Here is a 60,948-nt window from a genome sequence, read left to right on the forward strand (position 1 = left end):
CACCCCTGAATGGGTCAAAACCCTGATACACCCTTTGTAGGGGTGTATTGGGAAGTTCTCATTAGGATACATGTTTGCCGATATCAGACAGTATCGATAGTTTTTTTTTTTTATATTTCTTTTTTCAAATTCTGTTCAGTGGGGCCGGTTTAAGGCTTTTCCACCCCTGAACCGGTCAAAACCCCGATAAACCCAAGACAGTTGAACCTTGGGTCAAACTGCCTTTATTTCTTTTGTATTTAATAAAAAAAGAGTATATTGAAAGAAAATATAACTACAATCAACCCTAACTCACGAAAAAAAGAATCGGGCAGCAAGGCCAACACACGCAACAAAAGGAATCAGGCTTTAGTCAAGTGAAGTTGTCTACAACCTATTCAATCGTTGGCCTCATTTTTACTGTCTGACTTGCATTTCATTATAATCTATTGTTAAGACTCACAAATTCTATATATCTGTTTAATTGTTCTGACATTGCTTTTGCTCCTTGCTTTTGTATAAAATCCACAAGTGTGTAAATCACTGTTTTTTAACTTAACACAACTTCTTCCTCACATTTCTGTATTGCACATGCACGTGCCTAAATTGTTTTAATAAAATTTTCAACTAGAATGTGAGTAATTAAATAATGTATATCACTATTTGTTTTCTTTTTATATTTCAAAGCGCTTCCTCCATTGGTCATTCGGTCCTTCCTGTCACCATGTGATCATAAAAAATTTCCTGTGCTACAATCGAGGTTTCTATTTTTTTTTTTTTTCTTAATTCATATTTTATGGGGTTCAAATTAGGCTTAGTTTGGAAGGAATACAAATACAAATATTTTGAGTACAAATTAATGCAAAATAATAGAAAATATAAGGTTTTTCGTTCTACATATTTGTATTTGTTTTCCTTCCACCGTGAGCTGTCAATATGATATTATATACCCGATACAGGGTATCTTATTGAAACTTGGAACCTTAACTGGAGTTAGTAGAATCAAATGAGCATGCTTACCCTAGAAGTTCAATTGATCCTTCGACATGGTGAACATAGGGCTCTGGCCCATTGGGAAATTTACGAACTCCATACTCAACCCGACTCAAATCGCACTCTTAATTAACCATAAGGCTGTGTTTGGTGGCAGTGCAATTTTATTTTCACTAGCATAAATGCATGGAATCAAGGTTCAAAGTATAGATATAGGGTAGGGCATATCGGCCTGTACGGTTCAGAGGGGTTGGTTTAAGGCTGGTCTACCCCCTGAACCACTTGCCCACCTGAAACACCCCTTGTAGGGGCCTATCGGGAAGGCCCCGATACGATACATACCATCCTGATATCAATACTTTGAACCTTTCGGAGGAGTGTAAATGAAAATAATGCAAAATTTGGTTTAATTTTGTTGTGGTGTTGCATTATTTTGGTTTGAGTCTTGCTTTAATTCATTGGTAGTGCAAAATCAAACAAAATGAGGTAAAATTTGAAATAAATATAAATTATAATTTGCACTAAAATCATTTGCACGTACTGCCATGGTTTTGCATCAGTGCAAATAAATGCACAGTGGAACCAAACACAACTTGATGGAAATGTAGAAACAGGAATTTAGTAGCAATTAATCTGCCATAATATGATTTTATGTTGAAAAAATTTATTGTAAATCTATTTAATAGCCAATATTTTCACTGGACATACAATATCATGTTTCTAAGTAGTAGTTTGGTAACAGCTGTAGTGGTTGAGTTGAATGACTTGTTGCTTTGTCTCTGGACAAATAAATTGTGAGGATGATTTTGAGCTTCTTAATGCGTGACTGGAACTGAAATTGAGTTGATTATTATAACATTTGAATATTTTTATTTTATTAGTTGATTACTCTATCCATCAAAAGACATTATCAAACATTTCCCAATTGTCCTTTTTTTCTACTAAGATCGAAACTAACCTCCCATTAATATTTCATGGATTATTCTTGTATTAAGCTCTGAGACAAATTTCCTCATCAATTGAATTGTTATTTCACCCCTGGTGGCAGATAGAGATCTCATGTGCTGGGCTGGATTTGCTGCATTCACAAACGTTGAAGAGCGTTCGAGATATTGTATGGCTCCCTAAATTTTTAGATGAAGTGGCGCCCATGAAAGAAAAATCTCACAACTATTTAATGTGTTTGCATTATAGAAAGTGTTGTTCCCTGGAGTACCAGAAATTAATCAATTCCTTCGGTCAATAGCAAGATGTGTGTATCAGGGAGAGAGAATTGTTTATCAGGGTTGGGTTATTCTTGGTCTGCATGGAAATTTCATTCACTATATATACCTGTTGGTGACTTTGGTGAGACGTGAGGGCGCAAAAATTCTGTGTAGCTATCAGCAGGTAGCACTGTAGAATTGATGCAATGCAAATTTGTATTTCTACGGTGGGTGGCAATGTCAATTCAACAACGGGTCTTTTTCCTAAGGGAATGTACCAACCATAAGATCGGTATCAAAAGCCATCATATTACCATTTAATCTTGCAGTTGGATGATGTTCTAATAAACATCACATCCCTTAAATATAACCCCCTTTGATTAACTTCGCGATTGGACCTCTTCGCATCTTTTTTCTAATGTTGACGGGCATTAGTAGTTGGAGCCCGGTTCTGGACATGGAAGGTAAAAATATCCTTACGGTTAAATTCACTTCTTTAATTTTATTTTGATCTCCTATTTTCTTCTCTCCTCCAATCCCTAACTCTGAGAAACATCCCATAGGCCATCTCACTACACACTGAATTTATACTAGCTTTAGTTTGTGGTGGGTCAGATATTGGTGGTTTCATAGGCTTAGGGGTATTTTTCGTTGTGGTCCTACATGTTCTGCAAGTGGGACTACTTCATCTGGTCGTGGAATCGCTGTATGCTATTTTATCGGGCTTTACGGCCTTGGGTGGAGGATCTGTTGTTAGGTGGGTCAGTCTTGGTTGGCTTCTCAATGTTGTACAAATAGTAAATAGAAGGTATAATGGAATTTATTGGTGAATGTTTTTCAGACCAAAATAGACAATGTTGTAAATTTGTAGAGGAAATGAGGGTTGTGTTGTGTCACTTGGTCATTCTCCTTAAAATCATATTTGCTCCCTTATGGTGCAGTGCAATCAGGTAAATGCAAATCGGATACTAAGATAAAACAACTCATGGGCTACTAGTGGATGTTCACTTGTTTATTAAACCTCTACAAATCACTTAAATATGGACGACTTATAAAGAAGAAATTGTGTTTTGTTCACTATTTTCTATTACTGGGTAGAACAACACTATTTATAGAGAGCTTTCGATCACCCGAACATATCGTAGATGGAGTGATGTGTCTCTTTAAAACAATGCACCTATTCAAAGAGATGCAAAGAGGAAGAGGCACAAAGAAGAAAACGTTTAACAAAGAAAATTAAAATTTAAATGGTCAAATCAATTACAAACAAAATAGTAAAAGAAAAATGAGAGTGTGGCCCACACGTGCACCCGTATCCACGCCTGGCTCGGCACAATGCATGTGTGTATGAAAAGCACTCCCTAAACCCCCCCCCCTCACATGCATGTAGCGATAATGATATACAGTGCTTTCCTCCTATTGTCTCTAACCATAAAGGAAGCAAGATTACTAATGTACTCAACTTTATCTCTTTTCCAAACAATGTGGGACAAGAGCTCTTTACCTATATACAAGAGAGGAGAAGAGAGAAAAGAAAAAAAAAACAAAAAAGGCAAAGAGGAGAGAGATGAGATTCTTGAAATTTTGAATCTCCCTCCAATAATTTCCCACAAGATTCAAAATTACAAGAATAACCAGATAACCTAAGCATCGTTGTGAAATAAGTATTCATGGTGATGTCTTTTTTACTTCAATCAACACTTAGGTCTAACAAATTATTTTAAAGTGTATGGGTAGAGTCACACTCCTTCAACCTTTCTTTTGTCATAACTAACTAATATACTATCCAACTCAATTCACCATTCCTTAGTGATTCTTTTATTTTGGAATATTTCAGCATTATTCCCTCTTTGGAATCATGAGTGTTTTAGAGAGTTAACCCTCAGAGTTATTATAAACGTGGCCATACTTCACACTCACTTAGGTTGGTTTTTTAACTACACTGCACATATCGTTCTTAACCGATTAAAAATCTTAGACTCACCCTTCTCATTCTGTAGTGAGCACTATCTTCGGCATTTATAACGGGGTACAAATTGATAGTGCTTTCCCAACCAGTGATTCGTTCTTACCCATTAAACCTAATTCCAGGGATCTCCTTTCACATAGGTTGAGTGTCCATCAACAATGGCTTATGTAACAGGCCTCAACCCCATTCCTACTGATGCCTCATTAACCACCTTAGAAGTTTGTGGTTTAGTTAATAAATCATCAGTGTTCTTTTCAAACCTTACAAAATCCAAAGCGATTGTGTTTTCATTAAGGTATTGTTTTATGAAGTTGTGTTTTAGGTAGAAATGTCTTCTCTTACTATTATAAGTTTTATTATTTGTTCTGACTATCGCTGCTTGATTGTCACAATGGAGAGATATAGATGGAACTGGTCATGGCAAAAATGGTATATCTGTCAATAGGTTCCTTAGCCACTATTCCTTAGACTCTATCAATTTTAATGCAATGAATTTGGCCTTTATTGTCGAACATGTATTACAGAATTGTTTTACTGATTTCTACGATACTGCTCCACCTCCTAGAATAAAGACATATCCATTGATGGAAGTACTATCCTTTGAACCTATAATCCAATTTGCATAAAAAAGTCTTCTAAAATAAAAGGAATACTTGAGTAATATAAACCATGGTTTATGGTCCTTTTAAATATTTTAATAATACTAGAGCTGCCTAGTGTTCATATATAGGATTATGAGTATGTTGACTTAGTTTTTCTACAGATATTGCTATATTCGGTCTTGTGCAATTCATTTGGCTTAGTTTGGAAGGAGTACAAATACAAATATGTAGGGTGCAAAACCTTGTATTTTGTATTGTTTTACATGTATTTGTATTATATATCTTTGTATTTGTACTCTTTCAAATTGAGCCTTAAGTAGGACACAAAACCAATTATGTTTGCATACTCCTTTTGTGAAACAAGTTCCCTTACATGTTTTCTTAAGTAAACACTACAGTCAAATGATGTCTTAATAGGTTTACAATCATAATGTCCAACCTTTGTAAATAAAGTTTCTACATAGTGTGATTGGAAGGAAATGAAATTTCCTTTTTTATAGATTTTAATCCCCAGGATTACATCAGCCTCACCCATGTTTCTGGTGTCAAATATAGACATTAAGAACTGTTTTGCTATACTAACAGATCATGACTCCTTTATCATTCATAAACTTGATATAGACGTATCTATCAGAATCATTTTTGTTATATCCATTTGTTATTAATGCATTATCAAACTTTTTATGCCATTGTTTTGGATCTTGTTTTAAGGTATACAAAGACTTGATTAATTTGCACACTTTGTTTTCTTGTCCCGGTACTATGAAAACTTTAGGTTATTTAATATAAATTTATTCTTCTAATTTTCCATTTAAGAAAGCTATGTTTTACATCCATTTGGTGAGCCACAAGCTTGTGTTTGGATGCTATAGCAAACAAGACTCTAATTATAGTTAACCTTGCAAATGGGGAATATGTGTTAAAGTAATCAATATATATATATATATTTTGTTTAAAACCTTCAGCAACTACTCTAGCTTTAAATTTATCTATTGTACCATCTGCCTTTAACTTCTTAAATATCCATTTACAGTCTAATGCCTTAGTCCAAGTGGAAGATCCACTAATTCCAAATTGTGTGTAGTGATCAAAGAGTATATTTTACTTTTTATGCATTCTTTTCCAAAATACTGCATCAAGGGAGGTTATGGCTTCTTAATAGGTTATTAAGCCATTGTCCACAAGAAATGTGAACATTCCATCACCCCAATTTTGTTTCTTTCCTTTGTCTTTTATTTCTCCTTTAAGTCTGTTTCTTAATTACTAGAATCAATATTTCTTGACTAAGTACTTTCATCTTTTGCATTTAACTCTTGTTCTTGGTTTCTATTAAAGACATGGGGTGGTTCCTTATTTATTACTTCATTTTTCAATGGGAGTATATTCTCAAAGAATTCTACATCTCGGGACTTAATTATTGTATTGTATTCTACAACATTCTTTATTGTTTTAATTACAAGAAATCTGTAAGCTATGTCGTTTTGTGCATAGCCAATAAATATATAACCACAGGTTTTAGGTCCTAGTTTATTTTTTTTAGGTTCAATGTTCTAATATTTACTAAACAACCCCAAACTTTTTTAAATAGTTTAGGTTGGATTTTCTGTTATGCCAAAGTTTAAACGGTATTTGTCATTTCTTTTTAAGAAGTATCATATTGTACAGGTGATAAGTTGTTAGGATTGCTTGCCCCCACAAGTTCAAAGGTACACCTGAACTAATTAACATAGCATTCATCATTTCCCTTAACGTTCTGTTAAGTCTTTCTACAACTCCATTAGATTCAGGTTGGTAAGGGGTTATAGTTTCATGTGTAATTCCATTTTCTTCAAAAAAAATTCTGATTGTTTCTCCATCATATTCAGTTCGTCTATTAGTTCTAAGTCTTCTTATTTTTTTCCTTATAATTTTCTACTTCAATTTTATATGTTATAAAAGCTTGTTCAGTTTGATCATTTGATCTAATAAGAATACTTTTGCATATCTTGAAAAGTCATCTATGAATGTTATGTAATACCTTTTTATTCCTCTAGTTTCATGAAATTTAAGACCCCTAAATCACCATGTATAAGTTGTAATAATTTAGTTTCTCTTTATATATATTTATGAGGTTTTTTAGTGAATTTTGCTTCTATACATACTTGGCATTTATTACTTGTAAAATCAATAGGGAACATTCAAAAGTCCTAACTTGTATAATTGTTTTAAATATGGAGAACTACAACATCTTAGTCTAGTATGCTAAATATCAAAAGATTCAACAATATAAGTAGAAGAAGAATAATTTTTATTCATAATAATGTCATAAATGTTTAGTACAAACAATCCCCTAGCATTATATCATTTTCCAACAAATATATTGTTTTTAGTTAACATAGCTCTACTTCAAATGTGAGCTTCAATCCTATTTTGTTAAGGAGTGCACCTGACACTGAATTTCATCTAATATTTGGTACATCAAGCATATCATTAAGCATTATGATCTTTCCAAAAGCTAATTTCAGGAGCACATTTCCCTTGTCGATGACCTTCAAAGTTTGTGAATTTCCAATGAAAACTTACTCCCCTTCAATTTGAGTTGTGTACTTGTAGAAGGAGCCACGGTCTCCACATGTGTGCTTAGTAGCACTAGTATCCAACACCCACTCTTTTAGTTTATCAACCAAGTTTTCCTTGGTTACCATGGCTGCAATAACATACTCAATCAAGTTGACTTTTGGTTTTCTAGATTCTTTGTTCTTTTGGTGACAACAATTTTTCTTGTAATGCCCGGGTTTGCCACATACATAGCATTTTTCTTTCTTCTTTTGTTTTTTGAATTTTTTTTTATCATGTTTTACATTCAATCTCTTTTTGAATTTTGTAGTCACTTCCTCCACACTAGATTGGTTTTGAAAATTTGAACTTCATCATTCTCTCTATTCTTTTCTTTTATTTTGATTCAGATCACTATTTGATCCAAAGTATGTTCTTTTCTTATGCTTCATATTATTTTGAAATTATTCCATGTATGTGGCAATTTCTGCATGAGATAACCAGCAACAAATGGTAGTACCAAGCCTTTTTTAGTTAGTTCCCCCACAAGTACTTGAAACTCATTTATTTGGGCAAACACGTCAATGTCTTCCTTAGTGGTAAAATGTAGGAAATTAGTAACCACATATTTTTTATTCTTGGCATTTTGTAGAGCATATTTGTTGTCCAAAGCATTCTATATTTCATAGGAAAAATTGTAAGAGTAGTAGGCATTATACAGTTCATTGGACAGGCAATTCAGGATGTGGTTCTTGTAGAGATGGTCAATCGTGAGCCAATGTTTTACAACAACAGAACGGGTTGGTTCCTCCATATTCAATAGGTTTGGTTCTATCAAAGTGGAGGCTATCCACAACTGTTCTAAGGCAAACAAAAAGGTGTTGTCTCCAATGCTTGTAGTTGGCTCTATTGAAAGGTTTAATCTTAAAGAATCGGGAAATGTTGACAGTATCCGATTTCCCATAAGAGGGGTAGAAGAGATAGGTTGCATAAATATGTTTTTACGATTGTTGTACAAATAATAAATAGAAGGTATAGTGGAACTTATTGGTAAATTCTTTCCAAACCGAAACACGATAGTATTGTAGAACTATGGATATGATACTAAGAATTGTAGTGAAAAAGAGGGTTGAGTTGTGCCACTTGGTCACTTTCCTTAAAACCGCATTTACCCCCCATCGTGTAGCCAAGTGAATGCAAATCAATTGCCAAGATAAAATAGGCCGCAAGTTACTAGTAAATGTGCATTTGTTTACCAGACCTCCGTGAACCACTCAAAGGTGATGCTCAGATATGGATGATTGACAGGAAGGAACATTTCTGCCTATCTGTAGATAGAGTGATGTGTTTCTCCAAAGTAGTGCACTTTCTCGAAGAGACACAGAGGAAGAGATACGAAGAAGAAAATGTTTAAAAAAGAAAATTAAAATTTAAGGTGTGTGGCGTGCACATATAATCCTGGCCCATTCCAAACCATCTCAACGCATGCATATGTGAAAAACACCCCAAAGCATAGAGACTAACATGACCATCGAAATACTAACACAGGTCAAATTGTAAAGGCTAACATGCCCAATGGAATACAAACACGAGTCAAAGCACAAATGTTGCATGACAAGTAAAATATAGATGGGAGTCAAAGCATAAAGTCTTATATAACCAATGGAATACAAATGCGAGTCAAAGCATAGACGTTGACATGACTAATGGAATACTGACATGGGCCAAAGCATAAAGTCTGACATAACCAACAGAATACTGACGTGGGTCAAAGTGTAGAGGTTGACATATCCAGTAGAATACAAACACAGGTCAAAGCATAGATGCTAATAAGACCACTGGAATATAGATGCTATTCAAAGCATAGAGGCTAACATAACCAATGAAATATTATTATGGTCAAGCATAGAAGTTAACATGATCAATAAAAAATTGGTGTGGGTCAAAGCATAGAAACTAACATGTCTTACGGAAATACAAACATGAATCAAAGCATAGATGCTAACATGACCAATGGAAAACTGGCACGAACCAAAACATAGATGTTGTCATGACTAGCAGAATATAAACGGGAGTTAAGGCATACAAGCTGAATGACGAATGAGAAATATTAATGTGGGCCAAGGTATAGATGTTAACATGTCCTATAGAAATACAAATGTGGGTCAAAGCGTATAGGCTAGTATGACCAATGAAAAACTAACGCGGGTTAAAGCATAGAGGCTGAAATGACCAGAGGAATATAGATGTGGATTTAGGCATAGAGCTTGGCATGCGTAGAGGCTAACATAATTAATGGAATATAGACGTGAGTTAAGGTGTAGGGGCCAACATGACCAATGAAAAACTAGTGTGAGTTAAAGCATAGAGGCTGACATGACCAATGGAAAACTAGCACATGTCAAAGCATATAGGTTGACATGGCTAACAGAAAATTAACATGAATATCATCAATGATGTTGGGATTCAATTACTTTAATAAAAAATCTTTAATCAAGTTAATTGTTTGGGGAGCCTTTGAGAACACCAGAATGTGACAAAAACACTCGAAGGGATTTTTAAAAAATGAGACAATGGTTTGAACAAAAGAGTTCAGAAGAGCCAAATTATATAATCATGCAAAAGATATGATGTGATGGTAAAGCCAGAATATAATTTGAGAATGCACTAGAATGGTCAAAACATCTTCTCAAACTATGATACACAAGGGAGTATTCAATTATTAGACAATGCATAAGAACATGAAATGCATGAATGGTAACAAGGAAATGCTTCAAAATTTTAAGGGTATAAGAGCTTTCAACTTCAACTCATATGAAGTAATTATGTTTAGCCTGCATTAAATGAAAGCATATACTCTTTAAAAGTAGGGAGTGGTTAGGCTAGGGAATGGTCTCCCTGAAAGACAAAGAAGGGCCAGGAGTAGGGACTCGATTCAAAGGTTAGGGTAAGAGTAGCAAACAGATGGTTGAGGAAGTTTGGTGATGGGGCTGATTGGGGACTGAATGCCTCCTTTTCATCATGAAAGGAATCCCTATTTAAAGGGAAGGATCTTGAGATCCTAAAATGATGTAGCCAAAAGCATTTATTTATTTTTACTAGGAAGAAGAATATTAGATTCGCTACTGGTCATTAAGGAACATTGCTTAGGTTTCACCACGTGTTCTTATGGGATCTTTTGAAGATTAACTTTCATTTTTCCTAAAGATCCCCATAACTCACGTGTATTGCTACCTTTCGCTTCTCATTTAACTGATGTGATAGTAGTGATGTCATCGCCTAACAAATGGTGTTTTAGTAAGCCTATGTGACTCCTAGTCACGCGTGCGACTTAAAGTTTCACATGCAACCAGTACTCGGTTCCGGTTTTAGTGAACCATGGCTCCATAATGACCTAAGGTTTATCACGAGGTCGGGTATGTGTGAACCCCTTTGCGGGTTCAAATTGTATTTGCTTTGAGCTTGAGCTGGGAATGGGTTCATTATAGACCTGTGATGCACTATAGGTTCATCATAGACTTGCGATGCACCATAGGTGTAGGTAGGGTAAGGCTTGGATGGGGAATGGTCTCTTTGAAAGTTAGAGAAAGGCTAGGAAGTAGGGATATTGACTTTTGGGTTAAGGGTGTCAGGAGTAGAAGCCAAATGGTGTTCAAGTGCTAGATGCTGAATGTTGAATGCCGAATGAATTCCAATACAGAGAGAATATCTATTTATGGGGGGAGATCCTGAGATCCTAAAAGGTAAGAGATAAGGTGCTTGTCTTCTATAGGAAAATGGAATATTTGATTTGTTGTCAATCATTAAGTGTACCACAGGGGTTTTGTCACGTGTCTCATGAGGATCTTTTTGAGGATCGGTTTTCCTTCCCCTCAAGATCCCTCATTATTTACGTGTGCTACTACCTCTTGTGTGCTTAATTTAATTAACGTGGCATTTAGTGACGTTATGCCTAGTGGGTGGTATCTTGTTAACCCTATTTGGTGTCCCGCCACGTCTTTTGATGGTGTAGGTTCCTCATGGATTTGGGTACGTGCGAGCCTTGTCATGGACTTAATCCGGGTTTCTCTTGGTTTGGGTCACGAATGGGGTCATAAGCCATGGGTTCATCATCCGTTTAGCGGGTTGTGAGTTTATCGCATGTTCGAACAGGTGTAGGGCCCTGTTGCAGGTTTGACCATGGTTTTCTTTGGTTCGAGCACCGAGTGGGCTCGGTGAACCACGGGTTTATCGTGGTTCTGTGATGCGCGTTGTGAGTTCATCATAGAACTTGTGGTGCATTACGGGTTCATCACATCAAGAAGGTTGATTGTGGGTTGCTCACATGCACCATTGTGGTGATAAATTTAGTGTTTGATGTTCTCTGAGGGTCTGAGCGAACACTATATACCTTCATTAGCCCCCCTGTTTATCGGTAAGTGAGAGCTTATCGATAAGCACATTGTCCTCTCATTTTTGGGTTTTGTAGTGAGTTCACTTGTGTGCATTCGGTTTGGGGATTTTCCTTGTTTTGTAGCTTTGTATAGATCCTGCATGCCTTGTGTTCGTAGTGGTAGTTTCTTACATTCCACGGCCTAGCTCCCCTGTCTTTTGGTAATTTGCTTCTTGTCAATGGTCAATGCCATTTTCTGTTTGTGTGTTTCAGCCCCCTTGACTGTTGATAGGAAGAAAATTGGCAAGAGACATTGGAAGGAGGAAAAAAGAACTATTTCTAATCAATTCCCTTTGCTAATGGTGGTACTCATGTTCGATTTGTGAAGTTAAACTTGCTTGGTCATTTGCCGAGTGATGTTTGTTGGAATGTCAAGCCCCCTTGACTATCGTCACCGAGAAAGGGACTACGGGATGGTTCTATTGGTACTAGCTCATCAGGGTGAAGCCCCCCTTGTGTGATAGTGCGTAGACCGTTCGATCAATGAAGGGGTTTTTGAACTACTAGCGTGTTTTGTTAACGATGGGGTTGGGATGGTCATTCGGCGATGCCCACGTAGCAGGCATGATTAGTGATCTCTTTGTTAGTTAAGCGATAATTAATGTGGCCTGACTGCTCATATGCCATTGTTTCATTACCCGATATTTAAAATGACGGTAGTACACGTGGCACCAGGTTTGAATGAATGCGCCGTCTTATCTTGCCTTTTAAAGGGTGTTTATGTAAATTACCTGGGTTACTTTTCTGCTAAGCATCATTTCGGGGAACCGCATTGGCTCTCCTTTTTCCTCTTGCTATTGTCTTCGTAGAGTTCCTTGTGCCCTAGGTTGCTCCACAAAACCCGTTTCAGTTTTCTTTCCTTGTCTCCTATTTCTTTGTTCTTCATTTGTTTCTTGCCCCTCATGGGTCATGGCTACTTGTCAGGGAAAATTAGATTGTCCTTTTGCTGACTTCATTGGGGAAGTTGATACTACTGAGTTGTTAGTGGAGAAAGAGGCGGCCTTAGCGGTCGATGATGGGAGGGGATTTTGGCCTCCCATGCCGGTGTCCAGGGGTAAGGGTGGCTCTTTTGATATTGTCACCGGCACAGAGCTAACATGTCTCTGTGACCGTTCTGAAGTGTCCAGTAATTATCATTAATTATTATTAAAAACTAATCGTTATAATAATTTTTAATATTGTTTCTTTATTAAATTACACAAACAAACAAAAATTCTCATATATAGAATTAAAATGGATATTTGACAATTTTTAGAATTCTGAAATCAAAGTTCAGAGTTCAAAAGAAAAAATAATTCACCAATACCAACATACCTCTTAATGTAATCATTATACTTTCAGAGATTAGACGTCAAAGCAAACGAACATGCCCTAAGTTTAAGTTCAGTCTAACCAGGTTATGAGGCCATCTCCACCACCATCCACAACTCAAATGAGTTAGTTGCATTGTTTTGGGTTTTTGCCTGACTAGACTTTTCTTGTGAGGACCAAATCCGAATTAGATGTGAAGCTGGATAGTATTCAGCCAGTGAGTCATTTGCATGGGTCATTAGTTCATTTCATCAAGACTTTGTTTTTATCGAAGGGGATATCTTGAAGCTTTGCGAGGGCATTTTGATCAGCTTTAGCTGGATCCCTTAGAAGGCAAATGTGGTAAACTGGTTTTTCTGTGGTGTTTTGGTTGGAGGATTCCTTTCCTTTTTGGTTTTCTTCAATAGTTGCTAGGTCTGTATAATTCCAGTAGTGGTAGTTTTTTTTTTTTTTGCTTCTTCTCTACTGTTGTTCCGTTGCTGTTGGTGTCTTGCTGGTCGTTCTTAGCTTTTGTTTGGATCGATGGTTGTTGCCTCCGTTTGGAAGGAGTAGGAATATAAATTTGTAGCAACCCGATCCAACCCAACGCCCAACCCGAGTATGTTAGGGTTTAGCTCGGGATTCTAGGGCTGGGCCTGAGCTGCCAACTTCGGATTTGACCTCCTGGGCTAATGACCCTATTCTTATGGTTGGGCCTGGGTTGAGCCTAAGCCCGATCCAATCCGCCCGAGTTGCATCCTACTAATCGCATCATATGACACGGGTGGTTGTGTGAACGTTAAGGCTTCGATGAGACCGTGAGAGCGACGAGCAGCAGATTGTTCTTAACAAACTCCAACTCCCTCGAAATCACCAAGAAATAGCCATGGAAAACGAGTGTTCGCTGAAGAAACCAGAGGGAGATAGAGAGAATTCTGAGTTTGGTTTTGCATGGCAAGTTCTTCCATTCCATATCTGGGAAACTATTCTATTATTTCTTCCGATTTCAAACTTGCTGAGGATGAAATCCGTTTGCAAAGCATGGAGATCCTTAATCGAATCCCAACCCTTTATTGCAGCTTACCGACTGGTGAGTCACAACGATCTCTACTTCGTTCTTTTTGCTGATTTCGTCAATCGAAACGTAGCTGCTGCTTATAACCCAACAGAAGACAAATGGGTTTTGATTTCTCTGTCGCATATATCATCTTCTTGTCCCAGCACTTGCTGTAAGCTCCGCCGAGCCCTCATCTCTGATGGAAGCCTCGTTGTAGCGGAAGACCGAAAGGGTTCAATTGTTGTATCAAATATTTTCACCAGAGCTTACCGGGTTTTGCCCCCGATGTTGCCTTCGATTTGGCCTTATGCTTTGGCAGTGATTGAAGGGAATTCGTCCTATCAGGTTGTTGCCGTTAGTACAACGGATAGAGTGTTTTCGCAGGTTTACGATTCAAGAACTGAGCGTTGGGAGGAGAAGGGTGAGTTTGATGGGAGGTTTGCCATGTTGGGTAATGCTGCTTATTTGGATGGGTTCTTGTTTTGCTTGACTCATTCCCCTGATAAGCTTTTAGCCTTTGAGTTGGAGAGAGGTAGGTGGAATCTTGTTGATGTGGTGATGCCTCCACTGGTCTGTTCTTATATCTTTGTGCATCAAGGGGCGTTGACCTTGGTTGGGGGTGTTGAGGAGCTTGGAGTCCTAAAGAAGATAGGGTTTTGGGAGTTGGACAGATTGGCAAAGCAATGGCATCCTATTTGTTTCATGCCAGATCATTTATTCTATAAGTTTGGTAATGGTAATCTTAACCATTTTACCACCGTGGATCGATGCGGCAAGATTTGCTTTTGTAGGAGCATGTCGTCTCTTGTTCTCATGTATGATTTGTCAGAGAATAGATGGTGGTGGCTTCCTTCTTGTCCACTAGGGAGTTGCTTGAAGCATGAATGGTTTGGCCAGGCACTTGAACCTCGTATTAATGTGCTTGTGTGATGTAATAATCTGAATTGGTCACCTTTGCATTACTAGCTGCCACTGGATAATTGTGCTCAGGATATACATTTAGTCGTAGGCAGATCATGATTGTTTCCTGAAAAGGTATTTTCTGTTCCATGTGAAAATGATCCATTTATCAACCAATTCGAAGTTTATTTGTATAGGTTTGTTTTTCACAGTTGTAAAATAAAAAAAAAAATTGTTCAGAATTGTACTTATAAGTTATAAAGACTGATCGGAGTATTGCATACATTGATACTACCAAGCTTCTGTTTAATCTTCTTTGTACTTCAGTGTGTCTTAATAAATTCAAATTTTTTGTTATTAATTACTTTTTTAGTTTCTATTTCAGTTGCTTTCATCAATTTGGAACCCATTATATAGTTTATATCTCCCACAACCCCACATCTATGTGCTCGATTTTATTCATTTGGGACTTTTGTTCAGTTTTCTTGTCTGTCATTCATCAAATTTGGTGTATTGATTTTTAACAAAATGAATAGTTGTTCTTTTTGCTATGTTATAAATGGGGTTCGTACTCACACAAGCAAAGAAGCATGTAAGTATAATAATGTTCCCACTTCCCATACATATCATGCACACGTATGTATATATCCAACACCGATCCTTGCTATCATCTGTCTTGGGAGAAGTGGAATGGGTACAGAAATAATCTTTGCCTTTTTTTTTTTCTTTTTTGTTTTTGGCACAAAGTGGCCATTTCGGACTTGAATCCACATTCTTATGCATGTTAGCTTGAGGTTTTACCATTGTACTAAGCAATGGCCCTAATTTGGATATAGGACCATTTTTTATTTTTAGGTCTGAGGATTGTTTTTTGGTTAACTATAGAAAGCCACCAGATTAAAGAATAGTATGAACTATGAAATTGGAAACATGGTTTGTAATTTTGATATTGATTAACATTTTGCCATGTAAAGTTGGTGAAATTTCGGAGATATATCACTAATTTTGCTATGATATTTGGAAAATCTAAAATATCAGTAAAGTTTTCTAAAAACATAGAATTAGTTAATAAACCTTCAAGAGACATCAGAAATACGATTGAACATTTAAGGCTCAAAACAATAGCAAAGAACTATATAAATTATATAGGAAAAATTAAGAGACTGTAATATGTATATTTCTTGTTTTCTCCCTTTTGGTCTTTAGCCATCTTTTCTTCTTTATATATGTCCATTATTTGCCATTTTATCTTTTGCCTCTATTGTTGCTATATGTTTTGATTAGACTGATAATACTTTTTTGTAGTTATATGCATTTATATTTTTCTTTTGAATTATAAGGACTTAGGGGGTGTTCTGTATTGTGGATGAGAATTTGGTCGGTGTGGGCTGGTCCACACCACACCTTGTGGCAAGGACCAATCCACACCACACCACTGTCCACAGTATTTCTGAGCTGTGAACAGAAACTGTCCACACCCACAGGGGTGTTTTGCAAGTGTTGTGTGGACCAGTCCACACCCCCACCTATTGATTCTATACATCTCACGTACAGTTTGTGAGATAACACAGTTGATCACGAATGAAAATAAAACCATAATTTAAGCCAATAATTTGAAATAGTAATGGATAAAATAAAACACCAATACATAATTACCAATAAATATAAAATAACTATATTTTCCATTTATGTCAATTATTAGAAGATAAAATGTATATAATATGAATTTAATAGTAATAAACCAATTTCATGAGCAAAAGAATGGTGAAAAAAATAACTAAAAATGGTTCAATGTTTAGAAAAATCATTATAATATTATCTTCAGCAGTAAACAATTTAAAAACAAATTTAATTATAAATGAAAATCTGTTAAAAGATTAACAAAAATGAGGGTAGTTGGGCTAGTGTAACACAAGTGCACTACGCCAAATCCTTCCCATGCCATGGTGTGGAGCATCCACGATAAAATACTGTTGCTGATAAATTGAGGTGTGGCTCGTCCTTGTCCACACTATTTTGTGGACAGTGATGGTCCACACAAAACCGAACGCCCCATTCTATCGTGGATGGGACCAAAACGGTCACATCCACGATATATTCATAGTACCGAGTACCCCCTTAGTAAGTGAATCATATCGAAGTAGTAAGCCAATTATCTAATCACCAATTCCCTATTGGTTCCTTTAGGAAAATATTTTTTTGATGAGTTTTTAGGAAAATATTAAAAAAAGTTATTATGGTTTTAATGAAATATTGAAAATTTTTAATTTATCAAAAAATATTGAAAATTTTTAATAATATTCTAAAATTTTAATTTTAAATATATAGTCTATCAACGAAATCTGAAATATCACTGACGTGTCGGAAAAATATCGGGGATATTTGGAAAAATAGTCTCCTAGAAGATTTTGTATTGCCACCTAGCAAATGGAGATATTTCAGGGATATATTGCTAAATATCATCAATATTGTGAGCCACGTTTGGCAATAAAATTGTAGATATGTGGAGTAAAGGTATTATTTTCTGCTAGTGGCCTAGTGGGCACGATTACCACTTCGAGCCAAGCTCAAAATTCCTTTTAAACATGAAGTTAAATCTTAGTTTTTATTTGTGCAAAAGATTATTTGGCTGATCTATTAGAATCATATGCATTTTCTATGAGTTTGAATTTTTCTTCAATTTACTCTATCATGTAGTTTACAGGACAACTTTACAACATATTATTTTCTCTACTAACCTTAGTTTCTTAGTTTTGTTTAATAGTTGAGAACAAGACAATAATTTGAAAGGGTGTACCTATGTTTCTTTTGTTATTTCATAAAATATCATTCTATACTTTTGCATATTTCAACAGTGCTTTCATCATGTCTATGAAGTTTACATTATTTCCATACGACATTTTCAACATGTTTCTTATATTCTGATGCCAGTATTTCAACTGACACCAACATTTTAAACCTTGCTAGATATATTGTTTGCTTGCTGAATCAAGCTGAATCAGGTGCAAAATAACAATAAAATGATCCCCAAAACTGTAATTGCACATTTTCCAGATAAGCCTCCAATTCAACCTTTTTTTTTTTGATAAATAGCCTCAGATTCAACCTTCTATAAGTCTTTTTTTTGCATGGGACATTCCTGTGTTAGTTAAAAAACATTGGTTGTAGAAATTGGTTACAAATTGTGCTTCTTAAGTCTAAGAGCAGAATGTAACTGGAAGTCCTTTGCCTAAACAAAAAGGGAAGTGCTCTCTTGTGGCCTTCTGTTGAGTGGTGATGCTAGTTATTAGATAAAAAGATGGTTACCTTTCCAACAGTTGTGCCACTTCTATAATATGAAGGTCAGCTTCCTTTTTTGTTCAATGCAGGACGTTTTTAGTGCCTGCAGAGCATATCCTCACTTTCCCTAAATAATATATCCCCCATGAAGTAATACTGCATAAAACAAGATAGAGATGGCACCATAGGTTTCAGAAAGCTTCATTATTGAAGTAATTTAGAGTGTCTCATCTTCTTTTGCTAAAGTGAGACAAATTTGAAATTTACTACTAGATATTTCAGATTTTATTTTGAAGGGATTAACCCTGGCCCTGCCAATTCCTATTGTCTTCAATAACCTTGTTGCCTGAAAGTGAGACTGTGAGAGTGATGGTGTTGGACCTCCTCGGTGGAGCTGCTTAGATGATGACTGGTTGGTCTCTGAATTTAGGAGAATGATTTCAGACCTATACAATTCTTTGGTTAGTAAGATTGGCTGGATTTTCCTTAAACTTGTAGTAGTTGTATTGACTGAATTCTATGACCATCAAAAATTAAATGGTCATGGAACATTGAGCTATTTATGGCTTTTGCATAGAAGTTGAGGCTTGTGTTAACCTCCAAGTTCACTTTGATGTTAGACTTATCCCAGTAATGGTTGTTTGACGATTCCTTGAAGTCACAGTTTTTTACCTTTTGAACTTCTCCAATCCATCCTTTTGAAGCTAATATGTCATTCAGTTTGGTTTAATGTCCCAATAAAGAATGGTCCCATCACACGTTTGGCTTTCGTGTGATTATACACATAAACAGACATGATCCTTGTAGCAGGTGAATAGGAACTCATTTGAGAACTTAGGTAAAAATTGATGATCTTAATCTTCCAAAGAGACTACAGAAAACAGAAATCAAATGCTGTAAATGACTGAGAAGAACCTAAATCTCTATCCTAAAGGTGTCAATTGCATTGTAAAAATGAATTTTGAAAGCATGCAACTGAAAATCAGGAGGTTCACGCCTATCAAAAAAATTCAGGAGGTTCACAATGCTGCAGCCTAGAAATATTTGGTCAACTGTTCAATCAACAAGTAAGCTATATGAGGTACCAGTTTTAGATCCTACAATCATATCCACCTGAGATGGTCGAACCATCATGATCATCCAAAAGTATTCAGGTTTGGCAATTAGGCTGATCAAAGCAATGCAAACCATTATGATCATTCATAAACATTGAGGTTAAGGGTTACATTTTGTTCATACAAAAGTTTGTCAAGGAGGTTTACGATATGATTTGGTGAGGGTTACTTTTATCCTTGGTGGACCACTTGATGGAAGGTATGTTCCTGTAAACATTTCTGAGGGGGGGAGGGTGAGGGAGCATCTGGAGTTAACTGAAAGTGTGGGAAGTTATAAATAATTTCCACCCTTTAATTTCCTCCAAGTGCCAATTTTGAGGTTCTCAGTCAGATTTCTGTTATCCTCCAATTTCATTCCTTCCAGATACATTCATATAGGACAAAACTTGACTTAGATTCCACAGGACATATCCCTGCCTAATAAATTTTCTGATAGGTCATGCATGGAAATAAAACTCATGCAACAAGGGTATCAGACACAAACATCTGAGCTGCCCAAAAAGTTTTGGGTTAAACAGCTGTTGTAATGGAAACAAGTTATAGCGACAAATAGAACATAAAAATGCATGTATTCTTTCTACTATAATATTGTTATTGGTTATTTACTATTGTTACTTTATTGTTATTGATTAAACAGTCTTGGTGAAGAAAACAATCAATTCATAAGTAGGGGTGCAACTTGGGCAAGCTCAGGTTGGGGAATTGTTAAAATTTCAATGGTTCTGGATTGAAAGCCCAAGCCCAAGCCCAATATGGTGTATATTCTTCAAATCGGGTACCCGACTTGCACCCCTATTCATAAGAAGTTCATGGCTGAAGAGGAGATTCTAAATGAGGGGAATTTTGAGGACGTTGAGAGGAAGGGGAGGGGTAATGAAGGGAAAAAGTGAAGGGCTCTGAAACAGACATTGCGGAAAAACCAGAAGTGACAGATGTTAATGAGGGAACTGAAACTAGTAAGGGTTGTCGGGGGGAATTGGAGACAGAGGATGGAAAGGGTGTTGGAGAGGAGGGGCGGTGAAGGAAGGATGATTTTTGAGAACTCTTGTTGAAATTTTTGTACAAGAAAAAAGGAATTACAGAACTAAGGCATTGAAAGGCAATGAGGTAGTTGAGGCTAATTCTGAGGATGAGGAAGAAAATGATTCAAGTGAGGATGATATTATTCTTGATGGAACTCATGAAATTGAAAAAAACAATTGGTTTGGAGACAGTGGTGAAAAAAGATGTGGAGGTAAGTAAGATTTAGGGCTTATATTTTGCTGTGGGGGAGGAAGAAATTTGCAAGGAAAGCTTTTAAGGAGTTGGAAAAAAAGTCTTGTAAACCTTAGAAGAAGGGGGATAATGACAATTTGGTTCCTATGGCAGAAGATCTGATGTTATGAATGAAAATGAGCAAGATAGGTTGAGATCTTCTAGAGCTACAGGGGATAGCTTCAAAGAGGGTGGTAATATGGCAGCAGAGGAGCACTTTGAAAAGAATGTGACCTTGAAGTCATAGAAAGAATCAATCTGATTTGCAAGAATCCTCAAGTTTTTGAGAAGCTTCCTAATGCAGCTAGGCATTTCAGGAGCAAGAAAGACCATAGAACTAACTGTTCAGGTGTTGACAGATCGAAGGGGGTTTATTTTTTATTTTTTTGGAGGGGGGGGGGACGCATTAAGAAGGCGAAGAAAATAAAACAGCAAATAAGAGAAGCAACGAATATCCTGTTTATGTTGATGCATAAAATGAAGTAATCAGGCAGAACAATTGTACAGGGTTAAGTTGATGTTCACATATTGGTGGGTCTTTTCAAGAGTGGGAAGGTTTGATTTGTTTGTTTAAGGGTTAGGCTGTTGTCTGGTGGATGGTTGGGTTGTTTGGTTTGGGTGTGTTCCTATTTTCTGCCAGGGTTGGAGAAGGTTGTAATCTAAGGCTAAGGAGCGAGTTTGATCTTTCTTTGGGTGGGTGATTTCTTATCACCATTCTTGTACTTTTCCTCTTCATAATAATTTTTTTATTGTGAAGAGGATGGGATGTGATAGTAGATGGGCAAGAAGTGTATGGAGAGAGAGGGAGATTATGTGGGTGGTAGCTCCTTCTTGGGGAGCTTATGGAGGGATAGTGACATTGTGGAAAGAAGATGTGTTGGAAGGGATTGAGGAATTAATAGACAATTATTCATTCTCTGAAATTTAGGCAGGTGGATGATGGATTTGAATGAGTGCTAACAAATGTATATGGCCCCAATGATTACAAGGAGAGAAAGAAAATGTGGGAAGAATTGTGAGAGATTAGGGGTTTGTGGGAAGGACTATGGTGTGTGGGAGGGGATTTTAATGCAATCAGGTTCTCAAAAGAAACCAACAACCCTAGGCTATGAGGAAACTTAACCAATTTGTTGATGCTCTTGAGATTAAAGAGATGCCCCTCATGCGTTGGACATGTTTCTCCTTTCAACTGATTGGGAAGAACATTGGGGGACTACAACTTCTAGGACACTCCCTAGACTCACCTCAGATTATTGACCCATAATGATATGTAAGGAAAGTTTAAGGAATGATGAGCCTGCTCCCTTTAGATTTAAGAACATGTGGTTGCTCCATTCGGGCTTTACCAAGAAGATCAAAGAATGGTGAGAGCAATGTAACCCCTCAATGGATTGGGAAGGAATGTAACCCCTGATGGCTTTACCAAGATCAAAGAATGATGAGAACAATGTAACCCCTCACTGGATTGGGAAGGAATGAAATTTCATAAAAATTTCAATATTTGAAACTTAGAATTAAAGAGTGGAATCTATTGGAGTTTGGCAGATTAGAAGAAAGAAAACAAAATCTGGTTGAGAATATTGAGGAGTTGGACTTAAAGGAAGGGAGGGGTTCTTTCGGAGAAGGGAACAAGGAGCAAAGATGGAGTTTGAGGAAACAACTGGAGGATCACTTGCATAAGGAGGAAATTAGTTGGAAACAAAAATGTCATTGTTAATGGTTAAAGGAGGGGGATGGTAATATACTAGATTCTTCCATACTGTGGCAAATGGTAAAAGAAGAAAAATTTTTATATCCAGATCGGAAGTTGAGGGATCAACTATCTTGCATCTGACAAAGATAGCAGGGGCCTTTGTAGACTACATCAAATCTATATTTAAAAGGCCATTAAATGAGAGGGTGTCTTTAGAGGGATTGGAGTGGCCAAATTTGGGGTTAGAATATAGGGAGTGGCTAGAAAGGAAGTTTGAACCTTGATGAAATAAAGGAGGTAAGGCTTTCAATGGATAAAACAAAGTCTCTAGGTCGAGATGGGTTCACAATGGCATTCTATTAGGATTATTGGGAAATCTTAGAAATGGATCTAGTGTTAGTGTGATAAAAGGGGAGTAATTAACGCGGGTCTGAATTCTATATTTATTGCTTTGGTCCTAAAGAAGAGAGATGCCATACAGCAAAAAAACCTTTAAACCAATCAACTTGGTCAATGGTTTGTATAAAATAATTGCAAAAGTGTTGTCACTCTGGAATAAGCAAATTCTTCCTTGCACCTAACCAAGGAGCCTTTGTGAAGGGAAGATAGATTTCTAATTGAATCTTAACTACGAATGAGAGTATAGAATTTCAAGAAGACTAAAAAGAAGGGAGTGGTGTGCAAACTGGATTTAGAAAAGGCTTATGACTTGGTTGATTGGTCCTTGTTGCAAGTAATGGTTAGCTTTGGTTTTGGGGACAGATGGTTTAAATGGGTGTGGGGATGTTTGAGTAGCTGTCATTACTTAGTGCTAGTAAATGGGATAGTGGTGGATTTTTTCCTAGCATTGAGAGAGACCCATTTCCCCCCTTTTTGTTTACATTGATTGCAAATGTTTTAGGGAGATTGATCCCATAATTGTCAAGGTGTTGCCTAAGTGACTAGGTGCCCTTGGCTGGGCGCCTTGCCCAAATGCCTTGACTTTTAGCAAATAGGCACCCTTCTAGGTGACTAGGCACCTACTTAGGCGACTAAGCGCTCGCCTAGGCGACAAAAATGAAAAGGCGGACGCCTTTTATAATATTATTTATATTGGTGTGTGTTATTAATGTACGAGTTAAAAGATTTTATTATATGCTATATATCAATTATACCTTATTTTAATATTTTATTATTGAAATTTAAAATATCAAAGGGTTTTGAGGAGAGAAAAAGAAAGAGGAAAGAGGAAAGAAAGAATAGAATTATAAAGAGTTTTTTTTTCCTTCTATTCTCTCTCTCTAATTAAATAAAACAGAAACTCCATCCTTGTTTTTCTATTTTACTTTCTATCTTGAATATTTATTGTCTTTTTTTGAAAAAAGGTAAGGTAAATTATTAACTAAAACAGAATCATACAAGTAAACCCCAAAAGAGGATCAAACACTGAGAACAAACTCCCAGTTTACATTACAACTCAAAAATAGTTCTGGACCTCAACTGAGCTCCAAAAATCCTAGGCTGGAAGCCTTTTACACCTGTAGTCCAAGACACTAATTTTCCCACAGCGTAGGAGATAAGACGGTCTGCATTCTTAGCTTTATTTTGGAATATTCTTCTGTAGTTGTGTTTCTCTCCAATCAAATGGAACTGATCACAGCTGCAGGGATGGCCCACTAGACATTTCTAGGCTGCTTAGAGAGGCCTTGCAGGTCCCAGCTCCATAGCAGATCCGAAATTTGCTTTGGCGTGAGGAAAGACATTCAGAAAGGAAGTGATCCCAAAATGCTGCTGAAACATGACAATGGATGAAAAGGTGATTATTATCCTCTTCTGCTTGACCACAGCTCACACATCATGTTCTGAATCAGGATTCCTCTCTAGCCAGATTTTATTTAGATAGATTTCTATCCAAAACTACGGTCCAAAGCAGAGCACTCACTTTGAAGGGGGGAATCTGGTTCCAAATTTTAATAGCAGGAAAATTTTCAATTCCTCCACCTGCTAACCTTCTGGCAAAGGAATTCACAGCGAAGCTTCCATCTGCATTCCACTTCCAGATCCAAGAATCTTCTTCCAAGGGGTTCAACATCTGGTTGGAGAGCAAGCCCATCAGCTCCACTACTTGATCCACTTCCAGTCTTGAAAAGGTCTTCTAAAAGCAGGAATCCAGGCAAATCTATTTCCAATCACTTACACAACAATCTGCCACCCTTACCTCTTTGTGTTCTGCAAGTTGAAAAAGCTGGGGGAACAGCTCTTAAAGGGACCTGTTATTGCACCACTTGTCTTTCCAGAAACTCAGACGATGCCCTTAGCCCAACTTAGGGGACAAACCATTGCAAAGAAGAGGGTTGACTTCCATGATCTTCCAAAGAGAGCACCCCAGAGAAGGAAAGTTTGGCTTTTGGCTAACCAGTCCCCTCCGATGAATCAAGCTCTATTTGGGAAACAAATCTGGAAGTTACACCAAGCACCTCACTCATTATGGGGTACTGCAGTAAAAGAAAAATATTTCCCCAATGAAGAATTATTTTCGGCCAAGAAGAGTTCTCGTTCTCTATGGTGGAAACAAGTCCCATAAGCTTCTCTCCCGCTCGGAAAAATAACTCACTTTGGCTAGTCAAGGATGGTCTCTCTATATCGATGTTCAAAGATCCTTGGGTTCCCACCATTGCCAGTGGCATACCAATTCCAGTTCACTCCATGTCCCAATAACAAGAAAACCAACCCAAAGGTGTTGATCTTCTCATTGATGGATCCACTTGGAACTAGGGGTGGATTCAAGCCGAGCTGAGCCGAATACTTGGCTATTCAAGCTCGTCTCGCTGAATGTGTTAGGCTCAAGCTCAATTTGAGCTAGTGACTTGAGCTCGAGATTGGTTTGGTTCAAAGTTCGACTACAAGCCATGTTTTTTATAAAAATTAAAAATTACAAAAATATATATATTTTTATTTTACATACAAAAATTAAGAATTAGAAAAATTATTTACTATTATACATAAAAATAAAAATATTATTATAAATAATAAAAATTATTTATTTATATATATATTTATATGTATGTATATAATAAAATAATGTTTATTTATCATACTAGGCTCCATTAGGCTTGTGAGCCTCACAAGCCGAGTTTCACTAGGCTTGAGCTTGACTTGAAACTCAGTTTAAACCGAACCGAGCCGAGTTTGAATAGCTTGTAAGAAGATCGGCTCGTGGCCACCCCTACTTGGAACCAAGACCTCCTAAGGAACTTGGTTGATGATGAAACAGCCCAAAAAATACTCGGTCTCCATCCAAACTAACTTAGCTCAGATACCTTAATGTGGAGAAGGAATAACAGTGGAAAATACACTGTTAAGTTAGCTTACAGAACCTTTCTCTCCACAAATCCGTCATCATCCAGCCCCCATTTCAAATGGGCAAAACTTTGGAGCCTCAAAATTCCTTACCGCCGGATACTCTTAACTGGGAAGCTTTTATGGGACAGGTTGTTAACCAAAGACAAGTGTAAGCAATGGTTGAAAGATGAGGACCTCTATATATTCTGTAAACAAACTATAGAAACAAGCAATCACCTATTCTTCTCATGCCCTTTCGCAAGAGCAATATGGTGTGGAAGTCAATTGGGAATCAACCCAAACACTGCTCGGTCAACCCACCACATGAAGCCATACTACTTTGGATGGAATCCTTGATTGCTAATCTGGACAAACAAACGATCTCTAACTTGCTGGCAAAGGCCTGTGCTTTTATATACTTAATCTGGACAGCCAGAAACAAGGCCATTTTCCAATGCAAACATTATTCGCCAATGGACATCATTCAGAGAGCCAGATCTCATCATACTTTTCAATACCAACTTCTTGGCCAAGATAGAAACAGTACAACAGTTACTTAGAGCCTTCCAGAAAACTTGACACCTCAACTGGCTTTTGATGGCTCGTATATAGCTAACACAGGACTTGCAGGACTTGCAGCTCAGGGGCGACCTTGTTGGCCCGTCTGCAGTTATGATGCAGAAATTCAAGCTATTCTAGATGGAAGCTACTTAGAGCGAAGGAATTCAAGGGTTAATAATAAGAAAATAATAAAATAACAAAATATTAATAAATTAATAATAACAAACAATGGTATTAATTATTAAGTATAATATCAAAAAGTATAAATAAAATAATAATAATAATAATAATAATAATAATAATAATAATAATAATAAAAGAGTACATTGATAATTAAAATAATAAAATACTAGTAAAATATTCATAAAATAATAATAATAAGCAATGATATTATTTATTAAATAATAATCATAATAATCAAGTAAAAGTAATATATCAATATAATATAATTAAAGTAATAATAAAATAACAATATCTTTTCTTTTTATTAAATAATATTTATAAATTAATGATAAATACTAAGATATTAATTATTAAATAGTAATAAAATAATAATAACAAAGTGATAATAAAAAGAAAAACTTTTATTTAATAATGCAAATATTAATAATTATAATAATCATTAAGTACAAATGAAAATATTAATTATTCAATTATAAATTAATGATAATTGATAAATGATAAACCAAAATAATAGAAATTAATAAACCAATAGGAAATAATAATAAAATATAGTAAAAAAATATTATTAATGTAATTATATATTAATAAAATATTCATAAATTAATGATGAATACTAATATATTAATTTTTAAACACATAAAATAATAATTATATATTCATAAAATATTAATAAAGTAATAATAAAATAATAAATAGAATGATACAAAATAAAAAATTTTCAATTGATTCCAACTCTAACTTTCAATGAACCAAATAGCAATAATCTTAATTAATTTTTAATAAAAATAAAATAATAATTATATATTCATAAAATATTAATAAACTAAGAATAAAATAATAAATAGACTGATACAAAATTGAAAATTTTTAATTGATTCGAATTCTAACTTTCAATGAACCAAATAGCAACAATCGGAATCCGATTTTGATTCTTGATTAAACCAAATAGGCGTCAGGAATAGGTGATTCCAATTCTAATTCCGAGGGATTTCAATTCTGATTCCAATTCTGTTTTTTTTGCAAACCAAATGGACCTTAAGTTATTTTGTTCCCCATTAGTTTGTTCCTTTTTTTTGTTAATAAGTGCCATATAAATTTGAAAAATGATTTTATCCTCTTTTCTATTTAAAAGTAGTTTTATGGTAATGAATTCATTGTTTTTGCTATATGAAAAATTATCCATGTAATAATTTTATTTGGATAAATTTGTCTTTTGGGTAAGCTTTTCATATGAAAAGATAATGTTTAGTGTGTGTGTGTGTGTGAGAGAGAGAGAGAGAGAGAGAGAGAGAGAGAGAGAGAGAGGTTTCAGCTTGTTAATTGCAACAAAGCATATAGATCTAAAAAGTTGGAAAGCCTAAGGGTAAGGAAATTGGAGGAGGGTAATACAAGCTAAGTATGGGACAACATATAGAGGTTGGGATCTCGATGAAGTAAATCAGCCAGCCAGTTATTCTGTTTGAAAATGTGTTGAACAGATTCACAAACAATTTATAAAAGGTACAAGGTTTGAGATTGGAGATGGTCAAGGAGTAAAGAAAGATTTGGACATGGGAACAAAAACATCTCACTTGGGCTTTCTTTGTGTCGAGTGCAAATCTGAACAAGATTCTCACAAGAGACATCTTAATGAAGAGAGGTGTAAATGTTCCAAATGATAGTTGTGTATTGTGTGTTGTGCGCATCTTGCTCCGATATGGCTGATCACGTGTTATTACATTGTAGCTTTTCATATTCATTAGATTGAAACCCTTGGCCTTTTTCCTATTAAATGATACTACCCAAATTCAATCATGAATTTCTAGAGAAGTTGGAGATTGGAGGGCCTAAGCAAGAGTGCAAAATTGCATGGGAGATTGTTGTAAAAGTAGTAATGAGAAGGAAGAATGGAACTTATTATTCCATGTTTTCTAAACATGGAGGGTAATAGTGTTTCAAAACTAGTACCAAAAGCTTGACAACAAATTGAAAAATTTTAAACTTAAATAGGCTGAGTCGTGCTACTTGATCACTCTCCTTAAAACTACATTTTCCCCTTATGGTGCAACTGAGTAATTGCAAATTGGTTTCCAAAATGAAATAGCCCAGAGGCTTTTAGTAGACATGCTCACTTACCAATCTTTCACAAATCACTAATAAAAGATGCTCAAATATTTGACAAACAATGGACGGAGAAGAAAGTGGTGTGTGTTGTGTTTTGTACCACCGGATTGATCAACACCCTATTTATAGAGTACTTTTAGTCACCCGAATGGACACAGAGGGGTCCTTATAGAAATATGTCTCTCTAGAATGGTGTTGCAGGTCACCCATTCGAAAAGACACAAACAGGAAGAGAGACAAGGACATGAAGAGACACCAAAATGTAATCATTCAAAATTAAAGGCTAAACGATCAAAACTATTAAGTCAAATAAGTTCGAAACAAATGGTCAAGACCAAAAGAAGATATAGTGTAGTGTGCATATACACCCATGCCCACGCCCTAACCCGACCCGGCCTAGCCTGGCTTGACGTGTGCATGTGAAAAACACCCCCTAAGTATGTGAATAGTGTATAGTGTATCTTCCTCTTATGGGTCCCTACCCATAGGGATAGTAAGTTCAGAAACATAACTCAAGTCCACATCTTTTCCCAAACAATGTGGGACAAGATGTATTCACATGTTTAAGAGGCTACAAGAGTGCAATATCAAATAAAGACAAAAGACAATAAATTGGAGGAAATAAAAAATTCTTGTCTTATGAATCTTCCATCCAAAAAACAAGAATCCAACAATCCCCCACAAGATTCAAAATACTAGAATAAACTTTGAGCATTGAGGTGAGAGAAGTATTCATGTAGATACCTTTTGGACTTCAATGAACATTTAGTTATGACAAATTATGCAAAGTATGTGTAGAGTCAGGCTCCTTCAACCTTTCACCTTTATCATAACTAACTAATCTGCCAACCAACCTAACTCAATAGTTTTTTAGTGATTCTTTTATTTTGGAGCATTGCCTTGTTCCCCTCTTGGAACCATGATTGTTTTAAAGAGTTAGCCGTTATATCTCTCATGGAAGTAGCCACACTTTATACTCACTTCGGTCTGTTAGTCAGTGTGCACTACAACACACTTTATGTATGAATCAATTAAGAGTCTTACACTCAACTTCCACATTTTGCAGTTAACACTATATTACTTCAACATCTGTAATGGGGCACAAAATGATAGTGTTTTTCTAAGTCATCCATTGACTCGTTTTTCCCATTAAACCTAATTCCAAGGATCTTTCACATAGGTTGAGTGTCAATCACTAATGACTTGTATAACGAGATTCAACCATATTCTGCCAATGCATCATAAACCACTTTAGAAGTCTATGATTTAGTTAATGAATCTGAAAAGTTCTGTTTAGACCTTATAGAGTCCACAACAATTGTTCCTTCACTAAAGTATTATCTTACCAAATTGTGTCTTAGGTGTATGTGTCTTTTTTTTACCATTATAGGTTTTTTTCTTAGCTTTGGTTATGGCATCTTGGTTGTTAAAATGGAGAAACAAATGGAACGGTTGTGGCCATAATGGTATATCTGTCAGTAAGTTCCTTAGCCACTTTGCCTCAACCCCTACCAATTCCAACTAGAGGTGTAAAGTGGGTCGTGCGTGCTGGCCCGTGGGTTGTCATGGGCTGTGCCACCCACTCTGGTGGAAATTTTGGGGGTTAGTCTAGCACGGCCTATGACCCAGGCCCGTGCCATGCCGTGTCGTGCTACGGGCCTGGGCCAGGCCAAGTTGCAGGCCGTGCCAGACTGGGCCACAGGGTGGACCTTGGGCCTTGGCCAAACCGGGCTACATTGTTTTTTTTTTTTTTATTTTTTTTGTTTTTTGAAAAATTTTGATTTAGTCTCTAAGTAAAATTGTAAAACTAAAATATTTAACTTTCCTTTGAACTTTGGGAATTGAGAACTATTTAAAAAATTAAGAAATGAGAAATCTAAGTTATCTAACACATAAATGAAAAAAATACTTAACCAAATTGAAATAAGAATGATGGAATAACAAATTAGAAGAAAAATAAGAATTTTATTTCATTTAAATTTGAATGGTACAAATTACAAATACAATGATTGGATCATTGGATACTTGGATGAATGAAATATGAAAATGGAATAAATTAATAAAATATAAAAAACACAAATATAGTTACAAATTGAAAATACAAACTTATATTGTTAAAAATTAAAAAAAATCAAATAAATTAAATAAGATTAAAAAATATACAATAATTTGAAAAAATAAAAAATTCTATACAAGTAGTAAACTTCATGAATCATGACTTTCATCATCTGCTTCAGGTGAAATATCCGATGTAGTATCATGCCCTCTTTTGTCTTGTAGTCTATCTTCTGCATTAGCCAATCCTTGAAGCAGATGCACATCTCTATGCTTTCATCATTCATGCAGCTTGTCATCTAGTACCCTGATACTTGCACTAAAACAAGACTTTGATGGAATTGTAGACACCGAAGGGGTTAGTAGATCACATGTCATGGCGGCGCGAACTAGATAATTTTTTGAATGTTCACTCCACTAGGCTAAAATATCAAAATTATTTAATCCCTCACTTAAATTAGAAAAAAAATTGCTTGTAAATAAAAATTAAGTTCAGTAAATGAATTTATTGTAGAAATGGTAGATTTTTGCCTTCTACTTATTAAATAAAAAAGTTGTTCTCTTCTACTATTGGGTTCAAGGTCAGAAGTAGAAGATGGTGTACAAGTTGTAGGAATATAAACTGTACATTTCAAATAACAAATTATTAATTTATTCTTCTTTTATTTCCTATATGAATATTCATATTTTCACAATATGATTCAAGTAAAATATCTAAACCATATTTCCTAATCCTAGGGTCTAATATTGTAGCTAAACAATAAAGGGGAGAAATGTTCTCCCAATATTTTTAAATTTATTTTCCATTATTTCAACAATACATTGAAATTGTGGATTATTTCTATATTTTGCAAAACAATCACTGATTACCATTAATTGGAAAGGTAAATTACAACTAGTTGGATAATAAATTCCTAATAATTCATTCATTGCATCATAAAAATGTTTTAAAAAATCCTTATACAGACTGCCATTTTCCACTCTTCCACAAATATCATATCATTAGGCATTTTTGAATTATAAAAATCAGTAAGAATTTGATTATGAAAAATACAACTTTCTAACATAGCATAGGTAGAATTTCACCTATGTTTTACATCTAATATAAAATGTTTATGTTTTAAACCATAATTTTGACATAAATATTTAAATTCTTGTTTTCTTGCCCCTGAACTTTTAATATATATATAATACAATTTTAATTTAGAAATATGAGTAGAAATAATATTCAAGGCATCTTGAATACATAAATTTAAGATGTGACATGCACATCTAAAATGAAATAATTTACTATTTAAGCATGGTCTTAATTGAGATTTTAAAATATTTTTTGCAGAATCATTATTGCTAGCATTATCAAAACTAATAGAAAATAATTTATTTTCTATTCCATAAGCATGCAAAGTATTTAAAATACTTGCAACAATAGCTGGGCTAGTATGTGGCCATTCAAGCCTAATAAAACTTAAAATTCTTTTATTCAAAAGCCAATTTTCATCAATGAAATGACTGGCAACACAAATATAACTTATATTAAATTTGGATGTCTAAACATTTGAAGTAATTGCAACTTTAGAATTAAGATTTGATAACAAAGAAATTAAAATTTGTTGATATGAATAAAAAATTTTTAAAGCATCCGACCTAATAGTATTCCTAGAAACTTTTTTATACTGTGGGTTTATAGAATTACGCAACCATTTTTCAAGCTTTGGATCTTCAACTAATATAAATGATTGTTCTGCATTACAATATACTTAGATAATTTTTGTCTCATTTTTTCTTTTGACTATTTAAAAGTACCAGAACTACTCCCCCTCCCAATTTGTGTTTGAGTTATTTCTCTCCCTTTTCATGTGTGAGAAGATGTCTGGTCAAATGACCCGTATCACCCTTGCTACAATAACTAAAGTCCTTCCTACATTTTTGACAAACTGCCCTTTTCCCCTTCCCCTCAATATTCTCTACTTTGAAAATTTTCCAAATTGGGCTACTCAACTTGGAGGCCCTCATTTTTCCCCTAGTATCAGTACCGAGGGTGAGTTCCATTCTATTGATATCAATCGCATTAGTGCTAACACTATCATGATGTGATTGAATATCATCAATGGTGAATATGTTGGGGTATCGGTTTTCGGAAGAACAACCATTTTTTTTAATTCTAAAAAGATAAAAATTCGGATTGTCGGTTCAAAATCCCAACTTGATTACAACGGTTAAAGCCTTTCAACGTCCAAGCCTCTCAAATTGAGATACTTGAATTGGTTGAGCAAGTCTTCTTCTTGTTGAAAGTTCAGTAAAGTTAAGACTTGAGAATTGGAGAATGCAAAATCAAACAATCAGCTAATCAGAATTACTTAGATTGCAGAGAATTGAGAATGTGAGTATGAGAGAGTAATAGAAGAGATTAAGACAATTATTGAATTGGTGTGAAGAGATTGGTGGAGGATAAGGCTATTTATAGGAATTGAACATAATTCAATTACCCAAAATACCTAAAAAACTAGCTGGTATTTAGTTGTTGGGAGGGGTATTTTGGTCATTGTAAAGTTACTTATTACTTTACCCAAAAACCCCCTTAAACTAGTTGTTATATAGCTGTTGGGGGGCATTTATATCATTTTTTCAATCCCTCATAAGCAAAATACACAAATACCCCCCAATATGGCTGTTTATAGCTGTTGGGGGTATTTTTGTAAGCTCCCCCCAAAAAGCTAAAACTAGCCGTTGGGGGGGGGGGGCAACATCTATATTCTGGACGGGATGCGCTCGGCTTGCTATGGGCCTCGCGAGCCATGTCGTGTTGGCCCGTGACAGGTTGTGCTATGGGACATGAACAGTCGTGTTGTGCCAGCCCGTGGGCCTCGAACCCTTGGCCTAGCATAGCACAGACCTTCGTGCGGGCTTGACATGGCCTGTGGGCTATCGTGCTGTGCTAGGCCGGGCCAAACCACGACCCAATTTACACCTCTAATTCCAATGTAATAAACTCAACCTCCATTGTCGAATTTGTATTACAAGATTGTTTTATTGATTTCTAAGAGATTGCTACCCTCCTAGGGTAAGGACATATCCACTAGTAGGTGTACTATCCTTTGAATTTGAAATTCAATTTGCATTAGTAAAGCTTTCTAAGATAGGAAAAAAACTTGAATAGAGCAAGTCATAGTTCATGATGCCCTTTAAATATTTTAGTGGTCTTATCAAAGCTTTTAGTGTTCATATTCGTGGTTATGAGTATCTTTACTTGATTTTCTAACAACTATTGCTATATTAGGTCTTGCACAATTCATTAAATAAGAAACAGATCCAATTATACTTGCATACTCTTTTTGCGAAACATGTTCTCCTACATTCTTTTTAAAATATATACTACAATCAAGTGTTGTCTTGACTGGTTTACAATCATAATGTCCACTTTTTAAGTATGTTCTTTACATAATGAAATTGTGAAAGGATGATGTTTGTTTGTAGATTTTAATTCCTAAAATTACATTAGCTTCACCCATGTCTTTAGTGTCGAATTTGGATATTAAAAATTGTTTTATTTCTTATCCTATATCAAGACTTGTTCTCATTTTTAACATATCATCAACATACAAGCAAAAAATGACTCATTTTATCATCTACACACTTGTTATAGACACATTTATTGGAATCATTTCTAGCATACTCATTTTTCACTAATACATTATCAAACTTTTCATGCCATTGTTTAGGAACTTGTTTTAAGCCATATAAAGACTTAGTTAGTTTACACACTCTATTTTCCTATCTTGGTACTATTAAGCCTTCAAGTTTTTTAATGTAATTTTTTTCATCCAATTCCCCATTTCATAAAGCTATTTTTACATCCATTTGGTAAACTACAAGTTTGTATATGCATGCTATAGAAAACAATATTCTAATTGTAGTTAATTTTGCTATTAGGGAATGTGTGTCAAAGAAGTTTATATTTTTCTTTTGTATGTATTCTTTAGCAACTAATCTAGCATTGAATTTATTTATTGTACCATTTGGGTTTAATGTCTTCTTAAATATCCATTTACAAACTAGTGCTTTAGTTCTAAGTGGAAGTTCCACAATTTTCCTTAGTGATCAAGGAATCTATTTCACTATTCTTTCCAAAATACTGCATCAAGGAAAATTACTACTTGATATGTTACTGGATCTTTGTGCACTAAAAATGTGAGTATTCTATTGTATATATAACAAGTTGTTAGGATTGCTTCCCCTCTCAAATTCAAATGTACACTTAAATTAATTAGCATAGCATTCATCATTTCTTTCAAAGTTCTATTAAGTCTTTCTACAATTCCATTTGATTCATATTGGTAAGGGTTATAGTTTTATGTATAATTCCATTTTCTTCAAAGAATTTTCTAATTGTTTCTTCATCATATTCAATCCCTTTATCAGTTATAAGTCTTTTTAATTTCTTTCCTGACTAATTTTCTATTTCAATTTTATATGCTATAAAAGCTTGTTCAACCTCATCATTTGATATAAGTAAAACAACTTTTCCATATCTAAAGTAATCATCTATGAATGTCATATAATATCTTTCTCTTATAGCTTTATAAAATTTAAGATCACCTAAATCACTATATATAAGTTGTAATAACTCCAATTAAATTTCTATATTTTTATATGATTTTTAGTGAACTTTGCTTTTACACATACTTGGCATTTTTCACTTGTATCTTTTATAGGAACATTCAGAACTCATAATTTACATAACCTTTTTATATAAGGAGCACTACGATGTCCTAATCTAACAAATATCAAAATTTTCAACTATATAAGCAAAAGAATAAGCATTGTTATTGATAATAGTAACAAAAATGTTTAGTACAAACATATCACTAGCATTATATCATTTTCTAATGAATACATATTTTTAGTCAACACAATCTTATTTGCTTCAAATGTAAGTTTTAATCCTATTTTGTTGAAGTTAATTTCAGAAGTATATTTTTTTATCGATGGCCTTTGAAATTTATGAATTTCTTATAAAGACTTATTCTCCTTCTATCAAAATTGTGTACTCATAAAAGGAGTTGTGGTCCCTACATACATGCTTAGTAGCACCAATGTCCAACACCCATTCCTTCAGTTTTTCAACCAAGTTTGCCTCAATTGCCATGGCTACAATAACATTTGCCTTAGTTGACTTTTGGTTTCCTAAAGTCATTTTAGTAATGACATTCATTCTTGTTATGCTCGGGTTTATCACATGCATAATATTGTCATTTCTTTTGTTGCTTCTTAAACTTCTTGTCATTTTTCACATTCACATTCAAATTCTTTTTGAATATTGCTGTTATTTCCTCCAACAATTGGTTTTGGAAATCTATTTTTTTCTACATGATCCTTCTTTCTATTCTTTTCTTCTATTTTGATCCGAACTACCACTTGATCCAAAGTAGTGATTTTTCTTTTATGCTTTATACTTATTTTGAAATCATTCAATGTATGTGGCAACTACTCTATGAGAGAGCTGACAACAAATTCATTGGGTAGTATCATTCATTCCTTTGCTAGTTCCTCCACAAGCACTTGAAACTCATCTATTTGAGCAGACACGTTAATGTCTTCTTTCATGGTAAAATGCGAGAAATTGATAATAACATATTTCTTATTTTCAGCATCTTCTAGAGCATATTTTTCTATCTAAGGCATCCCAAATTTCATAGTTAAATTCGTATAAACAATAGACATTGTAAAGTTCATTGGATAGTCAATTCAGGATATGGTTGTTGCATAGGTGATCAGTCGTGAACCAATGTTCTACAACAGAATAGGCTAGTTCCTCCATGTTTATTAGGTTTGGTTCAACCAAAGCAAAAGCTACCCCAACTATTCTAAGGCAAAAAGAAGGCTTTGATCATTCTCCTTAAAACCATAATTGCCCCCTATAGTGCAACCAAGTAATTGCAATTCGGATTCCAAAATGAAACAATCTATGGGCTTTTGGTGGCTGTACCAGTCCTCTACAAATCATCAATGGAAGATGCTTAGATATTTGATAGATCGTGGACAAAGAAGAAGGTGGTTTGTGTTGTGTTTTATACCACTGGGCTGATCGACACTTTATTTATAGAGTGCTTTCAGTCACTCAAATGGACATAGATGTGTACTTACAGAGAGATATGTCTCTCCAAAACGGTGTTGTAGGCCACTTGCTCGAAGAGATACAAACAGGAAGACAAAAGTGTAAACAGTCAAAATGCTTAAGTCAAACAAGTTTGAAATAAATGATCAAGACCAAAATAGACATGGTGTGGTGTATATACACACCCACACCCTACCTTAATCCAACTCATTGTGCACGTGGGTGAAAAGCACCCCAACCCCAATCCCCAATCCCCCACAAGCATGTGAATAGTGTATAATGTATCTTCCTCCCATGATAGCAAATTTAGAAATATACTCAAGTCCACATCTTTTACTAAGCAATGTGGGACAAGAGGTATTCACATGTTTAAGAGGCTACAAGAGTGCAAAAGACAATATCAAATAAAGACAAAAAACAACAAAGTGAGGGAACAAAATATTCTTGTCCTTTGATTCTTCCCCCTAAAAAATAAGAACCCAACAGCTGTGTTTTGGGTATTATGATAAGAGAGTAATGGTAGGATCTTCCAAAAGCTCAATAGACTCAATGGTACAAAAGATGGTGAGAAATCTACATTCATGGTTGGCAGTTCTTAAACTATTAAGGCTGCAAGCTGGGTCGAGTTAGGTCAGGTTGAGACCAACCTTAGCCCAATCCTAAGTTCTAAACCCCTAACCCTACCTGACATTCAACCCAATCTATCCAACCCTAACTAAATTCCTTCAACTCTAACCCAACCCAACCCAAAGTCTTTGGGTTGGGTTGAGTTCATGTTGGGCCCAACCTAACCTTCTTCCCATCCCTTAAAATCTCGTAGAACTTCTCAATCTAATATCTTAACTCAACTTTCGCTACATATATTAGTCCTATGTTCTATTAGTATTTGTTTGTTGATGTTTTTTTTTTGGTTCTTTTAGTTCAATATTCAGAAAAATAGGTGTTTGAAATGACTATAGTTTATTATGAGTTATGACTTATGATAGATATTTTATAAGCATCAAGCTATGGGTGGCAAACAATAGAGAAGATGAAGAATAAAATATTCAAGAAAACATAAAATATGTTATTAGGGTTTTAAAATTTCCTAGGATTAAGTGAAGTAATTATCTTAAAGAAAGACATGATAGTATGTGGTGGAGCTTTACAGCTAGCTGTCATGCATATAAACAAATCAATATATATATATATATATATACTATAGAGTCGAGTTCAAGTTGGGCCAGGCTGCCCGATGGGTCAACCCTAACCTAACCCAAAATAAAGTTGGGTACGTTCATGAATTTCAACCCTAAATCTATCCTGAGCATCAACCTGGCCCAACCCAACTTTGGGTCAATTAACCTCGCCCAAGTTGCAGCCTTAAGACTATATATAGGAAGAAACTACAGCTTCTCTTTTGATTTTTTTTTGATAAGTCAGCTCTCTATTCGACCTGAAAACATCGAATAATAATTATGCAGAAAACCAATCACGCTTCCTTACAATAATTATATGTAGTTTATTCTAGCTTTCTGATGAGCTCATGCACAAGTAATATCATTCTAGCTTTATCCCCTGAAAATGTCTTACGAATGACACTTAAATGTTCCTTCCCTAGAGGGTATAGAGGGGATGGGAGTCGATTTTTATCAATGTTGAAGTTGGTAGGGCTTCTTAACATATATATACACTCTCTCATCAATATATACTTATATTTATCTAAAGGGAAAAGACAGTTCAGTAAGGAAAAGCAAATTATAACATCCTCCTACCTGTTTTTAATCTGGATGCACTTGAATCAGGTCAGTCTCAACCTTTTGCTGTCACAGTTAGATCTAGCATCGTAGTCATTATGTCTCTTTTTCCAGGTGTACTGCACCATTCTTTGGTCTTTTAACTGGGAATCCTCTTCATGATCTGTGTTATACACTAGATGAACTCCACACTTCTTCACCCAAAGTGGAATCCCTATTTTTACTTTGACAATCAATCGATCACCAACTTCAAACACATTCTCAAACACAGTTCTTGGAATCCTGCACATCCACACTTGATCTTGGGAGGTAGTTGAAACGAAATAAATTGTTGACTCATAACTCCATTTAAGACCACTGGTTTCATTAATGATTTTAATGCGAGGACCAAAAACATTCTCATTGGTAGCTCTGTCACCTGTATAAACAGCCAATACAAGAAACTCTTGAAGCCTACAATCCGAAAGTGCAGGCACCTCAAGATAAATTGAAGACCCGATATTTTGATTGCTGAACCACTCAGGAACATCACTTCCAGGGAGAAAGATATCGAATATACCACTGTGTGAAGACAGCCACTGCGTTCATGGAAATTATAAATGGTTAGCAATAAGAGAGAGAGAGAGAGAGAGAGAGAGAGAGAGAGAGAGAGAGACCTGGATCTCAAGTAGCTTTTTGCAATTAGCAAGAGTCAAGACGGAGATGTTCTGCAAATGTGATAGATTTGACAATGTCTCCAAAGATGTGCAACCATCCACATACAAGCTCTTCAAAGCTGATGGAAGGAATAGTAGAGATTGAATCCTTGTGCAATTTCTTAACCAAAGCTCCTGAAGTTGAGAAAGGTGACTGATGTCAACTGGTAGGGTGTGGATATTAGTTCTACTTAGACTTAACCCTTCCAGTGAGGATAGGTTCCCCATATTCGATAATCTTTCCAGTGATGTGCAATCATCAGCATTGAAGACCCTTAAACTTGATGGCAGCTCAGGTAATGATTGAAGCCTCTTGCAATTTTGTAAGAAAAGGACCTTGAGTTTAGAAAGGCAATTGATGCTGGCTGGTAGGCTAGAAAAGTTATTTTTGCTCAGATCCAACAATAGCAGTGAGGATAAGCTCCCAATGTCATTTGGAATTGATCCTTCTGATAGATTGCAGTCACGGAGATTCAGTGTTTTTAAGGAGCACAAACCAGATAAAGAAGCTGGTAGTAGTTTGGTGGAATTAGAATGTTTACTAAGTGAACCCCAAGGCCAGAAGAAGAATGAATGCCATGATTTTGGTGGTGACTGTACAGATCTTGAGCAGCCTGACAGAATAAGGTTCTCAAGAGATCTCAACTTACAAATGCTACTTGGAAGACTTCTAAGTTTACTGCAGTCTTTCAGATTCAAGTAAGCCAATCTGTCAAGAGCTCCAATGGAATCATGGACCTCAACTAAATTCAAACAATCTTCAAGAATCAATCTCTCAAGGTTGGGAATTCCTGAGAAGTTAGGAGTTCTGATCAAGTCATGTGAATGACTGAGGTTAAGAACTTTCAACTTTTCAAGCAACTGTCAAAAAGTAAAAGGAGAAAGAAGATGTCATTTCTTCTGAAATATACAACCCACTGAAAAATAAACATAAAATTTATGCCATACCTTGGTTTCTGTCCAAACTTCTTTTATTCTGCTATATTGCATATCAAGGACAACAAGGTTTTGTAGATTGAACTCCATTGGTATAGATCTCAAAGGGAATCCAAACCAATATAGCCATCTCAACTCCTTGGGAAGATATTCAAATCCTCCTTCAATGTTTACATAATTGACCTTCAACAGCCTTAGGTTGTGCATCTTTGCAAATGCTTTAGCACCTACATGTGTCTCTTCCCATTTTGGGAAGTTTAAGGCAAGACCTTCAACTTTTTTTGTTCCCTGATAGAACAAGGACATTAAATAGGTTATAAGCATATACATGTATTTCACAATAATTTGCCACATGTCAAATTAGATGATCAGGATACACCATTGAATAAGCTCCATGTATAACAACAGAAAGGATCATCTTAAACGGGTGAATATTTTTTCATATTCAATTCCAACGTTCTAGCCAATTAGTATAAACAGGGACTCTTTTTTGGTAGAAGTATAAACAGGGGCTTAGGCCCATGACTCTTGTGCAAGTTTAGACTATGAAAATAATCCAATCCTAGTTGTATCCTAACATCTTTGCAAGGGCAGATTGAAACATCTATTAGTTTATTAGCATCTATCAATATCTCTTGCAGGTCAAGACATCCTGGATTAACATTGTTGTTATCTGTTGCGAGTGTTGAAGAATAAGCTTATTTGAATCAGGGGTATTTTTGTCTCTTTATGTGAGTTTCTAATTTCTCCACTAATTAAATGTACTTTTGTAATTTTATCTTTTATTATATAAGCTAATTCATTGGGTGTTCGTCACTTTTGCTGCCCTTAACACTCATTTCTTCTCTTTTTTTTCCCTACTTCTCACTTCCTCTTTTCTTCCTTTCGTCTCTTCATTTTATTCAGTTTTACTTAAATCCTTTTTCACTACTTGATATTAGAGTGGGGGGGACATTTTTCTGACGTTTTGGAGGATCTTGACTAGGGATGATGTCATCATGTCCATGCAATGACTTCAGCAAACTCTATGGAGGCCTTAGATGTGAATTTAGGGTTTTGAATCATCTGGGTTTTATAAATGTTTTAGTGGTGGTCTCACTTCAATCCGAGTTCATTTGAGATTTTTTATTGATTCTATTCAAAGAAAATCGTGCAAAATGCAGATATGATATTCTAATTTGTTGAGGCTGATGTGGAAGCATTCTAGTTGCGTTGTCTGGAATCATTAAATTGGTATCACTTTTCAAAATCATTACAAATTGTTACAGTCCAAAATGGTTAAAGTGTTTAGCTGGACACAGTTCTATCAGTATTAGAACCTACGACAATGTCTTAATTTCGAATCAAGGAGAGGGCTATCTAAAGTAGAGTGAAAACAATCATGAAAAGGGCTATCCAGAATAGAATGAAAGCTGTCATGGAAAGGACTACTTGGAACAGAGTGAAAGTCCTTTGCTATCAATGGCTCATAACATTCCAATTCCCAATTGCTGCAGCTTTGTCCTCAAGGTTGACGTTATGAATCTTACGGTATTTGGCTTCCCACCTCTCCCAAGCACATTTGCTGTTGGGACATGCAATCATAATATTTAGAGAGACGTGTGCAACGATGATAGATCAAACTTCATTCTGGTCTTTGTTAATAATGGCACCCTTTCCCCTGTAAATATCCAGAAGAGTCGTGTCCCTGAATTCTACAAACAGCTGCATCTCCACCCTTATCATAAGTTCAATTATCACCAACCTTGGTCCATAGTAATGTCCATATACACATTGCTCAGTGAAAGCCATGGCATGATATACCCCCACAATTAAAATCTCTGCAGAGCCCTTTCGGATTGTTGGAATAAGGTACGGTGGTATTGCTTGGCCAATAATTATATTCAGGAATCCAACCATCTTGCAAGAGTCATGATCCTACCCACAAAGTTGTTGTACAACCCTTTTAGTTCAACATAGAGTCCAATTGCAGCAGCATAGAAAGAAACCTTGTGGTAGTAATTAATACCAATTCCAAGAAATAAATCTTTTTGGCTATCGAAAAATCTTATATTTTGTATTAATTTGTATGTATTTTTATTGTACATATTTGTATTTGTACTCTTTCCAAAATTGAGTCATAGTACCAAATCCTGTTTCTCTCAAAAGGGTCTTTTCTCGGACTTTGATTGCCACCAATTTGGGATCATTTGGATCAAGGTGAACATATTCTTCCCATGGAACCTCCACCTGTTTGGACTCACAACTAGGATTGTAATCAGATTGAATTTGGATTGGATGCAACAAAATCTACATCCAATCTGACTACTAAGAGCCTACATCTAAATTTGATCCAAAATCCGATTGGGTTTAAAGACTTGGATTCAAATTCGAATCCTAACAGACTCGGATCGGATTCAGATTTAATCCGACTCCACTTTAAATTCTCTAAAATACCAGAAAAATAAAAAAAAATATTTATTTATTTTACTTTTATATATAATAAATTAATATAAATATAACATACTAAACTTATTGTATATATAAGTTCATATATAATATAATATATAAAACATGTTTTTATAATTTTAAATATATTTATATAGAATTTATATATTAAAATTAATAAATATAATAATATAATCAGATTAGATGTCGGATCGGGCCTTAGATTTTCAAGTATCATTGATAATCCTACTCATAACGAGATGTAAGTCATCAAAGTGAAGGATCCTTTACAATTCAACAACCAACCACTTCGACCTTAAAAACTTATAACCTTTCTTCTCTAGCCAACTAGATTACAAAATTGATGAAAAACCCAATTCCATGTTACTAAACCTCTAGTAAGCAATTCATCAAACAACCATAGAATCACCAGTGCAGGCCCGACAAATAGGTTTAAGTTGAACTCAAGTAAAATCACTTTGTAGTGAAGGCCTACCCTGCTGAATTTGAAATTACTGCAATTACCTCCTATATAAGAACATGTGGACTGATTTTCTCTAGGGCTTCGAGAAACCACTTCTTGAAAGGGATCAAGGGTTTGCTTCTTTTGCTGGAGAAAATAAGTAACAATTGAAGTACCATGGCGAGTCTTGGCTTCAACCTTGTAGTTCATCAAACAAATAGTAGATCTATCTTTAAACAATTTAAACATGTGATCCCACATGATGTAATCCAAATCCATACAACCATCAAACTTATGTCTAGTGTCACAGATGGGAAGAGGGCTCTTCTGCATTTGGTATCAGTGGTATGATGACCCCTTCATGTCATAGAGGGAGGTGGGTTATAGTTGTTGTTTTGTCACCACCAGCTGTTCTTTTGTCACATTGTTGATAGTTGTTTAAGGTGAAGCCTAAAAACAAAGGAAGAAGAAGAGAAAGGGGGAGAAGGGAGAAGAAGAGATGAAGAAATGTTATGAATGTGTCTTGAGTTACTGTTCACACTAGAGACCAAAAATTTATAATGTTGCTGCAAGTACAAGTTTGTCCTTATTTAGGCATCCAAAACAAAGAGGAAATAAAAAACCCAAAAAGCCCTTTCATCATATTGCATATTCTCAACACTCCCCCTTAAGCCGAACTTAGATATCTATCATGCCCAACTTGCCTAGGTTACTATTGAACTTTGGCTTGTGAGCTCCTTTAGTAAAGCAGTCAATAAGTTGATCATCAAATCTTACAAAGGGCAAATAAATTTCTCCACTATCAATTTTCTCTCAGATGAAATGCTATCCACTTTAATATGTTTTTGTATGATCATACTGAATAGGATTACGAGCAATGTTTATAGCTGCCTAATTGTCACAATAATATCTCATAGGACTTTTTGTTGGAATTCCCATTTTTGTTAACAAGATCTTCAACCATAGCACCCATGAGTCATTGCCCTATATTCTGCCTTTGCACTAGAGTGAGCAACAATAGATTACTTCTTGCTCCTCTGAGATATCACATTGCCCCCAACTAAGGCACAGTAGTTAGAAGTAGATCTTCTGTCGTCCATTGACCCTGCCCAATTTGCATCTATGCATGCCTCAATCTTCAAATGCCCATGACTGGAATATAACATTCCTTTTCTAGGACATCCCTTCAAGTAAGCGAGAATCCTATTGACAACTTGCATGTGAAAGGTTTTGGGCTCATGCATATACTAGCTAACCACACTGATTGTATAGGATATATCTAGTCTTGTCAAACATTGACGGAGAAGACGGCCTACCAATCTTTGATAATCCTCTCTATCTAGAAGAACATCTCCATCTGTGGCATTCAACTTGTGGTTAGGGTCAATTGGTGTTCCAACTGGTTTTCACCCTAATTTTCCAACATCTTATATCAAGTTAACAACATATTTTTTTCGAGAAATGAAAATACCCTTCACTAATCTTGTTACCTCAATTCCTAAAAAGTATTTAAGATCACCAAGGTCCTTAATTTCAAATTCAAAGGCAAGAAAAGATTTCAACTAAGAGATTCCAAAGATGACATATCCAGTCAAAACAATATCATTTACATATACTATCAGTATAGTCACCCGATTATCATGCCTTCATATGAACAAAGTATGGTTAGCCTAAGGTTGAGATAACCCAACTGTCAGGATTGTTTTTATGAATCCATCTACCCGAGCTCTAGGAGATTGTTTGAGTCCATACAGGGATTTCTTTAAGCAACAAATCTTTCCCTCGCTATTAGGAAGGCTCATTCCTGGTGGTAGGTCCATACAAACTTCCTCCCGTAGATCTCCATTAAGAATGACATTTTTCACATCTATCTGATATAAAGGCCAAGAGAAGTGTGTTGTAAAAGACAAAATCACGTGAATATAACTCATTGAGCAAACATTTCCTGATAATCAATGCCATAAGTCTGAGTATACCCTTTAGCTACCAAGCGTGCCTTATATCTTTCAACAGAGCCATCAACCTTGTGTTTGACTGTATACACCCACTTACATCCAACTATAGATTTATCTTTAAGAAGAAAAACAAGCTTCCAACTTGCTATTCATTATTGATGACCTCTATATCAAATGGATGTAAAGAATATATTTCTTAATGGGGATCTCCACATGGAAGTATAAATAGAGTTACCTTCAGGTGTTGATATTCCAAACAGTAATGAGAAAGTGTGCAAATTGAAAAATTTGTTTTATGGTTTTAAATAATTCCCTAGAGCTTAGTTTGATAGGCTTAAAGGATCTATTATGAAGATTGGCTCAAACAATCTCAAATTGATCACACTTACTTTGTTAAGAGGATGGAAGATTTTGTAATTATGTTGATTGTGTATGTTGGTAATATTATTATCGTAAGGAGTGACCCTAAATTAATTACCAACTTAAAGCCAATAACCTATTGAATAAATGAGCATGGTCAAAATTTGAATGTTGAGATGCATGAATGGAAAAATAAGTTAGACCAAGATTAGAAATTTACTCATTTGAATGAACCTAGGAGTAGCTCTTATAGGCAATAAAATGACAAAAAGTTTACTAAAAGATAGTTTGGTCATGTATAGAGAATACCATCTACAACACCTATATGTAAAGTGATTTATTACAAGTTAAAGGGATTTGAAGATCTAGGAGTAGATAAAAAGTTAAAAAAAAAAAAAACAAAACAAAACATGTTGAAGTAATAGGATTTATGTAGACGACCCCATAAAATTGGAACAAGGCTTAGAAGATTATGAAGATAATTTTATTATCCATATCTAGAAAAGGAAGCATCATCAACAAAAGAAAGGAAAGGCAGACTAGGTTATAATTTACTATTTGCATTTTATTAGGCTCAAGCGGCCAAGCCGGGTTTAACACCAATGATAAGGGCTTTATGGTAGGCCTGGCCCTACACGGGCCCAAGTTGGGTTTACAGGATTTTTAGGCCTAATGAGTAACGTATAATACATACAAAAATTTAAATTAAATAACGTATAATACATACAAAAATTTACATAATCCAAAGTTAAGTTGGGTTTGGCTAGGCTTTAGGCCAATGGCACAAAAAAATAAGGCATGGACTAGCCTCATTTAATTGTTAAGCTTGATTTGGCTTGGCCTACCTAATAAAGGCAATGCTTTCATTCCCATTCTTCAACAATGTAAGATTTGAAATAACACGAAATAGTTATTGCAACCATTGAATGTTTTCCCAAGTTCCACATTGCTTAGGGAATGAAAATGAAGACCTTGCCTTCATCCATACAAGGCCTATGGATAATTTTCATACTGGAATTGACTTAAGTATTGACACATGTCAATTCGTAAATATTTATTTATATGGTAAAATAAAAGTTAAAACTTTTAAATTTTATATAAAATAATAAACATTTAATATAAAATAAAATATACTTATGTATATATACTATATAAATTATAATACATATTATAATATATGAAAATATGTATATCATATATTATATTTAAAAGTATATTTTATATTATATTGTGGACTGGGTTTGAAGTATTGGGCCCAAGCCCAGCATATAATTTTCTAGGCTTGATGTAGGCCCAGACTAGGCCTGCACACAAAAACCTAGGCCCAGGCACATAAATTGGTAGGTTGGGTCGGGCTAGGCCAAGAATGATCATCCCTATACATACATATGTATGTAATTAATTATGTCCGGTGCATACCTAATTAACCAGAATTTGCATTCTTTTCCTTTGCACTCTCATGCATTTGTACTAGTGCAAATAAAATTGCACTGCAACCAAGCAAAGCCTTAATATTCAAGAATACTATTAATTTTGATTTGTACTTTAAGTTCATATTTTCCATGTTAAATCATGCTAAATTATTTTTTTACCTTTCAGTAACCATGCATGAATAGCTTTATCCCAATACTAAATTACAATAGCAACAAAATCAAAATTGTTCAACAATGGAAAAAGAGAAAAATTGAAGAAATACTAAAGTTCATACCGTGTGCTTTGTTAATACTTGGAAGGCATCCTCGTGATACCACAATCTACTACGTTCTTGAGGCTCCTTTGGTGCTTCTTCACGAACAATTTCCCTTCCCATGTCTCGAACTAGATCATGCATTCTCAGTTCATTTTTTTCATCAATTATTAGGAGAGACCTACGGGCCAGAACACTAATTCCAATCTCTGAGAAGAATCCACAACTGTTAAGTACTGTAACTACATCTTCTTTCTCAATTCTAATAAAGAAACAAGCAATATCAAGAAATATGTCCTTCTCATTTTCATCTAATGCATCAAAGCTTAGTCTAAGTTGCTTCTGAATGTCTTTATTAGGTATTCTCTTTAACTTCTCCAATGCACTTCTCCACTCAGGTATGCTTCTATATTCACCCAAGAAAGAGCCTAAAACCTGAAGAGCTAATGGAAGGCCCCCAAGGCAAGACACTATGTTTCTGGCGAGCTCCTCATATTCACTTATAGGGTGATCTTTTCTAAAGGTATGCCAGCTAAAAAGTTCAAGAGATTCCTCCTTGTCCAACTTTCTAACCTTATATACAGTGTCCACTCGAAGCTCATTTAACAAATGCTCGTCTCTAGTTGTTATAATAACTCTACTTCCCAAACCAAACCAATCGTGTGCTCTTGCTAGTGCATCCAATTGGTTTAATTGATCCACGTTATCAAGAACAACGAGAACCCTTTTACAGCTGAGCTTTTCTTTGATCAAATTGACTCCTCTATCGACAGTACTTATCCTTATATTTTCCTTTGAAACCATTAGGATATCAGAAAGAAGTTGCTCCTGCAGTCGAACTAAACCGTTGGGCTCTTCTGAAATGTCTCTGATATCATGAAGGAAACTGCAACCTTCAAACCTGTGAAAGATTAGGCTGTAGAGGGCTTTTGCTATTGTTGTCTTACCTATTCCACCCATACCCCAGATCCCCACAAAACGAACATCGTGTGATCCAACACTTAACAAAGAAGTCATTTTTTCTACACGGGAATCCAATCCAACTAAGTGGGTGGCAACCTTCATTTGCATTTGAATCAATTTAGTGAAAACCTCTTCAACAATTTTATGGACAAACTTGGCTTCGTGCCTGCCAATTGTGATCCAAATAATAGAGTAAAAATATTGATAATGCAAAAAAATTCAAGCAAATATATCAGTCAAGAAGCAAAACCAAGAAGTGAATTTCTTGCTGATAGCTAGATTCTGGACATTGCTAATTATGTACATGCATGAGCAACCAAGGCAACCAAGGCAACCAAGGCCATCTATATCTATAACATTTTCAAAAATGCAGTCCATATCAGCTTAATCTCTTTTGCTTTCAAAAACGCAGTTGTCCATATCAACTTAATCTCTTTTGCTTTCAAAATCCTTTAGAATTTTGTGGTTTTTATTTAAAAGATGAAAAGAAAAATCAAATAGGGGCTCCTTACAACGGAGTCAATTTTCTTTTATTATGAAATTGAATGTAATGATTCCCCATTAATAGGGGCATCTCTTAACACCACTCTGTGAATCTTAACGCTGTGTTTGGTTGCATTGCAAATTTATTTGCACTAATACAAATGCATGGGAGTGCAAATGATTTGAGTGTAAATTCTTACCTATTTTGGTTTCAAATTTTAGTTTATTTTGTTTGGTTGCAATTCAAATAAAATAAATTAAGACATGAAGCAGAATAAAGTAAAATTCCAAAACAAAATTAAACAAGAATTTTATTTTTTTATATTTGCACTTTTTAGTATATTTCTCCTCCTAAGGCTGCGTTTGGTTGTAATGCAAATAAATCTGTACTGATGCAAAATCATGACAGTGCAATTTCTGACCTTTTTTCTTTTAAATTTTAGCTTATTTTATTTGATTGCAATGCAAATGAAGTAAATTAAGACATAAAGCAAAATAAATAAAACTCAAAACAAAGTTATACCAAATTTTACAATATTCCATTTGCACTCTCATGCATTTGTACTAGTGCAAAATAAAATTGCACTGCAACTAAACGCAGCCTAAAACTCATTATATCTCTCTTCACCATTTAAAAGCATGTATTTATTTCTCCATTAGGGGAACGACATTGGAGCACCTTAGCAAGAACTCAAGCCCCATGTGATTTGTTGTGTGAGATTTTCACAGGATCGGTGCTCTACAGTCTACACGGGCTGCGTGATATACAATGCCCGTTTCTTTCAACTTTGACCCACATTGCACACAGGTACCATGATTTATGTTGCTTTTTTGTCAAGCACTTAGATTTGTATTATACGCAGGCCTGCACAATCTGTACTGTACATGGTATTATGCATGCCTTTACTTGTTATTTACACAAATCCAGAAGTAAAGTTAAGAATGTTAATCTAATTTAACTCTGTGCACGTGTAAATAAAGGTCAAGTTAATATTATATAATATATCTAACTTAACTTAATGATCTGCACCAAAACTAAGGCAAGTATCTATCTTATATAATGTAGATATTAATTATTAATTATAATTAAAAAATGAATTAAATATATAAAATATTAATATTTAATTTAAAACTTAATATTAGAATAAAAGGAGTAGAACATGATATCTAAGATACAAATGGGAGAAAAATAATAGAAAGTAGGATAAGATAAGAAATAATACTAAAATTATATTATCTAATAAAATATATTTAATTATTAATTGCTTCATTACTAAAAATTATAGTTCAAAATCCCTATTTAAAATTAATTGAAACTAATAAAAACTAATGATAATCAATAAATTAATTAAATGAACAAAAATATCAATAAAATTTGTTTTATTCATGGAAATTTATTAATTTTACATTTAAATTTAACTTTAAAATAATACATAATTTCGTCACTCTCATGAAGAGTGCACTTCAATTGTATTTTGATCTCATAAACATATTCAAAAAATAATGTTTGGTTTAGACTTGGACTGGTTTTGCTTAATTAAGAATATCAAAGGGCTCCTTTTTCCTTTTTCAGTAGAATTCTTTTCCTTCAATTTCGTTTAGCAAACTTGTGAACCGGAAGTCCCAACTAGAATATACTAAAACAAGGATGTCAATGTAAGCACTTAGCAGCACTCTCTTTTTCCTTCCCATTTCAATGTTCAAAAATTGAACAAAATAATTCAAGTAGCTAATTACTTGTAAGACTTTTCCATAATCTCTCCTGATTAACTTGCTACTTACTCTCTCTCTCCTCTTTCTCATTAGCTACTCTCACTGTCTCTCCTCAATTAACACGCCGTTAACCCTCTCTCCTTCAATAAGTCATGCCATTAAGTTGACGGTTGGACCATTCAACTTGGGAACCGTTCAGACAACCGGTTCTGTTTTACCCAAAACCCGGAATCTGGTAAAAAATTGTTGAAAAGGTCAACAAACCATTGACCCGGGTGATTGAACCGTCGATCCATCAACCCGTTCAATGATTTTTTACTGTTTTTTTATTTTTTTTAATTTTGCTGTCAGAACGGGCCGTCCATTCAAACTAGATGATTGGACCATTTACCCAAAAACCGGTGCCCAAAACAATTCCATTTCCGGTTCATTTTTTTAAAACATTGCTCACAAGTGCTCCATTCCTATGACCACACCATTTGGGGTGATCATTTCTTAGCCTAGCCTAAAAACCCAGCCTGGCTCAACCAGCAAATTTCTGGGCCAAGGTCCATTATGTGTTAATGTCATATGATATAAAAAATATCATATGACAAGTTAGCATTTTATATTGCTTTAGGATCAGGCCTTTGGTTCAGGTACATTCAAAGTTTGATAAAAGCCCAAACCAAGCCCACCCAAATTACTCTCCTACCCGCACACCATGCTTCAACCACCTATTATATTTATCCAAGTCCTACATTTTACCTTAGATTTTTTTCTATGCATGCCAATCAACAAATATTAAACAATTAATAATTAAAATTTATAAATTTTAAGCATTAACAATAATTATATTGTCTTGCTAAGAGATCAAGCATAATACTTTAGATATATCTAGCAGGATCAATGTTCCACCCCTGAGAGAGTGATGAGAATGACCAAATTTTGTATTAATTTTTAGTATTCTAAATTGAATTGAAATTAATAAATGTTTACATAAAATTAATTATTTTTATTATTTTTAAAAGAAATTTTAATTGACTTTAATTATTTTTTAATAATTTTTGTTGATAAAAATGTACAATTAGTATGAGAAGTTTTATTCATGTAATTATTTTTAAGTAGAAAATAAGTGGATTTTAAGTGAGAAAATATTAAATTTAAAATCGATAATTTTCGTTAATAAAACTATGTTAGTACTTTTGTTCATTTTGATTAATTTATTAATTTTTATTATTTATTTTTTAGTTTTAATTACTTAGAATGGAATTTAAATGGGAATTTTGAATTATAATTTTTATTAGTTATTATAATTTTACAGTTATTACTTATCTTTATTTATCTTTCTATATATCAGTTTTTACTCTTCTTATTATAATATTCTTAAATATTAATGTTTTATATTTTAATTTGTTTTTAATTGTAATTTATTAATATCAAATTAAACTGAAATTCTAACTTAAATAATACAATATTTGTATATAATTAGGTTGTCACCAAATGGAGCGTAGGCACTAAAAAGAATATGGATCTCATGTATAGTATTAGATTGTACAAAGCCTATGTACAATATAAATCTAACAAAATCCTTGACACTAGCACTATAAATCATATGGTACCTGTGTATATTATCGGTTGAATTCAAGATAAACGTGCATCTTTATCACATGGCCCTTGTGTATAATATAGATCCTACAAAACTCTCGTACACAACTACACAACAAATCAAATAGGGTTTGAATTCCCACTTAGATGTTCCCACTTGGTTCTGTCTTGATGGACAAACAAATGCATGTATTTGGAGAGAGAGAGAGAGAGTATTAGGAGAAAACGTTGGATAATGTTGGAAAAATGAGATAGCTTGGGAGAGATTTAAAGAGGGGGAGATATTTTAGGATGAAGTACTAGCCTTCTAGGTAGGTGAGATTGTTTAAGAGAGGTTTTATGAAAAGATATCTTAGTGAAGAAACTATTTCTTAGGGGTGCAAATCGGATCAGATCCTATATGGTCAAATTTGGATCACCTCTGGTCGGATTTTTGGATCGAACTTAGATCCCCCCATCTGATATGAGAAGATCGGATCCGATGTGTTATATATTTATAAATATAAATATATAATACATATATTTATTTATTTTTTTTTATACTGTATTTTTATAAATTTGTTATATTATTTATTTTTATAAAAAACATGTATGTATGATGAAAATAATTAAAAAATACTCATATTTTTTTGTTTTTTTCTTTATTTAAATTGGTATATTTTATTTTTTCTTTTAATAATTTATTAATTAAAAAAACAAGTCAGATCAAATTAGATCCGAAGATCCGATAGGATTTGAATTCAGATAAAGTCCTATCAGATCTTATCGGATTGGATCTGGCATGAACAGTGTCAGATCGAATTCGAATATACCCTGATTCGAATTTGATCCAATCTATTTGCATTCCTACTATTTCTTATGTTTGGTTCCTGAAAAAATATAAAAAATTCTCATTTTAGACAAATGAACTAAATGATAGAGAGCAGGTTTGTTTTTTTCTTTTTCGTAAATAGGTATAATCAAATTTAGGGTAAATTGTTGAAACTTGAAACCTCCCCTAAAGTGTTCCACAATTGCTGAAACCTCTATGAAGTTTGGTAATTGCAAGCATCTCCCCTAAACTTTCTGACACAATTGCAAGTAGACCTCCTTTGCTAAAATCCTTTAACAAGAGACACGAAAATGTCAAAATTTTGGTTGGATTGGGGAATTGTTCAACTGAAACAACCGATCATTAGCAAAAACCAGAGTTGTATTAATTTGCAACAATTCTCAATTTGGCCAATTGGTTCAAAAGATTTAAATTTAAAAAACTGCAATAATATTTTTAAAAAATACATTGACAATGTAAAATATTTTAGGAGATATGGAAAATTTTCCACTTTTCTATATTAAAAAATTAAATTTAGAATATAAAATACTAATATGTATCAATTGATTAACTCGAATTGATTTTGGTTAGTTTACACAGACAAACCAAAGCCAACCCAACCACTTATGTTAACATAATTGCTTAATTAAAACTGAATGAAAATATTAAAAGAAAACCAACTAACTCGGATCGAATTAGTTGGATTGATTAATATGGTAAATTTCATCAATTATAAACAACTCTCTAGTTGATAGTTATTATGCTTATATTTATGTAACGAGTTAGGCAAGAAAAATATATTTACGAAGCGAGTTAAATTAATTGTTTGATTAAAAATATTTTGTGATTGTATACATTTGAGTGTCTTATCCGTTTATTAATCTAATCCATTTTATTATAGAAAATAACAAATTAAGCAATGAGAGGAAAAACTGAAATGTCACCTACAAAATAACCCATAAGGAAACGCCAGTGTTTTATCTGACACCAGTTGATGTGATGCACTGATCTTTTGTTTTACTTTATGGGGGTCTCTATTGAGTGGAGTATCTCAATGCAAACTGGTCATAACGTGTCATACGAAGGAGGAAGGTTAACAGAAGAAGACAGCCAAAGGACTCCGACTTCAATAATTCAATGACAAAACGTGCCAGGCACGGGTCATAAGGCTAAATTTAAAAATGCTTATTTGAAAAATAAGTGTTTATGAGTATGTGGGGTGAAGAATACTTATTTTAAATAGCGTAGTAAGGTATTTCAAAATGATATAACCGATTAAAATAGGCGAGAAAGAAAATAAATATATAACAATAAGCTTAAAATTTGAGATTTTCAAATAAATAGTAAATATTTATTTTAGTCTTATTTTCCAAATGCAAATAATTACTTATTAGTGTGGCCCGGTCCAAAATAAGTGATTATTGGAATAAACTCCCCAACTTTCACCTTTAAGACTGCAGAATTAAAAAAGTAAAGGATTTCAGTAAAGCTGAGAAGATTAGGTTACCCTTTAGCAAGACATCGGAGATCCCAACCGGACAAGTTGGCCGCTTCAGTGAGAGCCGATCTCCACCTCTTCACCTTCTCCATCATCTCTGTATTGAACTCAAAACGCTTTTCGTGGCTCGCAAATGCCTCGGCGAAGCTCCCAGTCTGTTTTCGAACATCCGACGGATCGATGTCATAGAAAACGGGCATGACAATTGTCCGGCCAATCTTTCTCTTCCTGCCGCGGCACTCGAGAATTTTGCAGAGTTCATCGAGACACCATCTGGAAGAAGCATAGTTCTTGGAGAAAATGATGATACAAATCCTTGACTCTTCGATTGCTTTCAGCAGCGCTGGGGAGATCTCCTCGCCTCTCTGGAGCTCTTTGTCGTCTCTGAACGTGTGAACGCCTTTCTTGACCAAAGCCGTGTAGAGATATTCGGTGAAGTTCTTACGCGTATCCTCACCTCTGAAACTCAAGAAGACATCATAATTCCATCCATCTGATGAAGAGGAAGTAGAAGAAGAAGAAGAAGAGTCTTCTTCGGTCCCCATGGAAGTAGCGATCTCAAGGCAGCTGGTTAGGACTCAAGTCTATATAGTTGGCCGAGTGGCGTGGGGACGACTCAAGTCTATATGGCTTATCAATGGCCGCGGAAAAACAGATCCTCCGAAATTCCTCCAAAAAACAACAAATATTAAGTATGAAAAGGAAAGAGAAAAAAAAAAGGATTCATGCTTACTCGTAGGTTGAATTTGAAATCCATTAAACACAATATTAGCTCAGAACTGAAATCCATCGATAAATTGTTCTGGTCTCTGAGTGTAGAAGCATGTCTAACAAGGAAACGCAAAATTATATAAATGACGATCGATCAGAGGCAATCACGGTGGTTATACCAGTTTGGGCTTGGTCTTGGAGCTAAAACAATACTAAAAACAAAAATACTGGAAACAACTAAAAAATGCCATGAGAACTTTTAGATCTGGTGTTAGCTTCACCAGAAATGACGAGAAGAAGCTTGAATGTACTGACTTTTTGAGCTGCATATGGGTGGTAGAGGAAGGGGCGGAGAAGGCAACCCTCTCTTCACAAACAATTCAGTCAATTCTGATATTTTCTGAGGGCAACTTTACGGCCCTAATATCAATAAAAATAATACTTTTAAAAAAATTAAAAAAATAAATAAAATTTCAGAAGTAATATCAATTAAGGGTAGAATTTCTGTTCATCTTTTCCCTCTTACAATCTATTCACCGGTGCCGCCGCCCGCCTCCGTTCGCCGCCGCCTCTGGCGGAATCATCCTCTTTGGAGACTTGCATTCTCTGTCTCTCTCTCTAATTTTTGGGGTCCTAATTAGCTAGCTTCAGACTTGGGCGAAGTGAAGATCTGGAAAGAAAATGCACGCAAGACAGATTCAAAGGTGACGAGTCTCGCCCCATCTTCTCCGATGAGATCCCCTCAGAGGCCCGTCTACTACGTGCAGAACCCATCACGAGACTCCCACGATGGCGAGAAGACAACAACATATTTCCATTCGACGTCGGTACTCAGCCCCATGGGCTCACCCCCCCACTCCCACTCCTCCGTCGGTCGCCATTCTCGTGAGTCCTCCAGCAGCCAGTTCTCCGGATCCCTCAAGCCTGGTTCACGCAAGATCACGCCCAACGATAGATCTCGAGGGGGTCCCCACCGCAAGGGACAGAAGTCATGGAAGGAATGCTCCGTGATTGAAGAGGAGGGGCTTCTGGAAGATGAGACAGCCGAAAGGAGTCTACCTCGTCGCTGTTATTACCTCCCTTTCGTTCTTGGCTTCATCTTACTTTTCTCTCTCTTTTCCTTAATCTTGTGGGGAGCCAGTCAACCTCAGAAGCCTACAATCACCATGAAGGTATAACTGAATTTTTGTTTGTTACTCAAAAACCCATCCTTCCCTTTTCTCTTCTCTGAAATGAATTTTTAATTTGCAGAGCATTACATTTGAGCAAATCATGATTCAATCAGGTACTGATGCTACCGGAGTGGCGACCGACATAGTCTCCCTCAATTCCACTGTAAAGCTAGTTTTTCGTAACACTGCTACGTTTTTCGGAGTAGATGTAACGTCAACACCTGTTGATCTCTCCTAGTCTCGACTAAGTGTGGCCAGTGGCACCGTAAGCAACAAAACCCATCTCATGTTATGTTTCTCTGAGAAAATAAAGATGATTCAATCAAACTCCTACTCTGTGGTGGTTTTAACCTTTTATTTCCTTCCCTCTTTGGGATGACATTGCAGATAAAGTTCTATCAGTCGAGGAAGAGCCAAAGAACGATGACGGTAGTAGTGATGGGGAATAAAATCCCTCTATAAGGAAGTGGGGAGGGTTTGAGCAGTTCAACAGGCACCTTGAGTTTCATGGTTCGATCGAGGGCATACGTCCTGGGAAAACTGGTCAAACCAAAAGACGATTGAGTGCTCCATGGTTCATGATCCTAAGAAGCTCAACGTCCCCATTTCTCTGAAGAATTCATGCCAAGTAAAATCAGATTCATGGTCGGACGCCGCGGCGAACAGCGGCGGGCGGCAGCACTGGTGAATAGATTGAAGAGGGAGAATATGAACAGTAATTCTATGTTAATTGATATTATTTTAAAAAAGTTAACTTTTTTTGAAATTTTTTAAAAATACTGCTTTTATTGATATTAAGGCCCTAAAATTGCCCTTATTTATTATAATCCCTATTTTCTTCCCTCAACTTTCGGTCGACACGCTGCTTTTAGGCAACACAACATCCCAACTATTTTACTTGTTTATTCCGCTATAAAACGAGTGCGCATCTGCGCCCCACAGTGTCCTATAGTACATCCCCACCTTCATTTGGAACATCTCTCATCTCACAAAGTGATAGGAATAATCGTATCGGATTAATTGCAGCCACACATCTCTCATAGGAATAATTTACCTTTCTGATACTTTTCCATCAAACCAAATGGAGACTGAATCTACTCTTTACACCGGGCACCTCGCAGGCAGTGCATTGGGAACATCTTCCGTATTTATTAGATATTATTCATGAGAGATGTTATCAATGCATGATGTATGTGTCTCTGAAGTGCCCATTTGTGAGGAACAGATCTCGTCACAATCAAATGAAATGTATAATTTGGATTTTGTCTCCACAAAACTCCGTACAAATACTAATCCACGCCTGCAATGGAGATCAAATCAGAACCTCACAACGCATCCCTGCTGTGTATTGGGAACATCTCCAGATGATGATACCAAAAATGATGATATCATCAGGAGATATTGACAATACACAGCGGGAATGTGTTGTGAGACATTGTGGGGGCAATTTGGTAGGGGCTGATTTGAACTTCCTGCAATGGGCTATGTAACCAAAAATAATATCAGAAATGATGATATCATCATTTTATCGGGAGATGTTCCCAATACACTGGGGATATGCTTTGAGATGTTATGGGGGGCAACCTTGTGGGAGGTTGATTTGAACTCCCATTACCCATACTTTTATGTTGTCATTCATGGAATCATGGGAGACATTTCTAATGGATCAAAATTTTAAAACGCATTCACATGTATCAGCTCATACGTATCATATCAATGAGCCACCAATACATGAAATACAGGGAGTTTCAGGGTAAGACTTCTTTCTTACCCTCTTTCAAAGGGTAGTTAGGACTTATATAGATCCCCTAAACCTAAAAGCTAAATAAATAAATAAATGCATGTGATGTTGTTTTGGTTTGAAGGAAAAGGTAGGGAAGCACATATAACGTTTGTATAGGTGTTCCTACTTTTCCCTTCCTTTTTTACCTTTTGCTTCAAATCAAGCACAGCCTTATAGTCCAATATGCCTTGTCTGATGTATCAAACTATATCAATACTTCAAACCTTGTTCTTAGATATGGAAATTTGACCTGTCCTTGCCCTGCCCCAGTCTGCAGATTTTTTTACCATTAATCAGGATTCAGGGCAGGTTACAGGGAAACCCAAAACCCTAGGGACCAGGGACAGGGCAGGGCAAATTCGAGGATCTCCATTCCCCACAAGGATGGAAAATGGGTTAGGATTTTAGCCCCAGTGGATTCAAGGGTGAGGACAGGGTGGGGTATTTGAGTTTAAAGTCGAGGACGAGGCATATAAAACCCATCCCCACCCCACCCCATTGCTATTCCTACTTGTTTTGACAACGAGCTTTAGTTCCCAATTAATAGCATGTTAGCAAGGTTTTGCAAACCATAGACCTAAACTCTTCACTACCACACAAATCCATTTATTTTGGTGCCTTCTCCTCCAATGCCACTACCTCTATTTGCACCACAATATGCCTTTCTCTTCCAAAGGAGATATAAATGAGATCAATAATTTTCTTATTGTCTCCACATGAATCACATTATTTTTTTCCACCATTACTTGCTCGATCAATATGCCAAAAGCCTTAATATGATTGCAATGCATTAGGCCAATAACATAATAACAACCACAAATCTATTTAACGAGCAAGAGGTGAGTGAAGCAAAAACTAAACATTTGTATAAATGGTGTGTCTGAGTGTGTAGCATCTTTAATAAGTTCTATTGTGCTTTATTAGGATAAAAGCTAGATTGCTACATATAATCAAGTGGAAGCTCTGCTGAGTGGCTGCATGTGCTTCAATGTAAAACTACACTATCATTATCCTCTCTAGATAAAGAAGATCCAAGAAAATCAAGCATTAGGGTTGTTCATGAATTTAAAGGCTTTGGAGCTATTGAAGTTTGACATCTTCTATGTGAAACTACACTGTCATCATCCTCTCTAGATAAAGAAGATCCAAGAAAATCAAGACTTAGGGTTGTTCATGAATTTAAAGGCTTTGGAACTGTTGATGTTTGACCTGCTTCTACAACTCAACAAGGAGTCAAAAAGTCTACATTAAGTTGTATTTATTTGTTTTTGTGTACAATTTTAGAATCTTGATGTAAATCAGTTGTATGATACACCTTATAGATGCTCAATAAGGCTGAACTTCGTTATCCTTAGAAACCATAATCCTATTGAAGTTCGATTGCCTACTAGAATTCAATAAGACTGAATTTAAGTCATCCTTAAAAATCATAATCCAAGACAATCAAGCATCAAGACTGTTCATGAACTTAAAGGCTTTGGAGTTGTTGAGGTTTGATATGCTACTACAACTCAATAAGGAATCTAAAAGTCTACATCAATTTATATTTATTTATTTTTATCTTTTCAGAATCTTGATCTAAATCAGTTGTATGATGCACCTGATAGATGCCTAGCTAATAAGACTAAACATGGCTTTCTTGACCTTAATCATATCATAAAAGTCAAGAAAATACTTAATGAAAGCCAATAGAAATGTTTCCAAACCTCTATGCAAAATGTGCCATAGTTTCTAAGTGTTTGGGTTATTTATCAGGCAAATTAGACCTAACTATAAAAAATAATCGACTATCTAGATTCATGTGTCGACTAAATTTTATAGCCAATGTATGCAAAATGTAGAGTCTAAAATGATGTTTCCACTACTCAATAAACATGTATTGACTACTTAGGTTGATTAAGTTCACAACCTTACTAGTCGATTGATAAAGAGGAACCAATCGACTGAGGGAGAAAAAGATTCTTCCCTTCATGTTGCAATCAACTATCAGAATAGTGCAATCATTTACCATGAAGAAACTTAATTGTTTCAAGGCTCCAACGATCGCTATTAAATTTGAAGACTTCTCACAAGTTGAAAGAAATTTGAATCATTTCATAAAAAAGTAAAATCTTTCAAATGGTTAGAAAATAGTCACTTACTCTTAAAACCTCTATAAAGCAAGAGCAAATTTTAAATCAAGCTTATGAAAAATAACTTATGCATTTCTTGTACATATTCTATGTAGATGTTTTTTAGAGAAAGCAAGCTAGAGCTAAAGCCTTCTTGGAAGAGAACCTTGAGCTTCATCAATATTAGATGTGAGCTTTGTTAAGCTTTGAGCTCGTTTCTCACCCATCTATTGGGACCCTCCTTTAAGCATCTGTAAATACTTTAGCAATTGTTCAATTTGAGTTGTAATTTGTTTATAGCTACATAGTAAGAGGCTATTCTTGTATGTAAACCTACTCTTGTATTGTAATAGTGAAAGGTATTTGAGTAGTCTGGTATTTAGATTGCTGAATACTATTTAAAGTCTTATTGACACTTGTGTTAAGTCCAACTACAAGATATTGCAGGCACCCAGTATAGGTATGGCAATGTAAAGATGGTCCAAATTCTAGGGTAGAGTGTAGGATATTGGGAAGAATAATGGCATCAAAGAAAAGACTGGTTTAGGAAGATAAGAACGGAACTTTTCAGAAAGAAAGAACAGAATGATGCTAGCGTGAGGATGCTCAATTACTCAGATTAATAGAACAATTAGAGTTGAGAGACAAGAAATATTGAATGCCTAGGGTATGATCTAAATGACAAGTAATCCCTTTTCACATACATCATAAACCCTTCTATTTATAGGCGAAGGGAGGGCTCTCTTTGTACTTAGGCATGAATTCTAGAATATTCCCTATTTGGTTAAGGGCTCTCTTTAGGCATGGGCAGCGAGGATCAAGAATTACAGAGTATTCATTCTTTGGGTGGTTAAGGGCTCTAGTCTCTAGGTTGCTATGATGAGGACACATGTCAAGCTATTGTGTAGGGAATACATTTTCTTTGATTCCCATGCCCGTAGGTTCATACTACGTGTCATTTCAAGTGATACAAGATATGTTCATATAAATAGTTTTTTTTAGTTATTTGCTCTCTATATTGCAATTCACTTTATTTTCTTTGTATTACATCCCACAAAAAGTATTTGTGATTTAGGTTTAAGTATGAAGAATATCCGCAACTAGCCTCTAGAGTGAGAGTCAATCCTCCTTAGACCAATATTACTAACCAAATGACCGTGGAACTTGTAATCCTACTACTGTGGTTATTTTATAGTGATATTTTAGTATTATACAA

At 35.2% G+C, this 60,948-nt stretch overlaps 3 protein-coding genes and 1 pseudogene across 5 annotated transcripts in view; 3 read left to right on the forward strand and 1 right to left on the reverse strand.

Annotated features, from left to right (window-relative positions):
* The window catches only part of LOC148852565 (uncharacterized), an 8,311-nt gene extending 5,915 nt beyond the window's left edge, over positions 1–2,396 (forward strand). Inside the window, exon 4 of the mRNA XM_088942839.1 lies at positions 2,021–2,396. Within this exon, the coding sequence (XP_088798965.1) occupies positions 2,021–2,218 (198 nt within the window). The 3' untranslated portion in view covers positions 2,219–2,396. The remainder of the gene's footprint in view (positions 1–2,020) is intronic.
* Positions 2,397–13,797: 11,401 nt separating this feature from the next.
* LOC148852566 (F-box/kelch-repeat protein At5g15710-like) lies at positions 13,798–15,323 on the forward strand. Its single transcript, XM_088942828.1, has one exon. The coding sequence runs from the start codon at positions 13,892–13,894 to the stop codon at positions 14,990–14,992; it is 1,101 nt and encodes a 366-aa protein (XP_088798954.1). The 5' UTR covers positions 13,798–13,891; the 3' UTR covers positions 14,993–15,323.
* A 22,799-nt stretch (positions 15,324–38,122) lies between these two features.
* LOC148852567 (disease resistance protein Roq1-like) lies at positions 38,123–56,263 on the reverse strand. Of its 2 annotated transcripts, XM_088946549.1 has the most exons (6): positions 55,193–55,576; positions 53,965–54,624; positions 46,922–48,029; positions 40,021–40,296; positions 39,034–39,933; positions 38,123–38,955 (listed from the first exon to the last, which is right to left on the reverse strand). In XM_088946549.1, exons 2-6 carry the CDS (start codon positions 54,498–54,500, stop codon positions 38,422–38,424), a joined length of 3,354 nt encoding a protein of 1,117 aa, XP_088802675.1. In that variant the 5' UTR covers positions 54,501–54,624; positions 55,193–55,576; the 3' UTR covers positions 38,123–38,421. The 2 variants fall into 2 exon arrangements, with proteins under 2 accessions (XP_088802675.1, XP_088802674.1); XM_088946548.1 differs by having other exon boundaries at positions 53,965–56,263.
* LOC148852568 (uncharacterized) lies at positions 54,916–56,402 on the forward strand (annotated as a pseudogene). Its single transcript, XR_016099436.1, has 4 exons — positions 54,916–55,023; positions 55,308–55,838; positions 55,918–56,103; positions 56,226–56,402. The product of XR_016099436.1 is annotated as an uncharacterized LOC148852568 (transcript).
* The last annotated feature ends 4,546 nt before the right edge of the window (positions 56,403–60,948 follow it).

The sequence above is a fragment of the Nelumbo lutea genome, chromosome 5, assembly GCF_056320005.1.
Source record: "Nelumbo lutea isolate HS-2025 chromosome 5, American lotus-T2T, whole genome shotgun sequence".
Taxonomy (NCBI): domain Eukaryota; kingdom Viridiplantae; phylum Streptophyta; class Magnoliopsida; order Proteales; family Nelumbonaceae; genus Nelumbo; species Nelumbo lutea.

What these genes read in the sequence shown, in the direction of transcription:
- LOC148852566 (XM_088942828.1), top strand. Translation starts at nt 13,892, where the DNA reads ATGGAAAACGAGTGTTCGCTGAAGAAACCAGAGGGAGATAGAGAGAAT.
- LOC148852567 (XM_088946548.1), bottom strand. Translation starts at nt 54,500, where the DNA reads ATGGGGACCGAAGAAGACTCTTCTTCTTCTTCTTCTACTTCCTCTTCA. An exon ending in AAGTATTAACAAAGCACACG is followed by an intron (nt 40,297 to 46,921) that starts GTATGAACTTTA and finishes TTGTTCTATCAG; the next exon opens with GGAACAAAAAAAGTTGAAGG. An exon ending in AAAAGCTACTTGAGATCCAG is followed by an intron (nt 38,956 to 39,033) that starts GTCTCTCTCTCT and finishes CCATGAACGCAG; the next exon opens with TGGCTGTCTTCACACAGTGG.